The following is a 72089-nucleotide window of genomic DNA, read 5'->3' as shown; positions in this document are numbered from 1 at the left end:
CTCACTCTGTAGCATACTGACATGACACCAAAGGTACTGAATATTGAAAATGAGAGCTCTTCTGTAACCTTAATTAGACTAAAGTCAGTCAAATATTTAAATGCAGATTGGAAACATTTTGAAAGGCAGAATAGCATGGTGTTTAAAAGCACAGGATCCTTTAAGAGAACAGACTGTGTATGATTTCAGTATCTTTAGACCATGAAATCTTTGCATCCTGTTTTATACTCCTGGATATGTTCCAGTCTCTCCTGGTTTACAGACTATGGGAACTTGAATAGAATTTGTGTTCTGCTATTGTGTGAAAATTGTATAAATCATAACTACGTTGAATTTGTTCATAATGCTTTTCAGGTCCACCACCTCCTTCTACTTTTCTGTCTATTATTCTATTAATTTTTGAGAGTTTTCTATTTTAACTCCAACTAAAAATCTTAATTTATCTACTTAAAAAATAATTGTAATATACAATGGAACTATATGTAACTTTGTTCTGCATTTTCCAAGTCACTTGTAAATGTTATCATACTTTCATAATTTTTAAAAACAGCATAGAATCCCTGAGCTCTATGACTTATATGAGCTCTGCCATTTAATAATTGTGTGATTATTAACAGCTTCCTTCAAGTCTGCCTTTCCTTATTTGTTAAAATGGAGAAAATGATGCTACTTATTGGGTTGTTATAGTGTCTAAAATAAGATATGTAAAGTGCTCAGACATGGATGTGAGAGTTGGACTGTAAAGAAAACTGAGCACTGAAGAATTGATGCTTTTGAACTGTGGTGTTGGAAAAGACTCTTGAGAGTCCCTTGAACAGCAAGGAGATCCAGCCAGTCAATCCTAAAGGAGATCAACCCTGAATATTCATTGGAAGGACTGATGCTGAAACTGAAGCTATAATACTTTGGCCACCTGATGCGAAGAGCCAACTCACTGGAAAAGAACCTGATGCTGGGAAAGATTGAAGGCGGGAGGAGAAGGGGATGACAGAGGATGAGATGGTTGAATGGCAACACCGACTCAATGGACATGAGTTTGAGTAAACCCTGGGAGTCGGGGATGGACAGGGAGGCCTGTTGTGCTGCAGTCCATGGGTTGCAAAGAGTTGGACACCACTGAGCAACTGAACTGAACTGAACTGAACTGAGCTACTAGGTTATTGAACCTCCATGAAGATGAGGAGGACTGTTGACTCTACTGGTCATTGAAAGTGAAAATGAAAGTCTCTCAGTTGTGTCTGACTCTTTGTGACCCCATGGACTATACAGTTCATGGAAATCTCCAGGCCAAAATACTGGAATGGGTATTATTTCCCTTCTCCTGGGGATCTTCCCAACCCAGGGATCAAACCTAGGTCTCCCACATTGCAGGTGGATTCTTTACCAGCTGAGTCACAAGGTGAGCCCAAGAATACTGGAATGGGTAGCCTTTCTATTCTCCAGCAGATCTTCCCAACCCAGGAATCAAAACGAGGTCTCCCGCATTGCAGGAGAATTCTTTACCAACTGTACTATCCGGGAAGCCCCTATTGGTCATTGCTATAAACAGTCCTTCGCTTAGCGTGAGTACTTATGCCCAGTACATAACAGATGAGTTGAGTGAGTGGCCAGGCAGGCAGGTGTAGATTGTATTAATGGATGTTGAGTTCATTTCTGTAGATTTTTGCAAGTCTAAGTGAATCTTTCATTCTAGTCTCAGAAAAAAATTAAAAAAAAAAATTTTTTTTTTTGGTTACATGGCATGTGGGATCTTATTTCCCAGGCCAGAAATCAGATCTATGTGCCCTGCAGTGGAAATGTGGAGTCTTACCACTGGACTGCCAAGGAAGTCCTGCCAAACCCATAAAAGTTGCAAAAAAATTTACATTCAGAATTAGAGGATAATCAAATAATCAAGCCAAACTATTGCTGGAGTTTGGATATCAATTTTAAGTGGGTTTATTACAGTCTAGACATGAAATTCATAGTACGCCAACTAGTACTTTAAAGAAAGTAAGGATGAGATGACCTCTTTTTAGAAAATATAATTACCTGTAGTCTGTGGTTGTTTGGGCAGACAATAGCTGTTTTGTAGTGAGCTACCCTGATTTTTAAGAGAAGTAAGCTTTATACTTGATGTATAAGTATGCAGTTCTTCTTTCATGCATTCTCAGGCGCCTTCAGAGGCGAACCAAAAAGAAATATAAGCCCTGGGATTAACTTGCTCACGATAACTGCAACTTAATGCACTTCATAGACTCACAGAATGACTGGCTATTTTGGTCAAGTCCCTAATTTTACAGATAAAGACTTTGGAGCCCACTTCACACAAGTTCACACAGGCCTCTTTCAATCCTATGCTGTGAGTCTAGTCGACTCAACCGTGTACAGGTTACTGTGTTAGGAGCTGCGGCAAAAGCAGAGATGAAGAAACAGGACCTATGGGGAGATGCTGCAAACACATGGCTCTACAATACAGAGCATAACGCAGTAAGTACCGTGGGCGATGTGCGAATTGCTGTAAGAATTCAAAAATGGCAGATAGAGGGAGTTTGCAATTTTAAGGCTACATATCTTAAGAAAACTGTTGTGAAGGTAGCACCATAGTGACACTAAACGACATCATATGAAGCAGAATTGTAATATCAGGTGAAAGCAGGGGAGGGGCTAGCCACAGCTGCTGCCATGGAGATGAGAGAGGACGGTGTGAGTTTGGGGACTCACACGTGATCCTGTCTGGCAGAGCCAGGACAGGTATAAACAAGTGATGACCTGGAGCCAGGGCTGCCTGGAGAGAGTGAAGCTGCATCCGAAGAACTTTGAGGCCAGTCTGAGGGACAGTGGGGAAGAGGGAGCCCAAAACAGAAATCACATTTTAGCAGTGCTTAAAAAAAAGTGAATAAACCTCTAATTTCATTATAACTTATTTAGCTACATGTTTATAGGGTTTCCTTAAGAGTGGTTCACTTTCTGGAACCACCAGCTCCAACGGACCCGCTCCTCTCCACTCTGTTATGAGCTGTGGTGCATGGGCGCAGCGAACTGGTTGGGGGATGACTAGGGTCTCCTAGGGTCTGGCTGCACCCCTGCAAAGTTCCAGGGCCACATGAAAGGGGTGGAGGGCTCGGTATGACTCATGGGGCTCTCCTCCTTTTCTTGCCTGTCCCCAGGGTTTGCAAACCAATTCTCTGGCTCAGGCCACCTGGAAATTTTGTAGTGGGGGAAAAGGAAAGAGAAAGGAGCAGTGGAGAAATTGAATCTCATAGAATCTCAAAGCAAGAAGTCAGGCTCACCTCCGCAGCACCAGGACACAACTGACTGCTTTGGACACAGTTTTAATCACAACTGTGATTAAAGCATTAACAAACAGAAAGTGAACACCCACCATGTGCAAATTACCACGTTATTGGGAAATCAAAGAGGTGGACATTGCTGTAATTCATGGTGTTAGCTCCACAACAATAGTAACTAGTATTCATATAGTGCTTGAAGCTTGAGAGCTTTTCTTGCAGGACAGCTCATTTGGTCCTAACAAACCCCATAATAATGGATGTCATTCATGCTGTCACTTTACACAAGAGGAAATGCATTTCAAAGCAGTTAAGTGCATCTAAAGTTATATAGCTAAGACTGAGACTCAGACCAATATCTTCCGATGATAAATATTCAGTGTCTTTCTCTTTAACCACACAGGCTGATGGAAGCTGACGTAAATATTTCCAGTTCATGGATATGCATAATCATGGAGCCAAATTCATTCTTTTTACACAGCTTATTAATTAGTGGACCCACAGGGGAATAAAAGCAAAACCCTTACCTTCTGCCACAGTTACCACCAACCAGCAGACCAATAGCCAGTAGGAGAAGCAGGGTCTGTGAGCCATGGCTTCTACCCTGAGCAGTCACTGCCTCGAACCCAACGTGGCTTTAAAGGGGGTGGGTGAGTCACCCACAGCTTGATTCAGGGAGTTGTATTTGCATAATGGACCACAGCCATCAGGGCCTGTGGTGTGAGGGTAAAAAGTCAGCAAGGAAATACCAGACAGTATTTATCAACCAGAGCCTCTTATAATGACAGCCAAACATCATCTATCCACCCTTGACTGGAGCTGGATTATGGACAATCACTCCCTCGCTATACTTCTAATTCCTTCAAATCTTTTTCTGTTAGTGTCTTCTCTTTACTTGTGTGCATAGGTCTCCTCAGCAAGAGAAAGGATCTGTCCAGGCAGTATTCCACACTCTTTCCTTCCGTATAGCTTACCTCACAAAGCCAAACAGGATGGGGAGGGGGTTATCCAAAGGCTCAGGGACTGAAGCGGTTTGACGAGGCTGTTCACACGTTTCAGATCAGGGATTATGTCTTTTCTGCTTTGGTTCAGGAGGCAAAAGCAACAGTTGAAAAACTGTCTTCTCTAGTAGCCGTCATGGTGGTTGTCTAAACAGACACGAAAATTTTGGGAGATTAACTTAGTGAGTTGTCCTTTCAGGACTCCCTCTGATTCATCAAATTGCCCCAAAGATGCCCAGTTTGTTTCCTGTCAGCTACTGGAGGAATGGGAGGGGATGGTCACAAGTGATTAAAAGCATGGACCCTCCCTATCATACTAAGTAAGTCAGAAAGACAAACATCGTATGAAATCCACGTGGGATCTAAAATATGGCACAAATGAGCTTATCTATGAAACAGAACAGACTCATAAACACACAGAACACATCTGCAGTTGCCGAGGGAATGTGGGGCATTGGGGGAGAGATGGATTGGGAGCTTGGGATTAGCAGATACAAACTTATATATAGAATGGATAAACAACAAGCTCCTACTGTGTAGCACAGGGAACTATGTTCAATATCCCGTGATAAACCACAATGGAAAAGAATATGAAAAATGATGTATATAGGTGTATAACTGAGTCACTTTGCTGTATAGTAGAAATTAACACATTGTAAATAAACTATACTTATATAAAATAAAGGTTAAAAAAGCTATGGACTTCAGAGTCAGGAAAAACCAGCTCCAGCTCTGATTCCTTTTCTTGCTAGATGGGTGACTTGAAGCCTCAGGGATAAAATGGGGCTTGTAGTATTTCCCTCTGAGGATTGTTGTGATGAATAAAAGAGGTAATTGACACAGAGCTCCAACCACAGTGTTTAATTGAAGGCCAATTGCTTAACAATATTGTGGTGGTTTTTGCCATACATTGACATGAATCAGCCACGGGTGTACATCCTGAACCGCTCTCCCACCTCCCTCCTCAGCTCATCCCAAATAAATTAATTAATTAGTTTAAAAATTACTTAATTATAAGGAAAGTTCAGCTGGCATAAAGAGGTTTGAGAACAAACAACACAGAACAGGTTTGCGGACCAAAACAACTCAGGTAGTTGGAGCAGACATACACGAAGGTGCTACAGAGAAGCTTCTGGTTTCAAATGTTCAACATGCTGCAGGCACCCACCAGACTGTTATGTATAAAGACTGGAAGCTTCCATTAAGCTGCTGAACTGTCTAAGAGAACATCTTCCACTGTGCCAATATAGATATTGATAATGTTTACTGAGCATCTATTATGTGTCTAATAGGCCCTGTGCTAAGCATGTAGCTTGCATTGTATAACTGAATGTCCATAATCCGTGAGGCAAATATTATCATCTTTACCTACATGGCAACCAAGGCCCAGAGAAGTACTCAAGCAATGTATCCAAAGTTGCACCACTGAGGGGTGGCAGAGCTGAGATTTTTAAGTTGGTGTGAATCCAAAGCCTGTCTCCCCTCTTCCTGCCCACAGTGGCTCTGCAAACAAATATTAAATAAAAGGTGTAAACCGTGGCCACAGGACTGGAAAAGGTCACTTTTCATTCCAATCCCAAAGAGAGGCAATGCCAAAGAATGCTCAAACTACCGCACAATTGCATTCATCTCACACACTAGTAAAGTAACCCTCAAAATTCTGCAAGCCAGACTTCAGCAGTATGTGAACTGTGAACTTCCAGATGTTCAAGCTGGGTTTAGAAAAGGCAGAGGAACCAGAGATCAAATTGCCAACATCTGCTGGATCATGGCAAAAGCAAGAGAGTTCCAGAAAAACATCTATTTCTGCTTTATTGACTATGCCAAAGCCTTTGACTGTGTGGATCACAATAAACTGTGGAAAATTCTGAAAGAGATGGGAATACCAGACCACCTGACCTGCCTCTTGAGAAACCTATATGCAGGTCAGGAAGCAACAGTTAGAACTGGACATGGAACAACAGAGTGGTTCCAAATAGGAAAAGGAGTACATCAAGGCTATATATGGTCACCCTGCTTATTTAACTTAGATGCAGAGTACATCATGAGAAATGCTGAGCTGGAAGAAGCACAAGCTGAAATCAAGATTGCCGGGAGAAATATCAATAACCTCAGATATGCAGATGACACCACCCTTATGGCAGAAAGTGAAGAGGAACTAAAAAGCCTCCTGATGAAAGTGAAAGAGGAGAGTGAAAAAGTTGGCTTAAAGCTCAACATTCAGAAAATGAAGATCATGGCATCTGGTCCCATCACTTCATGGGAAATAGATGGGGAAACAGTGGAAACAGTGTCAGATTTTATTTTTGGGGGCTCCAAAATCACTGCAGATGGTGACTGAAGCCATGAAATTAAAAGATGCTTACTCCTTGGAAGGAAAGTTATGACCAACCTAGATAGCTTATTCAAAAGCAGAGACATTACTTTGCCAACAAAGGTCTGTCTTGTGGTCATGTATGGATGTGAGAGTTGGACTGTGAAGAAGGCTGAGTGCCAAAGAATTGATGCTTTTGAACTGTGGTGTTGGAGAAGACTCTTGAGAGTCCCTTGAACTGCAAGGAGATCCAACCAGTCCATCCTAAAGGAGGTCAGTCCTGGGTGTTCATTGGATGGACTGATGCTGAAGCTGAAACTCCAGTACTTTGGCCACCTCATGCGAAGAGTTGACTCATTGGAAAAGACCCTGATGCTGGGAGGGGTTGGGGGCAGGAGGAGAAGGGGTTGACAGAGGATGAGATGGCTGGATGGCATCACCAACTCGATGGACATGAGTTTGAGTGAACTCTGGGGGTTGATGACGGACAGGGAGGCCTGGCATGCTGCAATTCATGGGGTCTCAAAGAGTCGGACATGACTGAGCTGAACTGAACTGAACTGAACAAGAATAAAAATACAAAAGTGAAAAAAAAAAAAAGGGAGCTGTTGTGGTTGCAGCTGAATTACAGTGACTTCAATTCTTTGTTCTCTTAGGAGCTTATACTTGCCAACTCATTCTATCGCTCAAAGACCTAATGGTTGAGCAGAACATTTGCAGAAAGAACAAAACAGAACACAGTCCCTGGCTTCAAAAGGCTGGAATCTATGAGGGAGACTGTGCAAACTGAGAACCAAAGTGAATAAGAATGCAAACACTCACCAACTAGAAGAATGGTAAGTTCCACAGACTTGATGATAAACCTAGGCAAAAAATTCTAGAAATAGATGGTTCAGTCAACGATGCATCAGCAATTTGGAAAGGAAGCAGGGACAAGCTTAGTGCCTGAGATTCCACGGTTCAGTTCTGTTGACCACATGTCCTGTGCCACGTCTAGGGCTGGTATAGGTGCTCGGGCTAAAGATGGAGTTCCTGCTCTCATGGAATGTCTAGTCTGGCAGGGACATTGAATATTAATTAAGGAGTGACAAGAAAGGGTTTGAGTGTTAAGATGAAAAAAGCACTGGGAGCTGCAAAGCAGAGACACTCATAGCTTTACACCAATGGGTGTGTATTATGTATACTATTAATACTTTGTATTCTGTATTAGAATCACATTGCCATGTGGATCTAATAAAATTAGATCCACATACTCTGTGTAACTACTGCCAGTGTTGTGTTTTATGGATTTACTGCAAACTATTTAGCCAAACATTTTGTATGATGGACATTTGTATTATTTCTTCTGCTCCTCTTTCTTTTTGTATTGGATTTCTGATGACCTTTCCTTTGAAATGTTGATGAAAATAAGTAACAAAAGCAAAATGGTAATAGAATTTTTTTTTTCTGTTTGCATTTTTTGTCCTGAAGTTTATGAAGTAAAGAAATAAAACTTCAAAAGGAACAAAAATGTTTAAAGTTTCATACAATTCTTTTTTTCTTTTGGCTATACTGAGCAGCATGCAGGATCTTAGTTCCCTGACCAAGGATGGAACCCATGCCTTCTGCCTTGGAAGCATGGAGTCTTAACCACTGGACTGCCTGGGAAGTCCCTCATCGAATTTTTATTTGACAGAAAATCCTAACATATCTTTTAAAAAAAACTTTTATTATTTATTTATTTGGCTGAGCGGGGTCTTTTAAAAAAAAGTATTTATTTTTGGCTCTGCTAAGTCTTCCTTGCTGCCTGTGGGCTTTTCTCTAGTTGTAGGGGTCTACTCTCTAGTTATGCTGGGCCGGTTTCTCATTGCAGTGGCTTCTCTTGTTGGCAACCACAGGCTCTAGGGTGCCCAGGCTCCAGAATTTCTGGCTCCCGAGCTCTAGAGCAGGGCAGTTGTGGCACACCGGCTTAGTTGCTTCATCGTATGTGGGATCTTCCAGGACCAGGGATCCAACCTGTGTCTCCTTCATTAGCAGGTGGATTCTTTTTCTCAGAGAGCTACCAGGGAAGCCTTACATTGGATTTTTTTTTTTAATTTTTATTTTTACTTTATTTTACTTTACAATACTGTATTGGTTTTGCCATACATTGACATGGATCCACTTAGTTGCCGCCTGTGGGAACTAGTTCCCTGACCAGGAATCTAACCCAGGTGGCCTGCATTGGGAGTGGGGAGTTTTAGCAGCTGGACCAACCAGGAAGTCCCTGTAACATATCTTTACTGCTGGTCTTTATTTGCATGTCATTATTCAGACCATACAAGTTGAGAGCTGCTGGATGTCCGTCCGCGGCTTTGAGGGGCGCTCTGCAGAGCCCCCTATCACACGCTCAAGGACCCCAGCACGACTGCTTGAGGATGATCAGCAGCACCTAGCCTCACTCACCTCCGCAGTCCTGATGGGATGAAGTCCCTGTTTTGCTGCCAGGCCTTAGACAACCAAAGGCGTGACAGACGTCCAATAAGGCTGGTTTCCTGCTGCAGAAACCGCTGAAGCTGTCTGGGGGAGGCGTTCCCCTTACCTGGCCGTGTGAATAAGCCGGGAAGCTGCCGTGAGGGCCGCCGTGAGTCAGGATTACGGATAACCTGGGGAGCGTGATGGGTACCGGCCTGCCCCCTGAGTCAGGCCGAGGGAGTAGCGGCTAGCGCTGCGAGGCTCATTTCCTGGAGGCCCGGGGGTGGATCAGCGTGTTGTCAGGAGCACTGAGGCACACACTCCTTCCGGGAATCTATGGGTTTCTGTGGTTGGCGCCAACGTGGAGCAGACTGTATGACTCTCCTGCTAGGCTTGCTAAGGGCGTCTTCTGCTGGGATTTCTCCTAAAAGGGATTGCAGGCACCAGAGACATATCTCCAACTCCACCGCTTTGCAGATCTGGAGACTGAGATGAGACCTGGAGAAGTTTCCTAAAGTCATCTCAGTGATTTAACAACAGAAAGGCAGTAACATCCTGGCCAGGGGCTGAGTGATGCCCACCATGTGAGGGCTCTCATTTACCAATGGTTTGAAGCAGTATCAAACCAGTGGGATAAATTAGGGTGCTAGTCTCTGCCTTGACACCCATTAGCTGTCAGACCTTGGACCTGTCAGCCTGACTGACTCAATTTCATCTGTATAATATAGCATTTGCTGCGTCCTGTGCATCACTGTTCTAATTATTGTGCATACATCAAGCCATTTAGTTCTCAGAATAACCCAGTGAGGAAGGTACTATTGTGAACCCCACTTAAAGATGAGAAAATTGAGGCACAGAGAGGTCAATTCATGCGACTACTAAGTGGCAGAGCCTTGATATGAACATAGGCAGCTAGGCTCTAGAATTCATGCTCTAATTGTGCTAGGTACACTCTGACCCCCTGGTTGTCAGCTTATTGTTATAAAGGCTCTGTGAAAGTATCCTGAAAATTCAGGCATGCACGGTAGGACAAAAGTTGGTTGTTAACATAATTTTTTTTTCAAGGCTTAAATAAATAAAAAGAGACAGAGGGAGAATTTACAGATTAAAAGAGATTTAAGACACATAAACAATGACAACATTTGGACCTTATTTGGGTCCTACTTCAAATGAACAAATTGTTAAAGAAAATACAACTAGGGAAATGTAAAAACTGACTGGATATTTGATGATATTAAATAATTGTTGTAAATATGGTGATAAATGATTTTAACAAAAAGATAAAGATGGATTCAGAGATAGTTGCTGAAATATTTACAGGTTATATGTTGTCTGGGATTTACTTCAAAATAATCAGAGGATGGGGAGTATAGATGAAGCAAGATTGTCCATGTTTAATAATGATTTAAGCCGGGTGAAGGGTGTATTTGGGTTTATGTCAAAGCCCCATGGACCTACTTTGCAGGGCTGATGGGAAGAATGACAACTGATAGGGAGGGAGAGAGGGGGTTGGATGCTCTTTCGGAGATTCCCCTTCTAAGGTACCACTGATTTCAGGGTGACCCCAGTGCTTCCTACATGGCAGACTCTTAGTGGATTCTTCTGGCTTGCATGAATGCGTGAGCATATGGATGAATGAATGTGAATGAATCTGGCCCACGATGGGTTGGAGAACCAGTCTGTCACAAGATCAGAAACAGAATCTAATTTCTAGGTCAAACAGAATGATGAAATGATTCTGTATGTTTCCCAGTTAAGCAAATTGCACATTTAAAGGCATCTTTATCTATCACTATCATAAGGACCAAAATACTCCTACACCTTCCCGCCTTATCCTGGTAGACAAGGCACATGAGAAGATTTACTAAAACCTCCACTCTGAAGCCATATCCCCACTATTCACACCTCACAGAGACAACACTGCTCTGAGTTCCCCTGCTGTTATCTTTTGCTTGCCCTGCCCAACATGTGTCCCTGTGCTCCTGATTAGCCTAAGTTCCCTGGCTTCAGGACTGTCTGTATCCTACACCTGCAAATCACATTGCTTTTGTATGGCCACAGAAATTGGTTTAGGGTTGGGCATTTGACTCAAGCCAAATCAACTGAGGCCCAGTCAAAACCAATCCTGGAACTTTTGTATAAGTGACTGGAAAAGAGGTGCATAAATTTTGCTTTTGGACTTGAAGTTGGGAGAGACATACCTACACAGACAGAGAGTCTGCTCAATAAAACCGATTGGAGAGATAGCGGATTCAGACATCATTTGATCCCCTGGATCCAGCTATACCTGAGTGCCCTGCATGCGGTATGGTAAGACTGATTCTAAAGTATCACCAGCACCATCATTATGGTAGCAAATCACATAGAGAATAAAGATTCTAGTCTAGTGTTGCTTGTTAAATAGAAAGAAGAGCTATTAATGTTTATATTCTTGTATTTGCTTACAAGCTATAGAAGTAGACAGGGAGTAGAAAACTATGTCAGTTCCAGTGGTTGGGTAAGGTAAGGCATTTGAAGAAATTAAGAGGATTCTTTTTATCATTCCATGCATTCTTCTTGAGAGCTGAGAGAAGCCAGGTGACTAGACAGACTTCCCCGCAGGTGGCAGCTGTGGATACCTGAGTGTCTTGGCTACGAATGCGGTCAGGTGACTTCATCCTGTGTGCTCAGCCGCCCTGTTTATGCCTGGCAGTAGCATCAGACAGATCCAGGTTGCGGTGATGAATCACTATGGGCTTTCCCCAGCTTCAGACACAGGGTGCATACAAATTTTATCCTTCAACCTTAAACTGCCCCAGTTTGAGCTCCTGAATGGAATGAGTGAAGTCTGGCCTTTAGGTGTTTTCAATGAGCAATTCAGTATTTAGTGAATTGAAATCTCTGGATTGTAGATTGGGGTTGATAACAATGTATCTCTGTAGAACTGAGGAGAATATGTATCATGATACAAGCTGTAAGACCAAGGGGCAAGTTACCCAAGTTTAATTTCCTCCTCTATAAAATGAGAATAATAATAGTGCCTACCTCACAGAGTTGTTGTGAGTTTAAATGAGTTAATGCCATTTAAATACTTTCAATGGAAATTGGGGCTATGTAAATATTAACTATAATTACTCTTGAAAAATAATAACTTTCTGTTTCAGACAAACGTTTCTTCTAGAACCTACATATCTGAAATAAAACTAAGAAAAGGCAGAACGAGAGGATTTATGAAAATTGTGACTTGTGAGCGTGTGCAATACCTCTCACACAGCAGTACTTTGAAGTCCTGTTTTTTAATTTTCTGAGGTATTGAGGCAGTTGGAAAGCTGAATGGGAAGGTTCTCAACAGGGAATGAAGGGGGTTTTCTTTAGGTTTCTGCTAGTCATGGGCAAGCTAATTAAAATCTTGTCATCATACTTACCCAGACAATGGTTTCTATAACTTGCAGTAGTTAAGCTGGCAGGGGTTTGAGAGAGTTCTTTGAAATATTCAGGAATTACAGGCAATGGTAATACTTTAAGACTTGTATCTAACATTCACCAATGTCTGCAGGAGATGATGAGGGTAATGGTAACAAGCAGCTACTAGTTTTTTCAGAAATGGTGTGGTTTTGATTTAAATTTGTAGAATGCTGTTAAAACTTGTTCTTTCCTTCCCTCTCCTCTCTCTCCTCCCCACACCTTCTTTCTCTTCCCACTCCCTCTACCCTACAGGAAGTATCTTCTTCCTTCTCTATAGAACCAGCCACTTTAAACACTTTATTTACTTGTTTAGGCTGCGTTGGGGCTCATTTGCGGCCCTCAGGCTCTCCGCTGCAGTGTGCGGGCTTCTCTCTAGTTGCTGCATGTGGGATCTTAGTTCCCTGACCAGGGATGGAACTCATGTACCCTGCATTGGAAGGTGAATTCTTAACCACTGGACCACCAGGGAAGTCCAATAATTAACCACTTTTTAACAATTTGCCACATATCCTATTCCTTTTTCTATGTATTTACACACACACACACTCAAAAATTGTTTTGCAGGTGGGTTTAAAAATTTTTTTATAAATGGGATAATATTTTGAGTTGCCTTCTAAATTTTTTCTTTTCTTTTCTTCACATGCCAATTCATATAGATGGATCTCTTTCTTTTGAATTGTTGCTTACTATTGCCTTGTATGGGTGCACCATAGTTTTATTTATCGATTCACTGCCTGATGGAATTTGAGTTCCTTTCCATTTTGTGCTCTTATAAACAATCCTCCCATAGGGCACCTGCAGAGTGCATTTGCCGTAAGGTACATTTAAAAGTAGCTTGCTGAAATTGTTTTTAGATTTAAACTGTAGAATTCATCTTCATTTCATTCTAGTTTTCTGGTCCCTATGGCACTTTGTGGGCTGGATCCTTTGGATAGCCACATTTTATAGCTGGCTAAAATCATTTCGTATCCTTTCAACAAGGATATATCCAGATAATGGTGAAGGCCACAGAAAGGTGAAACGTACATCTCAATGAGGCATTCCCTACTCTTAAGACCTACCCACAAGTGTCAGAGAGAGAGTGGCAGCGAAAACATTTTTTCTAAATGCTCAGGATTTCAGAGGTAGTTCCCTTCAGCTGTATAGGCTGGCAACGCTTTGTACCATTATAAAGTCCACCTCTTTTATAAGCACTGGTACCCTTTACTTCTAATTAAATTGTATGTTGAGTACACTTTGCTGGCAAGTCTGCAGCTGGTGCCTGTCTCTACAAGGTGCTCATCTCCAGTATTTGTGGTTAGTGTCCTGCACTAACAGAGTATGCTTCACTATCTCTGTTTAATAAATCATGTCCGCTTTAAAAAGCATGAGACCTAGATTTGCCGAGGCAGATGTGATCTTCTGTATTTTTTTTCAACAGCATAAGCTCTACCACAAGGATTTGGGAAATTTATTATCTGACACAAATCTGTTGGAGACTCCTTGGCTGTCAGCTGACCACAAATCATGGCGCCAAGGTTAAGTTCAAAGTATCTATCTAGTACGTGACCGGATACTATGAGACAGTGCTAACTCAAATTAGCCAGTTCATAGTGAGATGAGATGCTCGTCCTAGAATGTAGATCAACACGTAGCTTCAGTGGGACTTCCCTGGTGGTCCAGTGGTTAAGACTCCATGCTCCCAATGCAAGGGCTATGGGTCAATCCCTGGTTGGGGAACAAAGACCTCTCATGCTCTGGCCAAAAAATAAATAAGTATATCCTAAAAACACATTGCTTTATTCATGGAGAAAATCTTACTATGAAAGTATGTTGACTAAATAGTGGGCTTGGCGATGTAGTTGACTTCTTTTCTTATGTGAACTCCTTTACTTGGACACTGGTCTCTGAGCCACATGATGAGTAGCCCTGTCTCAAGGGCTTTATGAAATGGAATGAATGAGTGAATGAGACATATCTAAGATGGATTAAGTGATCTTTTCAGAGTTGACGTGGGAGGATGTGATTAAATAAAACTTTCCTGACTTTCAGTGGGACGATGTTCCTTGCTCGTCGTTGAGCTGCCATGGAGAGGGAAGGTTTGTTTAAGGCACAAACAGATGGCCTGGCTGCTGTTGTGTGTACTACTCTTATTCCCTATCAAGAGCATTTCTCCCCCCTTGTGCTCTGCCCTTCTTCCGGTTCTTATCTCCTTTCCCCATTATCCTGCCATAGGATTTAAAGGAAGAAAAACAACACGTGGAAAGCTCATTGTATGGTCTGTGTTTTACAACCAGCTGAATATAATTCTCATCAATTATATTGATGAGGAAGGTATATTGTCTACTTCATAAATGCTCATAGAGGTTCAGTAATTTGGCCCAGGTCCCATATGTTGTAAACTGGCAGGCTTGAGACTTGAACCCCGGTCTCTTTGATTCTCCCCAGGTGGTTTGGTCCCCTACTCTTACATCTGAGGAGGCTGCTAATAGAGTCCCAGTCCTGTGACAGAAGTTTAAAAGTGTCTACATCGACACACTCGAGTTCCATTTTGGAGCTTGGAGGCTCCATACATTTCATAGTCACCTACTTTAATCGCCACGGTCTGGCCACTTTGCTTACTTCTTTTGTGTCATATACGTGCGCATCCCTGTAGGGGATGCACCTTGTCATCTTTGCATCCCTCACAATACTGTATGGGGCTTTGAAAGCAGCACACGCAATGGGTTATGATGTTACATTGGCTAGTCTATAAGTTTCTTTATGTGCCTAAAAAGTGAAAGTGAAAGTCACCCAGTCATGTCTGACTCTTTGCGACCCCATGGACTACACAGTCCATGGAATTCACCAGGCCAGAATACTGGAGTGAGTAGACGTTCTATTCTCCAGGGGATCTTCCTGACCCAGGGATCCAACCCAGGTCTTCCGTGTTGCAGGCAGATTCTTTAGCAGCTGAGCCACCAGCTGAAGTAAATATTAAATGAAGGCGACGAGACTCACTTAAACTTTACGATATTGTGGTATGAATTCTATTGCACATGTGCTTCTACTATTGATAATGAGGCAGTGCACAGTGAGGAGAAAGGCACCAGGAAGCCCATTCTCCTGAACTGCACTCCTTGGCATTCTCAGATTACTGCTGTTGGAACTTCCTACTAGTCTCTAACCTTGAGGACAGGAACTGGTGTTTTCTCTGTTGGTTATCTAGAGCCTAGCATATTTTCTGGCATTCAGTTCCTGAAACTTGAAAAATATGCGTTGACTGTGCTAAGTTCTCAGCATTTCCTCCTAAACTGCTGTTACTGGTGCTTGTTATGGACCCCCATGCGGTTCTTATTACAGGTTGTATCTGGCTGCTGCTCCTGGGTTCCCTGGTCCTCATCCAATGTTTTCTTTTGCCAGTTTCATCTCTTCCAGCTCCTGCTTTGCATAGGGTATATTTCTGTGATTGGAAGTACAGCTGGGAGGAAGGTAAGGGATGTGGGAGCATGGGCATCGTTGTTTCTCCTGAGTGTTAGAAGTGTGGTGAAATGAAGTTTGAGGAAGCAAAGTCTGGAGGTAATCAGGTGTAAGCCTCCAAGAGTCATTTCAGTGTAGCATGGAATTGTGACAACATGTATGAAACTCTGTCTACTAGGGAAGCTCATGAAAGATTCAGGTTTATTGGAGGCTGGTTATATAGGCACTCTTTGCCTAAAACATTGTCAAATTCCAGACTCCCAGAGGAAAGCAGGTGTTCTTCACAAACCACATTGTGTCTACAAACTCTTAAGACACAGAGAAGCCTTCTTATCAGTTAAGGAATGATGGAAATCCTCCTGAAATCCAAATTCCCAGATGCTAGCCAAGAGTCAATTCTACAATCAGGCCTTTCTAAGGACAGCAGTCTCAGGCTTGCTGTGTTAACCACTTTTTTCAGACCCCTTAGCTTCTGATTTGTGGGTGGGGTTGGTAAAACCTTGGTAAAGTGTCTGCCTGCAATGCAGGAGACCCAGGTTCGATTCCTGGGTCGGAAGATCCCCTGGAGAAGGAAATGGCAATCCACTCCAGCACTCTTGCCTGGAAAATCCCATGGACGGAGGAGCCTGATAGGCTACAGTCCACGGGGTCGCAAAGAGTCAGACACGACTGAGCGACTTCACTTTCACTTTACAGATCTTACAGGATGTAGGAGGAGTGGCTCCCATCTTATCTCCATTTAATTCACTACTCTGGCTCCTGCAAAATTTAGACAGAGGCTGCAGGATGACAGAAGACTAAAGCAAATTCAACCAAGGAGTAGCCCTGACAACGGCCGAGTGCCAGCTGTGACATCTTGCTAGAGTCGATTAACATGGCTCTGGGCGCACGGTAGGTGACCCAGTGATCAGCTGGGTGCCTGCTTTACCATCCCTATTGAAAACAAACAAACAAACAGGATCAGAAAACAGATCATATTAACATGGAACTAACAAAAAGCAACATTAACAGCCCAGGTTATAACTCTCTTGCTTCTGTTATAATCGAAAGAGACCTAGACGATGTAGACATTCTACAGAAAATCACTATATTGATAGATTATGTTAACCAAATGGGATGAGCAAGCTGTGACTAGTAAATCTGAAGCCTCGATAAAGTAAAGTATGCTCTAGAGGGTGAGAAACTCATGAAATTCAGGGGTCTGCCACACCAGAATACGTCTACTTCTGTCTTATTGACTATGCCAAAGCCTTCGATTGTGAGGATCATGACAAACTGTGGAAAATTCTTAAAGAGATGGGAATACCAGATCACCTTACCTGCCTCCTGTGAAACCTGTATGCAGGTCAAGAAGCAACAGTTAGAACTGGACATGGAACAAGGGACTGGTTCCAAATTGGAAATAGAGTATGTCAAAACTGTATATTGTTACCCTGTTTATTTGACTTATATGCAGAGTACATCATGTGAAATGCAGGGCTGGATGAAGTACCACCCGGAATCAACATTGCCAGGAGAAATATCAACCTCAGATATGCAGGTGATACCACCCTATGGCAGAAAGTGAAGGGGAACTAAATAGCCTCTTGATGAAAGTGAAAGAGGAGAGTGAAAAAGCTGGCTTAAAACTCAGCATTCAAAAAAAAAAAAACAAAAAACAAAAAAACCCTCAGCATTCAGAAAACTAAGATCATGGCATCTAGTCCCATCACTTCATGGCAAATAGATGGGGAAACAGTGGAAACAGTGAGAGACTTTATTTTTGAGGGCTCCCAAATCACTGCAGATGGTGACTGCAGCCATGAAATTAAGACTCTTGCTCCTTGGAAGAAAAGCTATGACCAGCCTATATAGCATATTAAAAAGCAGAGAAATTACTTTACTGACAAAGGTCAGTACAGACAAAGCTATGGTTTTTCCAGTAGTCATGTATGGATGTGAGTCGGACCATAAAGAAAGCTGAGTGCCAAAGAATTGATGCTTTTGAACTGTGGTGTTGGAGAAGACTCTTGAGTTCCTTTGACTGCAAGGATATCAAACCAGTCAATCCTAAAGGAAATCAGTCCTGGATATTCATTGGAAGGACTGATGCTGAATCTGAAGCTCCAATACTTTGGCCACCTGATGCTAAGAACTGACTCGTTGGAAAAGACCCTGATGCTGGGAAAGATTGAAGGCAGGAGGAGAAGGGGATGACTGAGGATGAGATGGTTGGATGGCATCACTGACTCGATGGACTTGAGTTTGAGCAAGCTCTGGGAGTTGGTGATGGACAGGGAAGCCTGGCATGCTGCAGTCCATGGCATTGCAAAGAGTCAGACACGATTTACCTGCTGAACTCAACCACACAAGGAAAATTTGAGGCGGGGGGTGAAGAGGCCAGTGACCAGGGGTACGCCTGACCATCCTCTCTGAATCAAAGAAAAACTAGTAGTACAATTTCTGTCTCTCACTATGAATGTGAAGTGTGAATGTGGAAGTTGCTCAGTCTTGTCCAACTCTTTGCAACCCCATGGACTGACAGGCTCCTCTGTCCATGGGATTCTCCAGGGAAGAATACTGGCTGTTCCCTTCTCCAGATCTTCCCAACCCAGGGATTGAACCCAGGTCTCCCGCATTGCAGGTGGATTCCTTAACAGCTGAGCCACCAGGGAAGTGAAGTCACTCAGTCGTGTCCAACTCTGCGATCCCATGGACTATAGCCTACCAGATTCTCCCGTCCATGGGATTTTCCAGGCAAGAATACTGGAGTGGGTTGCCATTTCCTTCTCCAGGAGATCTTCCGAACCCAGGGATTGAACCCGGGTCTCCCACATTGTAGGCAGACGCTTTACTGTCTGAGCCACCAGGGAAGCCCCCCACTATGAATAAGGAAGCACGATGCTTAATAAGCATCTCTAGGTTCTGATGGTAGCACATTTCAAATCTAAGAATACTGCCCTTGCCTATATACTGGTGACATGAAGGCTGCCAGTTTTGAGTGAGGCTGAAAGGAGAGGGCTGAAAGGGGTCTATGGCGGATGCACACTGTGGTGGAAGCAGGCCTGCCACCTGGGTTATCTAATCTAGCAGACTTTAAAAGACAGCAGAGTTATTGGTGGAGGGAAAAAAAGGCAAAATTAAAGCAAAACCACTGTATATATACTCTTGATTTTTCTCTGCTCATTTTATTGAACAACTGAGTGTATAAAAACCACATAGAGCACATTACTAGTAAAAATATTTTATTTTTTCAAATACATAATGGATTCTTTACCCTCAATTATTTCTTTTATATTCTTAAGACTAAATATATATAAATATTAATAATTTCATCTTTCTCAAATTAATGACAATGGTATAATTATCTTTTAGCAACTGAAGTCTATTTCCAGAGGTTTGAACTTGATATGAGAAAAACACTGTATCAAGTCCATTGTACCTGATTTGGTGCTGAGGTTGAACTGGTGTAATGGTTTGCTCCAGGATCCAGAGGCTATTGTAAGCTTGAAAGCAAAGTGAAACCCTTAGGTTGACCTTGGCTGCTTGAGGATCCTCTGGATGGGGGTGAAGGTGCCTAGCTCTGTTTTGCACAGGATGGCTCATCCTCAGGCTAAGCTGGAATCTCTGGGAACAGTGTGTGTGTGTGTTAGTTGCTCAGTCGTGTCTGACTCTTCGCGATCTCATGGACTATAGCCCACTAGGCTCCTCTGTCCATGGGATTCTCTGGGCAAGAATACTGGAGTGGGTTGCCATTTCCTTCTCCAGGGGATCTTCGTGACCCAGGGATTGAACCCAGGTCTCTTGCATTGCAGGCAGATTCTTTACATCTGAGCTAGGGAACTGAGGTATGCACATGATCAGGCATCTGCCTGGATGGAAGGTGGGGAGGACTCTACTCATGTCACATTTCTACTGGCAATCCTTTCTCCATAAGGGCAAATGGGCAGCTCTGGATTCTTGACGATACCAATACTTTGCCCACAGCTCACTCTTCCTCAATGACACTAAGACCAATGAAAAAGAAGACAAAATCTTAGTTCACTGTGAACACAGAACACCAGTAATAAAAGTGACTGTGGTAACTGTGATGACAGTGGCAGAAACTGGGAACTGACTCTTGGAAAGGTCTACTGGGCTTGATTTATTTTAAGCAGCCAGGAGAGATCTAGAATTTGGACATGCAGTGTTTGGATCTATCCTTTTATTTTTCTCCATTGCCCACTGACTTTAGAAACCTAAGATCATACCCAAACTTCCATTAGCGTGTCCAGCATAAATGGAAAATTAAATAACTCAAATAAATAAAGGGTAGCTAAAGAACACTTTAAAGGTAGTAAAAACATAGCACCTCACTGATTTCTTAGCATAATGCTAATCTTTCAAATGTGGGTAAAATCCCATTTAGTGGGAAGATTTGGAATCATACATAAAAATACAACATGTATTATATATTTCTTGAATATAAAAAATTCAAGTGACTGTATCCTTACTGATATTAATATAACACAAATAAAATTATAATGAATGTTTTAACACAAAATGCAGTTCATTTCTAGTTAACATACTGAAATAACTGATATTCAAATTCTAACTATTATAGCACAGACATATGAATGGAGCTTATGTATATACATATGCTTCAAAGTAGCATTTGCTTTGGGGCTAGTACTTTTTATTTAATGCACAGTATTTATGACTCATTTCAGTTGTTTTTACTATGAAATCAGGAGATAAATTTCTGACTCTTGGATCAGTCAGAAAATAACTAAAAGTTATTCATCTGTAAATTCAGTAAGAAGTTATTCTAAAATTGTTACTTATCTATTTCTCTAAATGAAATCTCAGATAGCAATCTTGTCTCCTAATTAAAGGAAAATATTATAACCCTCTTTCTAATTCCTATTTTAACTAGAAGAGCCACATCATTATTTTAAATGGTTTCTTCTGTATTTTTTACCTTAAAAAATGTTAGTAATACTACTTTCTGTAAAATACAAAACAGCATTAAAAGTATCCAGTTACTACCGGCATTCAGATTTTGAAGATATACCTTTACGATGAAATAACAGTCATGAAACAAAATGTTCAGAAGAACTGTCAGTAACCATTTAAAAATCAGATTTATGATCCTCTTTAAAAATTTGTTAAAGCAATGCTGGTTTACATCAAAGTGCTCCTAGTGAGGAGAATGATGTACCGTATTGAAAAAATAAGACCTCATCAGGGGTTTTAACTTGGCTCTGAACAACCTGAAGAGCCAAAAGATCTGCACCATATGTTGTTCTCAAGGTTACTACCATGGGATGCCTTGTAAAAACAACTTTTGGTATTACTGATAATAAAAGCACCTTGAATTGGATTCTAGATGGACATGTGTTATAAGCAAAGATACTCCTTTGAAGCCAAAAATCTGATGCTGCTGAAGTGTCCACTTTTGACTAAAAGCTTAATGTAGCTGATCTAAAATCATTTCCTTAGTCCTACAGAATTTTCTTGATCTCTTAACATTTTAAAATAGTGACCTGGCACTAGTTTAGGTCTCAAAGTGTTCATCATTCGGTAGTGTCTGACTCTTTGTGACCCTGTGAACTGTAGCCCGCCAGGTTCTTCTGTCCGTGGAATTTTCTGGGCAAGAATACTGGAGTGGGTTGCCATTTCCTTCTCCAGGGGATCTTCCTAACCCAGGGATTGAACCCAGGTCTCCTGCAATGTGGGTAGATTCTTCATCTCTGAGCCAGCAGGGAAGCCCATATAGTTTAGGCCTATAAAAACATAACTCTCACAAATTACTCCAAAACATGATAACTAGCACAAAATTTTTATGTATATCTTAAAAAAAAAGCCTTTGGATAATAACTCTAGTGCATCAGGCTGCAGAGGACCCAAAGGGCACTCTAAATGATGGAATGATGGACATTATTTAATGATGGTAAATGAGAATTATTTCCTTAAAAGCCAATATCAATTTTACCAATTTTAAGTAGAACATAACATGAGATTATTTCATGAAATATAGTTTTGTTCTATGCTCTCCTGACACCAGTCCCAACAGAAAGCTTCCAGTCTTTTTGCTGTTTCTTGACTGATGAGACATTCATCCTTTAATTCCCTGATTGTCTTCCTCAATGATTTTTGGAAACGTTTTTCTCGGTCTAGAACATTCTGCAGACTTTTCTTGGTATCCTCTAGCTCGCTGATCACATGATCTAATTTATGCTTAAGTTTCTTTGGGCTGTCCATCACACTGTAGCTATGTTCCTAAAAACATAAACACCAAGTTATTAAACCAGACAGACAAGCAGTTAAATAAAAAATTGTAACTAGGCCTCAGTTATTTCTCCAAATACTATGCTTAGAGAACATTTTTAAGTTGGTGATACGAAGAGGTTCAAAGACCACAGGGAGAGGACAGGGATATTTCACGTGCCTAGAGTCCCCATCTTTGTCTAAGGTTTGGCATACACGAGGGCAGAATCCTGGGGGGAAGGCACTTCTCACCTGGAGGTAGGCATCTGCTTATGAACAAACAGCATGACACTCACAACGACCATAACAGTTTTGGTCCCTAAGTGTGGGCTGCTAAGTTTAAGTTTTACCTATCAAAAAAACTTACGTTTTTAACCTTATAACGGAATTGCTTTATTTGATGAATATTTCACTTTATAAGGGATGACAGGAAAGCACTGAAGCAGGTCCTCAGGCTGGGTGTGATGGATTTAGAGAGGACTCTGGTCTTGGATTTATAAAGAGATAATTTAAACACTCAGCACTTATTTTGGTTATAGTATGTTTGTTGGGTATTTTTTCATTCGAAAACACCACTGACATAATTTTGAAAAGCTGTTACTTAAAATTAGTGAAGATGACTTTGCTTTCAGCTTTGTGAAAATTAGTGAAAATGACTTTGCTTTCAGCCAAGATGAAATAAGAGACTGGATTGACAAAAGAAACCCAGGACTTCCCTGGTGGTAAAAGGCTATCTGCCTGCTAAGGCAGGAGACTGGGAAGACTTCACATGCTGTGCAGCAACTAAGCCCGTGTGTCACAACCACTGAGCCTGCACTCTAGGGCCTGCAAGCTGCAACTACTGAAGCCCAAGTGCCCTAGAGCCTGTGTTCTGCAACAAGAGAGAAGCCACCTCAGTGAGGCCAGTGCACTGCAATGAAGAGCAGCCCCTGCTCACTGCAACTAGAGAAGGCCCGTGTGTGGTGACGAAGATGTAGTAAGACCTCAACACACAGCCAAAAGGTATTAAAACAGTTTTGCACATAAGGACATCAGGCAAGGAAGGCAGAGACTGCAGAGAGATGGGAAACAGAGAGATGAGCCTTATGACTGCCCAACTTACTGCCTTGAGAGAGTTCTAGGCGTCAGTGCAAGGAGAGGAAACCCAGGCAGAGCTGGTTGGTCAGAGTTGAGGAGGTAGTGCAAAGTATTTGGGGAGACCAAGGTGGCTACAGTTTACAGAACAAAGTATCAATAGGAGAGAGGAAAACCTGGAGATCTTCAGAAGCTCCCTGTCAAGTATTGCCCTGAGTAAGATCAGAGTATGTGTGTAGGGAACTGCTCAAGGCTGAGGAAAGAGTGGCCAGAAAAGATCAGGAGTACCCTGAGCTCACAGATTTCACTCCCACCAGCCAGACCAGATTCATGGGGAACTGCGAAGAGTACACAGAAGAGTCTTGCCTCAGTGGTGGAGAACAAATAGCCTGAGAATTTCCGGTCCTGCCTAAAAAAAGCAAAACCTGAAAGGACCAAAATTGTTTCCAAATAACTATACCTCATAACAATGCTCAAGCATATAGGACACAAAAATATCCAGCATCCAGTGAAGCAAAATCCACAGTAAGTGGCACACAAAATTTACCAGGCATGCAAAACAGCAGAAAATATGAGCCATAACAACAGAGAAACCAGTCCATAGAAACCAACCCAGAACTAGCAAATGTTAGAATCAGTAGACGAGGAAATTAATGAAATTATTAAAACTGTATCATATATGTTAGAAAGTTAAGCAGAGACATGAAAGACATAAAAAAGAATCAAATAGGACACCTGGACTTAAAAATTACTATGTGTGAAGTGAAAAATATATTAAAGAGAACTAATGGCAAATTTGGAGAAGGCAATGGCACCCCACTCCAGTACTTTTGCCTGGAAAATCCCATGGACGGAGGAGCCTGGTGGGCTGCAGTCCATGGGGTCGCTGAGGGTCAGATACGCCTGAGCGACTTCACTTTCACTTTTCACTTTCATGCATTGGAGAAGGAAATGGCAACCCACTCCAGTGTTCTTGCCTGGAGAATCCCAGGGACGGGGGAGCCTGGTGGGCTGCCGTCTATGGGGTCACATAGAGTCGGACACGACTGAAGCGACTTAGCAGCAGCAGCAATGGCAGATTAGAAATTTCAGAAGATTGGTGAAGGTGAAGATACAGCAATAGGAACTATCCAGAATGGACTACAGAGAGAAAAGGGAGAAAAGGGAGTATTTAAAACACAAAAAAATGAACAGCATGAGTGAGAGGTGGCACGACTTCTGACAGCCCAATATATGTGTAATTAGACTCCCCAAAGGAAAAGGAAGAAAATTTGAGGAAGAAAGAAATATTTGAAGAAATCGACTGAAATTTTTCCTAGTTTGATAAAAGCTATAAACTCACAGATAAAGAAACAATAAATCCCAAGCATAAGAAACATGAACAAAGCTAAACTATGGTAGAATCAAACTATTTAAAACCATTAGCAAAGAAAAATTTTTAGCAAAGGAAAAAGATAAGAATGATAGATTTTTGATTAGCAAGCATGCATATGAGAATATAGTGGAGCAACATCGTAAGAAAACTAACAACAACAAACTCCCAAACTGTCAACCCAGAATTTGTCAATATCTTTCAAAAATGAAGACTAAATGATTGTTCAGAATTTTCCAGACTAAATAATGACTATTTAGAAGACTAAGTAATGATTTTATAAAAGCTGAAAGAATTTATCACCAGCATAGCTGCACTGTAAGGAGTATTAAAGTTAAGTCCCTCAGACAGAATGATACCAGATGGAAATATGGATTTACACAAAGGAATGAAAAGCCCTGCAGTGGCAACTACATGGGTAGCATATACCTTTTTTTCTTATTATTTAAATCTTTTTAAAAGATAATTTACTGCTTAAACAAAAATAATATCAATGTAATATGTGGTTCATAGCATATGTATGACAGCTGTAGCAAAAAGGTTGGAGAAGAGAAATAAAAGTATACTATGGTAAGATAAGTATACTATACACTAAGTGGAATAATATCACTTATCATGTAGCCTGTGGTAAGTTAAAAATGGATGTTATAGACCCAAAAGCAACTAACAGTTATGGTGAATGAATCAAAAAAAGGAGATAAGATGGAATTATAAAAAAATTTAATTAATTGAAAAGAAGACAAAAAAAGAAGAAAATGAGAACAAAGACTAAATGGAATAGGAAATAAGTATGATGACAGATTTAAACCAAACCATATCCTATTAGATAATCTGATGTAAAGTAATGTGATAATCATATTATTATAATGATGCTAAAGCTGAAACTCCAGTACTTTGGCCACCTCATGTGAAAAGTTGACTCATTGGAAAAGACTCTGATGCTGGGAGGGATTGGGGGCAGGAGGAGAAGGGGACGACCGAGGATGAGATGGCTGGATGGCATCACTGACTCGATGGACGTGAGTCTGAGTGAACTCTGGGAGTTGGTGATGGACAGGGAGGCCTGGCATGCTGCGATTCATGGGGTTGTGAAGAGTTGGACACGACTGAGCGATTGAACTGAACTGAACTGAACTGAGTTTAAATAATCCAAATAAAAGGCAGAAATTATATATAGAAAAGGTTAGTGATTATAAATAACCAAGTTATATTAAAAAAAAATCAAGAACCAAAAGTACACGCCGCCAAGAAAAAACACATCTTAAAAATAAAAAGAAACAAATAGGTTGAAACTAAAGGTTTCAACTAGGATAACACTAATAACAGATAACTACGGTGGGTATATTACTATCAAACAAAGTAGATTTCAGAGCAAAGAATATTACCAGGGATAAAGAAGGCCACTTCTTAATAATAAAGGGGTCAATTTATTAAGACATAAGAATTTTCTTTTCCAATGGGTTTGAATAATTTGATTATGATGTAGCCTAGTTTAGTTTTCTTCATGTTTCTTGTGCTTGGGATTGCTGAGCTTTTTATCTGTGGGTTTATAGTTTTTATCAAACCTGGAAAAATTTTGGCCATGATTTCTTCAAATATTCCTTTCAGCTTTTCTTCCTTTTCCTTTGGAGAGTCTAATTACATGTGCATTGGGCTGTCTGAAGTTGCACCACTTCTCAATGATGCTCTGTTCATGTTTTTCATTTTTAAAATATTCCCTTTTCTCTCTGTAGTCCATTCTGGATAGTTCCCATTGCTATATCTTCACCTTAACTAATCTTTTCTTCTGAAATATCTAACATGCCATTCAGTTCAGTTCAGTCACTCAGTTGTGTCCGACTCTCTGCGACCCATGGACTGCAGCATGCCAGGCCTCCCTGTCCATCGCCAACTCCCAAAATTTACTCAAATTCATGTCCATTGAGTTGGTGATGCCTTCCAACCATCTCATCCTCTGTTGTCCCCTTTTCCTCCTGCCTACAAACATGGCATTAATTCTCTCCAATATATTTTTCAATTCACACACTGTAAGTTTTTTCTAATTCTTAGTTTTGCTTATATGGATGATAGATGTTCATCTAAACTTACTTACATCATGAAGTGATGATCACTTCATGATGAATGTAAACTAAATCATTATTGTACACTTTAAACTTATACAGTGATGTATGTCAATTATAGCTCACTAAAACTGAAAGAATAAAACAGAAAGGTACTTCCTCAGTCTGATAAAGGGCAATTATGAAAAATCCACAGTTAACATCATATGAATATCTTCAATGGTGAAAGACTGATGCCTTCCTCCTAAAATCAGGAGCAAAGCATAAAGATCAGTTCTCAGTACTTCTACTCAGCATAACTTTGGAGGTTCAAGGTAGTGCAATAAAGCAAGAAAAAGAAATGAAAGGTATTTACATTGGAAAAGAAGAATTAAAACTGTTTTTAATGATAGCCATCATGATTATCTTTGTAGAAAACCTGACAGCCTTTACAAAAAAGCTTTGATAATTAATGTGTGAGTTTAGCAAGTTTGACAGATGCAAGATTCATGTACAAAGGTCAATTTATTTCCGTATACTAACAGTAATTAAAACAATGCCATTTATAATAGCATCCAAACATACAAAGTACTTAGGGATAAACCTGACAAAAGAAATGAAAGACTGTACACTGAAAATGACAAAACCCTGCTAAGAAAATTTAAAAGTTTAAATATATGAAGTGATGGGCTGGAAGACTTAAAATAGTTTTATTAAGATGTCAATTCTTCCCAAATGGATCTGTAGGTTCAACAGAATCCCAGTCAAAACTCCAGCAAGAATTTTGTAGAAATTTATGAAAGTGATTCTAAAATTTATATAAAAAGGCAAAGGACCAAGACTATCCAAAACAACTTTGAAAAAGAACAAAGTTGGAAGATTTAACATTGATAAACACTGCCTGATTTTAAGCATTATTATAAAACTATAGTAATTAAGATAGTAAAACAGATCTGGATTCTAGGCTTGATTCTAACATGAAAAAGCAATCAGATGAATAAATAAATGCAAGCTGCAATACTGTGTGTATGATAGTCCTTCAAGAAAACCTAAAGACATAGTTATTTTTAAAATTAGATATTTCCACATAGAACCTACAATACCAATAACTAAAGGGAGGAATTATTTATTGTATTTTATTGGTTGACATTACTTTGCTAACAAAGGTCCGTCTAGTCAAAGCTATGGTTTTTCCAGTAGTCATGTATGGATATGAGTTGAACCATAAAGAAAGCTAAGCACTGAAGAATTGATGCTTTTGAATTATGGTGTTGGAGAAGACTCTTGAGAGTCCCTTGGACTGCAAGGAAATCAAACCAGTCAACCCTAAAGGAAATCAGTGCTGAATATTCACTGGAAGGACTGATGTTGAAGCTGAAGCTCCAATACTTTGGCCACCTGATGTGAAAAACTGACTCACTGGAAAAGACCCTGATGCTGGCAAAGACTGAAGGAAGGAGGAGAAGGGGATGACAGAGGATGAGACAGTTGGATGGCATCACTAACTTGATGGACATGAGTTTGAGCAAGCTCTGGGAGTTGGTGATGGACAGGTGTACTGGTATGCTGCAGTTCATGGGGTCACAAAGAGTCGGACACAACTCAGCAACTGGACTAAACTGAACTGATTGGTTGAAATATTTTTGTGAAAGCATTCTTTGAATTAAATATGTATATATAAATTATAATGGCCCTTGGAAGCAATATTACTTTTGGTTATTATATATTAAAAAAAAATCTCAAAAACCTGTAAGTCCTAGTTTTTCTGTAAGATTTTAAAAAGCTTAATCCGAAGGGAGAGGGCATGTTCATCTTTAAAATATCAACTTTAGCCCAGTAATTTTACTTACAAAAATGAACTGGGACTGGAATTCTTCAACACACGAGGAAGCATCAACAAGCTTGTGATTGTGGTTTGTAACTGGAAGGGTGAAGTTTTTCCTATAATGAAGCTTTTCTCTTTTCCCCTGTTAAGAATAGTTAACTGTTAATCAATCATTGTAGATATTTCTGTCCTTTTGTAAACTTTTAAATTTCTTTTTTTGTAGTAAAATTATTACATATATTTTTAATGGAAATTGCTTTTAAAAGTCAGTAAAGTTTAAATTCACTGAGATTACTTTAAAGGAACGTCCCTAAAATAACTTTAAAGTTTACCTGGAAACATGAATTTTCCTTAAAAAAGAATGATAGTGAGGGAAGATACATCCTACAAGGTATTAAAAATATCCTACAAGGTCACAATATTTAAGATAGTGTACTATTCTTTTGGCTTCCCAGATGGTTCAGTAGTAAAGAATCTGCCTGCCAAGCAGGAGGCACAGGAGATATGGGTTCTAACCTTGGGTCAGAAGACTATTCTCTAAGAAAAATATGAGTAGATCATGTAGATAAGAGCCTTCAGGATAAAAAATGGCATTCTAAATAAGTGGAGAAAGGCTATAAATCATGAAAAATGAACTAATTATGAAAAAGTTATATACTTTATGTACAGTAAATCACAATGAATTTCTATATAATGAAAATTCATGTAAGAATGAAAACAATGAGGAAGTAGAAAAATACATGGGAAATATTTATAAAATCTTAAATCAGACAGCACAAGAGAAAATATAGGACTACTTAAAAAAATGTATTTCGCACAAAACAAACCAACACCATAATTAGAACTAAAGACAAAGAACAAAAAGTAACTGCAACATAGTTAAATGATTCATACCCTCAATATCTATTGTTGTTACAAAACAGCTTAGAAAAAGATAAAACTAGAAGACTTGAATAAGTTATTCACAAAAGAAGTAAAACTGTCTAATGAACACAGGAAATAATGCATAAATGCACTAATATTCAAAGATGAATTAAAACAATAAGATGTCATCTATGCCTATCAATTTCAGCAAAGGTTAAAAACACAACTTACACTGAGGATTAGGATGGACACTTTAATGCATAACTATTAGTATGGCAGTAGACTGACACAAACTTTATGATGGGCTTTTGGGAGGCTTGTATCAAAAGCAAAAGACTTAAAAATGTGTGTAATTTTTGGTCTAGCTATTTTATTTCCAGGAAATTAGTTTGGGGAAATAAGGATATGTACATAGATTCAGCTACAATAACGTTCATTCTAATGCTTTTTAAAACAGTGGAAGATGATAATCTATATACAGTGGTAAGGATATAAAGTATTTATTGTCCATACATTGGATCAACCACTATATGGTCATTAAAAATGTACTGTAAAGATGACATCACTAAATATGAGAAAGGATATAGAATCACAGGAACTCTTATAAGCTGATGGTGGGGGTATAAGTTGGTAAAACCACTTTCAAAAACTATGGTGATATCTACTCAAGCTGATCCTAGGATTCAGCAATTCCACTTCTAACAGAAATGTACATATACTCTGTAGAAATGTGTATATTTAACTGCATCAAAAGGCATGGACAAAAATGTTTGTAGCTGCACCATTCAAAATAGCTCCAAAGTGAAAATCCAAACGTTCATCAACAGTAGAATTGAAATTATAGTTTATATACAATGTGCTGAAGAACTGATGTTTTTGAACTATGGTGCTAGAAAAGACTCTTGAGAGTCTCTTGGACTGCAAGGAGATCAAACTAGTCAATCCTAAAGGAAATCAACCCTGAATATTCTTTGGAAGGATTGATGCCGAAGCTGAAATTCCAATACTTTGGCCACCTGATATGAAGAGATAACTCACTGGAAAAGACCCTGACGCTGGGAAAGACTGAGGATAGGAGGAGAAGGGAGCAGCAAAAGATGAGATGACTGGATGGCATCACTCACTCAATGGACATGAGTTTGAGCAAACTCTGGGAAATGGTGAAGGACAGGGAAGCCTGGTGCACTGAAGTTCATGAGGTCACATAAAGTTGGACATGACTTAGCACTGAACAACAACAAATACAATAGAATATTATAGTGCAAAGAAAATACATGCTGCAATGTGGATGAATCACAAGAACAAAATGTTGAGTGAAAGCAGCCACAGAATAGAGTATGTACTATACGACTCCATTTACAATAACTGACAGTGATAAAAGTCAGAAGAGTGGTAATTTCGAGGGTGTAGGGACTGGGAAAGAGCATCAGGGAAGCTTCTAGGGCACTGAAAACTTTCTCCATCTTGGTCTGAGAGGAGTTACATAAGTGTATTCACTTTGTGAAAGTCCAATAGTCTATACACTTATGATGTGTGCAGTCTGTTAGATGTAGGTTGACTTCAGTATAAAGTTTAGTTAAAAAAATTGATATTCCATATAGGTTTCTCTTAAAAATGTGATCCATTGAGCTGCAACACAATCATGCAGGGTGCCTATTACAAAATGCAGATCCTAGACTCTGAATCAAATTTTTTGGGAGAGGTGGTTAGCATTCTGCATTTTAAGCCAAGCTCCCTGGATAATATTTAGGTAGACTAAATTTGAAAGCCATTGTTATAGAAAAATATTTAATATCATGGAAAATATTATAATAGTTAAGAGTGAACTTTGGAGCTATAATACCTGGGTTTAAATCTAGCCTCTGCCATTTAACAGCACTGTGACTTGGGGAATGTATTCCAGCTTTCTGGGTCTAAATTTTCTCAAGCAGTCAAATGAGAATAAGATTATTTAACTCTTATGGCAGTTTGGGGGACTAAAAGAGTCAAAATATATGTAAAGTGCTTCGATTAGTGCCTGGCACACAGTAAGCACTGTATGAATGTTAAAAAAAGGACAAAGCAAATAATAAAAAGGATATACAATATAATCCTATTTTGTAGGAATAAATAGAGATGTATTTATATACAAAGATACACATACAAATGACAGAAAAGATCCACATAGAGTGTTAACAGTGTTACTTCTGGATTCTGTGATTTCCTTGTTATTAGGAAATAACTTTTGGAAGTTAGTAATTTATTGTTATTTGACTTACTATGTCCATATTTTTTAAGGTCCGCTTAACATTACAGATGACACCATGGTATCGGAAACAAACCCTTTAGAGCAAATTGCAGAAGATACTGTACATTTATTAATATGGAAGAAACTGAGTCAGTTTCCACTTTATAACTCAAGTACTGAGATACGAACATCTGCAAATGTGGCCAAGACCCCTGTGGGAGTAGACATCTTCTGAACTACTTCCTCTGTTTCCAGCTGTCAGGAAGGAGATACCTTTCAATAGGGGTTCATTCCTATTGGTGTGGGAACCACAGGCTCTCCCTGAATTTTCCACATTGGAATCAATCTCTAGAGTTTCTGAAAGTGAGTACGCATTCAGGTATACAAAGTCAAGAGAGATACTCAGGGTGAAGCAGCTCATCCATGGCACTAAAATCACTGAGAAAAGCCACAGAATACAACTAGAGTTTCCTTAAACAATCCTTTTATTTTCTTCTTTTGACCTCTTCTTTCCTTCTCATCTTTTGGTTTTCTACCTTCCAGTTATACTTAGGTTTTAAGTGTGAATGTATGTGGCTCTCAAAGTATACTTTGTGTCTGTTGCGGCTCTGCTCTTGACTTTTGCTCCAGTGTGAGGTGCACTGCCAGCTTGGAACTTCAGTTCAACTCTAACATTCCTCTAATTTTTAGACCCAAATCTTGAGCTATACTAACTCAAGTTTGCTTCACCAAATCTTAGTAAGGTACAGATATTAACATTTCTGAGGGGCTACTGGTAAAACACTCTTACTATTCATTAGAAAAGCTTACACAGCAGTTTACAAATCTAAAAAAATCTTAAGAGAATGGTTTTCAAATCAATAAGCAAACAATAAAAAATGGTAGCAAGTGTATGAAGGTTCTTAAATAGTCCATAAACAGTGAGTAATGATGGTAAGCAGCATCTGATAAACAAACCTGTAAGTGAGATACGGAATCAAAAATGGAAGGTACGACTCCAGGTTTCAGTTTAATATTTGGAGCACTTCTGTCAAAATCTGTCTTCTTAAAGTGTCTTGAACATAACACATCTCCTTTTTTAGGCTCCCAAATGCCTGCAGCATTCACATCAAGTCTTTTCATTGCTAATACCCATTTTCTTTTGATGTTTTCATCTGTAGGGAATCTAGAAAAAAATACATATTTATGTTTAATTTAACACATATACTTGAATTAAAAAGCTGTGCCGAAATTGATTCTTTAACTGGTTTGTTATTACTTTTGAAACTGGAATATTTAGGAAACCACTGCGATTTACGGTTTTATAACTTTCAGTTTTAACACTCAGATTTCTGTACCAAACATGCTGCAGGCAAGCCCTCATTTAATTCTTTCTCATATTATAAAGAAGAAAAGCTTACAAAGACATTTAATACCTTAGAGTAAAATTTACACCTGAAGGTTTTTCTTCATCTATAGATGATGAAGAACATCACTTGGGCCTTTTCCTATCTGATGAATTTATCCCAGATGAACAGAGACACTTGTAGTTCCATTCTTCTATCAGCATCAAAAAGTTGTTTAGTACAACATTTAATACAAAACAAGGGTATAAATGCTTGGTGAATGAATGTAGAGAACACCTGCGGAGTTTGCAATTTTGGAGACCAGAACGATTTTGAGATCTGGAAGTCAGCCATATCTTTTCCAATTTTCCAAGCTGGTTCAAGTCTTTTTTGGAATAAAGTGGGGTACACATGTTCATTTTTGATTTCCTTATACTTGGCAAAGTAGCTGGCAGATCTTTCTCTGGCACATAGTACAGTGCCTGGTACAAAAGCAACAAAATAAAACTTAAGCAAATGAATAATTATTAAACCTTATTGCTCCTTCTTTCCTATGCTGTCAGAAGAATGACTAAAATACTAAATTAAGACCATCTTGATTTATCTGGGGAGGCCTTCCAAATAGCTGTGAAAAGAAGAGAAGCGAAAAGCAAAGGAGAAAAGGAAAGATATAAGCATCTGAATGCAGAGTTCCAAATAATAGCAAGAAGAGACAAGAAAGCCATCCTCAGCAATCAATGCAAAGAAATAGAGGAAAACAACAGAATGGGAGAGACTAGAGACCTCTTCAAGAAAATCAGAGACACCAAGGAAAGATTTCAAGCAAAGATGGGTTCGATAAAGGACAGAAATGGTATGGACCTAACAGAAGCAGAAGATATTAAGAAGAGGTGGCAAGAATACACAGAACTATACAAAAAAGATCTTCATGACTCAGATAATCACAAAGGTATGTTCACTCATCTAGAGCCAGACACCTTGGAATGTGAAGTCAAGTGGGCCTTAGAAAGCATCACTATGAACAAAGCTAGTGGAGGTGATGGAATTCCAGCTGAGCTATTTCAAATCCTAAAAAATGATCCTAAATAAGTGCTGCACTCAATATGCCAGCCAATTTGGAAAACTCAGCAGTGGCCACTGGAAAAGGTCAGTTTTCATTCCAATCCCAAAGAAAGGCAATGCCAAAGAATGCTCAAACTACCACACAATTGCACCCATCTCTCATGCTAGTAAAGTAATGCTCAAAATTCTCAAAGCCAGGCTTCAGAAATACATGAACCATGAACTTCCAGATGTTCAAGCTGGTTTTAGAAAAGGTAGAGGAACCAGAGATCAAATTGCCAACATCTGCTGGATCATGGCAAAAGCAAGAGAGTTCCAGAAAAACATCTATTTCTGCTTTATTGACTATGCCAAAGCCTTTGACTGTGTGGATCACAATAAACTGTGGAAAATTCTGAAAGAGATGGGAATACCAGACCACCTGACCTGCCTCTTCAGAAATCTGTATGCAGGTCTGGAAGCAACAGTTAGAACTGGACATGGAACAACAGATTGGTTCCAAATCAGGAAAAGGAGTACATCAAGGCTATATATTGTCTCCCTGCTTATTTAACTTATATGCAGAGTACATTCCGAGAAACGCTGGGCTGGAAGAAGCACAAGCTGGAATCAAGATTGCCGGGAGAAATATCAATAATCTCAGATATGCAGATGACACCACCCTTATGGCAGAAAGTGAAGAGGAACTAAAAAGCCTCTTGATGAAAGTAAAAGAGGAGAGTGAAAAAGTTGGCTTAAAGCTCAACATTCAGAAAACTAAGATCATGGCATCTGGTCCCATCACTTCATGGGAAATAGATGGGGAGACAGCGGAAACAGTGTCAGACTTTTTTGGGCTCCAAAATCACTGCAGATGGTGACTGTAGCTATGAAATTAAAAGATGTTTATTCCTTGGAAAGAAAGTTATGACCAACCTAGATAGCATATTCAAAAGCAGAGACGTTACTTTGCCAACAAAGGTCCGTCTAGTCAAGGCTATGGTTTTTCCAGTGGTCATGTATGGAAATGAAAGTTGGACTGTGAAGAAAGCTGAGCACCAAAGAATTGATGCTTTTGAACTGTGGTGTTGGAGAAGACTCTTGAGAGTCCCTTGAACTGCAAGGAGATCCAACCAGTCCATTCTAAAGGAGATCAGTCCTGGGTGTTCATTGGAGGGACTGATGTTAAAGCTGAAACTCCAATAGTTTGGCCACCTCATCCGAAGAGTTGACTCATTGGAAAAGACTCTGATGCTGGAAGGGATTGGGGGCAGGAGGAGAAGGGGACGACAGAGGATGAGATGGCTGGATGGCATCACCGACTGGATGGACATGAGTTTGAGCAAACTCTGGGAGTTGCTGATGGACAGGGAGGCCTGGTGTGCTGCAGTTCATGGGGTTGCAAAGAGTCGGACACGACTTAGCGACGAAACTGAACTGAACTGATTTATCTGCAGTACAGCTAAACTTGGTCTGAAGTTGTAATTTATACCTTTTTCTCTGTAACATAAGCTTGATCTATTTTTAAACATCAATATAAACATAAGCTCTATTATTTCTCTGTAACATAAGCTTGATTTATTTCTAAAGGACAGAATATATTTTAGCAGAGATCCTTGATTTGGATTGTAAACTACAACAACACAATTTCTTTGAAGGTACGTTAAAATGCAAAATAGTAATATTAGCAAAAAGGTGTGATATTTTTGTTAACCTGTCTGTGATACCTTTGCAGGTATCTTAAGCTTCTGCACTAATTATAAAAATGTAAAACTGTTATTGTCACTTTAAATTTAACTAAAAAGGTTATTAAAAAAGAAGTTGAGAACTAAAGTTCAAAATCAAAGTTCTAGGCAGCATAGCTCAGGCGTAGAGCAACTGGCTGCAAAATTGAAGATTTAAGTAGACCTGTCTTTAGCTTCTTTTAACAGTCAAAAGTACTTGGCTTAACTACAGCAGACTCTTACACGTGAAATGTCAGTCCTTTTAACTTGGAATTTGGTAAACAGCGAGAGGCACATCCAACGGCCGAGCAACATTTCACCATGGTCTCAGGAACTCATAGGAGAACTGAAAGAAAATTAAGGGGGCAAGCGTCAGCAACTTCAAAGCTAAGGGGTACATATTTACCTTTCCCAGTACATTCCACGTAACATTACATGAGGTTAGAAAGCCAAGGGCAAATATTTTCTTCTAAAACCCGCAGCTCTCATAAAATTTTCTAGAGGTTCGGCTCTTTAACAAGGCAGGTCATATTCAGCTAGGCCCTATGTCAGTTTCAGGGGCGGGTACATTTCCCTCCCACCACTTCTTAGAGGCACGTGTTCTCTCGTCACCAGATCCCGGCACACTGATGCCTCCTAGAAAGCTCATTCTGAGCTCTCAGCTCAAGCGTTGCTTCCTCAGGGAAACCTTCCTTGACACCGGATTAAGTCAGATTCCCTCTGGTACTAGCTCTCTTGGAACACACACTTCCCCTTCCTAGCACTTCTCCAACCTGTAAACCTACATTTATTTCAGGGTGTCTGTGGACTCTCTTTCTCCTTCACCAGACTGAGTTCCCAGAACCGTTTTTGGTCACTTTCGTTTCCATGGCGTAGCTGGTGACTGGCACATAGTAAATGTTAATACACTACTGAAGGAATGAAGAGGAAGTAATGAACAAGGGGACAAAAAGGCATTTGGGTCGCTGACCAGCGCCTGGCTGCTCGGCCGTGGCCGCGAGCGCGCCAGGATTCGCTGCCAGCCGGCAGGCCAGGCAAGAGCTCCGCCCATTTCTCGAGGCTACGGCCGCTGCCGGGAGAGGGAGGGGCCTCCGTGTCACAGGTGTCGCTGAGGCCGGAGAGCGGCCCTTCCCCAGGGGCCACCGGACGTTTCCGCGCTGCTGCGGTTCTCCTCGCCCCGAACCGCGCCCAGGGTGTGGGCGGGTAGCGATGGAGGGAAAAGGGGAGGCAACCTAAGAATTATTACCGTTAGCGGTGAAGGCAGCGACTAACGACGACAACGGAGACTGTGCCTCCTTTCGCTTCCGCCCCGTGGTCCCGGGCGCCGGAAATCCGGCTGCCCCGGGTCACGTGCCCTGCCGCCATCTTGGCTCCGGAGGCCGCTGCAGCCGGGACGGGGTGGGCTAGGGCGGCGCTGCTTCTCTGGGAGTAGCTTTTGGCCTGGGGGAAGGGGTCGTGGAGTTTGAGGGGAGGTGGAGGCGATGGCTTCCTCGACGCTGGAAGATGGCGCCCGCGGGCAAGCCCAAAGGCGGCGGGGCTGCGAGCACTATGACAGGGGATGTCTCCTGAAGGTGACGATTTCACTGGGCTCTTAAGAGCTTCCGCCGGGCTGGGGGTGGAGTGGGCCGGGACGTGAAGCTTGGGCTTAAGTTTGTTGTCGGGCTAAGCTGTTGTCAGGAAAACTTCACCTCTGACTGGCTTCTTGCCGTAAAGAGCATGTTTTGTCAAGGCGACCACTGGCTCCACCTTTGTGTTGTAGTTTGCCAGCAAAGTTCTTGGTTGGCAAAAACCTGGCCTTGCCCATCGGTTACCTTATCAGGGAGTTCATTTATTTAGTGTTTTGGTGCTGGAAGTAGACAGAGGTAGCCCCGGGCCTGTGCTGGCTTTTCCCAGGATCACTTTCAGGTGTGTGATGAAATAATGGAAGGCGGGTAAGCGAGTGGAGACTCGGAATACACTTTGATCTCCTGTAGTAAATAAGTTTTATAGCTTGCCAGCTTCATTTAGTGTGAGTAGGCCTAAGTCTGCCAGGCAGAAAACGTAAGCGGAAGGAATGAACTGTTATGCTAAGTCATGGCATAGGAAGTCTTCAGGAATGAATGGATCTTAAAGTTCACAGTGTACTGGAAGGTATGATATAAGGTTAGCTTCTTGGCCTAGAGACTTTTTGAGGTACTAGTTAGGGTAAAGCTAAGTTGCTGTAACAAAAAGACCTAGTAGTGATGTGAGTTAAAGAATAAAAGTTTATTTCTCCTCACCTCACAATTCAAGGTGAATGAATGATCTTGTTTGGTAATGAGGCTGTTTCACATGACCACTCCTTGGACAAATTTTCTCTATTGTGTTGTTAACTATGTTTTAGGGCATATAGTCATCAACTGGGCTGCTGCCATGTCCAGGTTTCATCTGGTGGAAAGGGAGAAGGGAGCATGGGGGAAGAGGCATGCCTAGCTTCTTAATACGTAGGCCCAGGAGAGGCACTGATTTTATTCTGTGTGTATTCTTTTGCTAAGAACTTAAGTTATTTGACCACAAGTAACAGCAAGGAAACAGTAGTATAGCTGGGCAGTCATGTGTCCAGGAAGAAGGAGAGAGTTGACTTTCTTGCTTGGACAACTGGAAGTCTTTGCCAATCTTGAAAACCAGGACTGTCTTTTACGTTTACTGTGTCCTCCAAACTTTAAGACAGTTGATGTGTGGTAAACTTAAGTGGACTAAAATATAATCGTTATAGTATTTAATGCTTCAGCGTTAAAGTTGGTAAATGAATTTATCTGGAATGTCTTAAGTAGAAATTGCCTGCGTGCTACTTAATGCTGAGAATGAGTTTAGGGTATTGTGAGATTAACTTTTCAGTTTAGGGATGGCCGTCTTTCATAATTCTTGTTTTGAACTGCAAGGTTGTGTTCAACTTGATAGAGACCCAGATGTTGATGGGAAAACAGTGAAATGTTATGTGCAGTTAACAGTTTATCAAATGATCCATTGGTTGTAATCTTTGACCTTGTTCCAGGAGGAGGAGAAAGAAAGAAATTTCTTTTTGCATTATTTCAAACTTGCCTTGTCTTGCTGCTTATACGTTTTTTTTCTTTTTTTCCTCACCTGGGGATTAGGCACCTTGCTGTGACAAGCTTTATACTTGCCGATTGTGTCATGATAACAATGAAGATCATCAGCTAGATCGCTTTAAAGTAAAGGAAGTGCAGTGCATAAACTGTGAAAAAATTCAGCGTGTAAGATTTTATTACATATTTCTATTTTTTTAAACGTGTACTAACGTGGTTTTAAAAATTTAATAAAGAATATTGCAATAGCTCTTAAAATATGCAGTGTCTTGGGTTTAAATGTAGGAAAACATGTAAAGATAAAACTGCATGTACATTAAGAAAAAATCTGGACATTTAAATTAGTAATTCAAAATGTTTTGGCAAATTGTATATTTTTAGTTACTTTTTGTTTTTTAGGCACAACAGACTTGTGAGGAATGTAGCACATTGTTTGGAGAATATTATTGCAGTGTATGCCATCTGTTTGACAAAGACAAGAAACAGTATCATTGTGAAAACTGTGGAATTTGTAGGTACTGTATGTAAAATGTTCTTTTTAAATTATTTCTAATATATCTTAGCAATAATAATTTTTAAAATCACCTTATTGGAATATAATTATATCAGGGAATGGCTACTATGCACACCAGTATTCTTGCCTGAGGAAGTCCATTGACAGAGGACTTTCAGAATTACATCTTATGGGATGCATTAATGTTAAATGTTCAGTTCAGTAACTTTGACAAATATATCTCCTAACCCTAACCATCATCACAAATCAAGGTTAAAAAAAAATTTCCATTGCCCTAAAAATTTCTTCATACCTTCATCATTTAGCCCGTCAATAATTGTGTGTTTATTTAAATTTTAAATTTGGGGTAGAAATTATGCTTTTATATGAAGTGGCTTGTAGAAAGCTAAGGTAAAAAATTAGGGTAGATTTTTCCTTTTTGAAAATTAGTTTAAAAATTTATCAAAAGTTTTGATAAAATCAGTATAGGCTTAAGAATTGGATGATACAGGAAAGTAGAAGGAATGAAAATAAAATAGTCTTTAGTCCAGCCACCCACTGACAAGCTGCTGTTGACATGTTGGTATATAGAAATTTTTTTCTTTCTAAAAATCCTAAAGTGTTACGTCCAGAAGCTTGTATGTAACAAATGTATGTTTTAAAGTATACTAATACATCAAACCACTGTTTTTAAGAATTAGAATGTTAACCAGTGTTGGCGCTCCAAGTGTCCTATGTCAGTCCTTTCTCCTTGTTTCTATTGGAGAATTTTAAATCACTTTCCATTTTTATGTAGTGTTTTGTTTTTTGGCTGTGCCATGTGAGATCTTAGCTCCCTGACCAGGAATTGAACTTGTGCCCCTTGTGTTGGAAGCCTGGAGTCTTAACCACTGGATCACCAGGGAGGTCCCTTAAGGTGTATTTAAGGAAGGATAACAAATATACCAAAAGATGTGACAATCATAAGTAAACCCCCTTTTCTAGTTTGTATGTCTAGAAATTTGACTTGGGTTTTTTAAAAATTTTTTACATCTGTAGAAGGAAATGACAGCCCACTCCAGTATTCTTGCCTGGAGAATCCCATGGACGGAGGAGCTTGGTGGGCTACAGTCCACGGGTCGCAAAGAGTCGGAGGACACGACTTAGCGACTTCACTTTCACTTTCCTCTTTGCACACATGGAATGTAGTAATAATAATTGGTTTCATGTTCTTCTCTGTTAATTCTGACCTCTGTGTCAGTTTGGATTGATTTTGATTGTTCAATTATTTTTTTAGTTGATTTTCCTGTCTTTTGGGTGACTGGTCATTGTTGGATACCAGACATTGTGATTTTTACCTTGTTGGGAACTTTTCATATTCCTGCTAATCTTCTTGAGCTTTATTTTGGGATATAGTTAAGTTACTTTGAACAGTTTGATACTTGTGGGACTTGCTTTTATAATTTGTTAGATGGATCTGGAGGTGTGCTTATTCCAGGAGTAATTATTCCTTACCACTGAGGTAGTACCTTCCTGAGTAATCAGCCCAGTACCCAATGAATTCTAAGGTTTTCCAGTCCAGCTAAAAGGAGTAAACACTGATACTGACCGTATCTGAGTGCTGAACACTGTTCCTTCTAGTTCTCTTGAATGGTTCTCTCCCTGGCCTTGGGGGGTTTCTTCACATGCATGAGTTGATGTGTATCCTGCCTAATACTTGAGGGGCTTCCCCGTGCAGCTCTGTCCTCTCTGGTGCTCTGTCCTGTGAGCTGCAACAATCTTGGGTTCCTTTGACTCTCAGCTCATCTTCTCCATCAGCAAGTCTTTTTGGCTCTGCTTTTGTTCCTCCAACTTGTCCTACTGCCTGAAAGTGCTCTAGGCAATAAACTAGGGCAGTTTTAGGGCTCCCCTAATTTGTTTCCTGTATCTCGCAGGTCACTGTCTTTCATTGCTTGGTGTTCAGTGAAACTTGTTTCATATGTTTTGTTTGGGTTGTGTGGTGGTAGTTTTAGGTAAGAGGGTAGATCCAGTCTCTTGTCTGTTATTCTGTCTTGGGCAGCAGTGGAGTCTCCTGCAGGGTTTTACCTGTCAAATTGGACAGACTGATTGTAAATTTCATCTGAAAGAGAAAATATACAGAGCTGAGCAGATTTTGAAAAGGAAGAACAAGGAGATTGCCTTTCCACATAACCAAAACATGACAAAGTGAGAGTAATTTAAAAGGTATATTCTTTGTATAGGAGTAGACAATAAAGGGAGAAACTGTGTGTGCGCACACACATTCACATATTTAACATACGAATTTTTAGCAAAAAATGGCTTTTCAGATCAGGAGAACAGGTACTAGGATAACTGATTATCCATTTGGGAAACAAAATATTGATTACTAAAATTCTGTGTATTCATTAGAATATGGTTTTAGCATGTTGTAACAGAAATGCTAAATAACAAGTGGCTCAAAAAAAGACATACATGTTTCTCAGGGAAAAGTCTGAACCGTGTAGTTAAACAGAAGCCCAGGTTTATCTTATTTTTGCCCTGCTATCCATAAGATTGGAGAAGGCAATGGCACCCCACTCCAGTAATCTGCCTGGAAAATCCCATGGACAGAGGAGCCTGGAAGGCTGCAGTCCATGGGGTCGCTAAGAGTCGGACACGACTGAGCGACTTCACTTTCACCTTCACTTTCATGCACTGGAGAAGGAAATGGCAACCCGCTCAGGTGTTCGTGCCTGGAGAATCCCAGGGACAGGGGAGCCTGGTGGGCTGTCGTCTGTGGGGTCGCACAGAGTCGGACACGACTGAAGTGACTTAGCAGCAGCAGCATCCATAAGATGCTTCCTTGTCTACACAATTTAAAAGAACTCATATTCTTGTCAGTGGAAAGGGGGAAATAGGTGAAGGGAAGGTACACCCTTTTCTCCGAGGGGCACAAGACAGAATTTCATTTGTGTCTTCTGTTCACGCTTCCAGGGAAGTTGGGAAGTAGTTTTTATTCAGTACAGCCTTGTGCCCAGCTAATATTGTGCAGGAAGAGAATAAGAGAAATTTGGGGACAACTAGCAGTCTCTCCTTTACTATACATAGTGGATTTCAAATCAATGAAAGAAAAATATAAAAATTATAAGCCATAGTATTAGAAGTATATAGGAGAGTATGTATATGAGCAATGGGTTTCAAACATTTTTTCAAAATAAGAGGCATACCCTGAGGAAACCAAAAATGAAAAAGACACATGTATCGCATTGTTCATTGCAGCACTATTTACAATAGCTAGAACATGGAAGCAACCTAGATGTCTTATCGACAGATGCATGGATAAGGAAGTTGTGGTACATATACACAGTGGAATATTCAGTTCAGTTCAGTCAGTCAGTCGTGGCCGACTCTTTACGACCCCATGAATCGCAGCACGCCAGGCCTCCACGTCCATCACCAACTCCCGGAGTTTACTCAGACTCGGGTCCATCAAGTCAGTGATTCCATCCAGCCATCTCATCCTCTGTTGTCCCCTTCTCCTTCTGCCCCCAATCCCTCCCAGCATCAGTCTTTTCCAATGAGTCAACTCTTCGCATGAGGTGGACAAAGTACTGGAGTTTCAGCTTTAGCATCATTCCTTCCAAAGCAATCCCAGGGCTGATCTCCTTCAGAATGGACTGGTTGGATCCCCTTGCAGTCCAAGGGACTCTCAAGAGTCTTCTCCAACACCACACTTCAAAAGCATAAATTCTTCGGCGCTCAGCCTTCTTCACAGTCCAACTCTCACATCCATACATGACCACTGGGAAAAACATAGCCTTGACTAGACGGACCTTAGTCGGCAAAGTAGTATCTCTGCTTTTCAATATGCCGTCTAGGTTGTCATAACTTTCCTTCCAAGGCGTAAGCGTGTTTTAATTTCATGGCTGCAGTCACCATCTGCAGTGATTTTGGAGCCCCAAAAAATAAAGTCTGACACTGTTTCCACAGTTTCCCTATCTATTTCCTGTGAAGTGTTGGGACCAGATGCCATGATCTTCGTTTTCTGAATGTTGAGCTTTAAGCCAACTTTTCACTCGCCACTTTCACTTTCATCAGGACGCTTTTGAGTTCCTCTTCACTTTCTGCCATAAGGGCGGTATCATCTGCATATCTGAAGTTATTGATATTTCTCCCGGCAATCTTGATTCCAGCTTGTGCTTCTTCCAGCCCAGCGTTTCTCATGATGTGCTCTGCATAGAAGTTAAATAAGCAGGGTGACAATATATAGCCTTGGCGTACTCCTTTTCCTATTTGGAACCAGTCTGTTGTTCCATGTCCAGTTCTAACTGCTGCTTCCTGACCTGCATATAGGTTTCTCAAGAGGCAGGTCAGGTGGTCTGGTATTCCCATCTCTTTCAGAATTTTCCACAGTTTATTGTGATCCACACAGTCAAAGGTTTGGCATAGTCAATAAAGCAGAAATAGATGTTTTTCTGGAACTCTCTTGCTTTTTCCATGATCCAGCAGATGTTGGCAATTTGATCTCTGGTTCCTCTGCCTTTTCTAAAACCAGCTTGAACATCTGGAAGTTCATGGTTCATGTACTGCTGAAGTCTGGCTTGCAGAATTTGAGCATTTCTTTACTAGCATGTGAGATGAGTGCAATTGTGCGGAAGTTTGAACATTCTTTGGCATTGCCTTTCTTTGGGATTGGAATGAAAAGTGACCTTTTCCAGTGCTGTGGCCACTGCTGAGTTTTCCAAATTTGCTGGCATACTGAGTGCAGCACTTTCACAGCATCATCTTCAGGATTTGAAATAGCTCAACTGGAATTCCATCACCTCCACTAGCTTTGCTTGTAGTGATGCTTTCTAAGGGCCACTTGACTTCACATTCCAGGATGTCTGGCTCTAGGTGAGTGATCACACCATCGTGATTATCTTGGTCGTGAAGATCTTTTTTGTATAGTTCTTCCGTGTATTCTTGCCACCTCTTCTTAATATCTTCTGCTTCTGTTAGGTCCATACCATTTCTGTCCTTTATTGAGCCCATCTTTGCATGAAATGTTCCCTTGGTGTCTCTGATTTTCTTGAAGAGATCTCTAGTCTCTTCCATTCTCTTGTTTTCCTCTATTTCTTTGCACTGATCACTGAGGAAGGCTTTCTTATCTCTTCTTGCTATTCTTTGGAACTGTCCATTAAGATGCTTATATCTTTCCTTTTCTCCTTTGCTTTTTGCTTCTCTTCTTTTCACAGCTATTATTAAGGCCTCCTCAGACAGCCATTTTGCTTTTTTGCATTTCTTTTCCATGGGGATGATCTTGATCCCTGTCTCCAGTACAATGTCACGAACCTCATTCCATAGTTCATCAGGCACTCTATCTATCAGATCTAGGCCCTTAAATCTATTTCTCACTTCCACTGTATAATCATAAGGGATTTGATTTAGGTTATACCTGAATGGTCTAGTGGTTTTCCCTACTTTGTTCAATTTAAGTCTGAATTTGGCAATAAGGAGTTCATGATCTGAGCCACAGTCAGCTCAGATAATGATAATGGAATATTACTCAGCCATAAAAGGAATCCATTTGAGTCCTAATGAGGTTGGTGAACCTAGAACCTATTACACAGAGTGAAGTGAGTCAGAAACAGAAAATACCATATTGCAATGCATATATATGGAGTCTAGAAAAATGGTAATGAACAATTTATTTATAGGGCAACAGTGGAGAAACAGACATAGAGAGTAGACTTATGGACATGGGGAGAGGGTGAGATGTATGGAAAGAATAACATGAAAACTTAATTACATATGTAAAATAGATAGCAATGGGAATTTGCTATATGGCTAAAGAAACTCAAATAGGGGCTCTGTATCAACCTAGAGTGGTGGGATGGGGAAGGAGTTGGGATGGAGGTTCAAAAGGGAGGGGACATATGTATACCTGTGGCTGATTCATGTTGAGGTTTGACAGAAAACAACAAAATTCTATAAAGCAATTATCCTTCAAAAATAAATAAAAATAGTATTAATAAAAAAGGGGCAGAAGCATAAGCCATAAATTGAAATATCATGTCTTTTATTACCTAGGAATTAAAATGAATATATGATAAAAGATATAAAAAAGATAGTTGACATACCAAAAAAGTAATTTGAATATATACAACTGAAAAAGATTAATATCCAGGATGTATAAAAGTGTTGCTCTCAGTTGTGTCTGACTCTCTGTGACCCCATGGACTGTAGCCCACACAGCTCCTGTGTCCATGGGATTCTCCAGGCAAGAATACTGGAGTGGGTTGCCATGCCCTCCTCTAGGGGATTTTCCTGACCCTGGGATCAAACCCAGGTCTCCTGCATTGCACATGGATTCTTTACCATCTGAGCCACCAGGGAAGCCAGGATATATAAAGAACTCCTTTAATTAGGTTCCTCAAAAAACTAAAAGTAGAAGTACCATATGATACCATGTGTAGTTCCATTGTTGGGGTGCTATGTGTGTGTGTGCACTTGCGTGCTCAGTCTTGTTCGACTCTGCAACCCCATGGACTCTAGCCTGCCAGGCTCCTCTGTCCACGGGATTTTCCAGGTAGGATGGGTTGCCATTTCCTTCTCCAGGGGATCTTCCTGACCCAGGGATTGAACCCGAGTCTCTTGTGTCTCCTGCCTTGGCAGGCAGATTCTTTATTCCTGCGCCACCTGGGAAGCCCCCACTCTTGCGTACATATCCAAAAAAAGTGAAAACACTAATTCAAAAAGGTGCATTTGTTCAGGAGTTTATAATATCATCATTTACAGTAGCCAGTATATGGAAGCGATGCAAGTGTTCACCAACAGATGAATAAAGAAGATGTGTACACACACACACTGTCTTCTCTCTCACACACACTCTGGAATATTACTCAGCATAGTAAAGAATGAAATTCTGCCATTTTCAGTATTGTGGGTGGACCTAAAGAGTATTATGCTTAGTGAAGGAACTCACAGAGACAAATGCTATATATTATCACTTATATGTGGGATCTTTTTAAAAAAATTAATGAATATATATAACAAAATATAAACAGGTTTAGTTATAGAAAACAAACTAGTGGATACTAGTGGGGAGAGAGAAGCAGAGAGGGCAAGATATAGAGGTACGGGATTAAGAGGTACAAGCTACTATCTATGAAATAGATAAGCTACAAGAATATATTGTGCTTCCCAGGTGGTGCTAAGTGGTAAATAATCCTCTTGCCAGTGTAGGAGATGTGAGAGACGTGGGTTCAATCCCTGGGTTGGGAAGATCCTCTGAGTAGGAAATGGCAGCCCTCTCCAGTATTTTTGCCTGGAAAATTCCATGGGCAGAGGAGCCTGGTGGGCTATAGTCACAAAAAATCGGACAGGACTGACTATAGTGAGTTGCCATAAGGAAGCACAGCGTGCTTCCCAGGTGGTGCAGCACAGGGAAACAGTAGCCATTATTTTGCAATAATTTTAAATGGAGTCTAATGTATAAAAATACTGAATCACTATGCTACATCCTTGAAACTAATATAATATTGTAAATCAAGTATATACTTGAGTTAAAGAGCTTCTTTAAAGTTATAAAAGACAAATGCCCTATTAAGAAAAATGAACCGAGCACGTGAACAGACAATCCACAAGAGAAGTCCAAATGGCTCATAAATAGTAAAATATGCTCTGTGTATCATCATTTGAGAAACTCAAATTAAAGTGATGTTTTAATTTGTCATATAGGTAACCAGTGTTGGCTAGGGTGTGGGGAACATGGGTGCTGTTACACATTGGGGGGAGTATAAATCAGTACTGTCTTTGGAGGTCAGTTTGATAGTATCAGAACTGATGATGCACTGCCCTCTGACCCTACAGTTCCACTTTTAGGAATTTTGTGAAAAATCATCAATATGTAGTTGACTGATATCTGTAAGAGGTATTTATTGTATCATTGCATTGGCTAAAGATAGTAAGTTTTATCAATAAAAGAATATTAAAAAATTAAGATATATCCATATCATTTAATATTATGTAACTTTGAAGAAGAAGAAAGTGGTTCTGTATGTTCTTACATAGAATACTCTCCAAGGAATACTGTTAAGTCAAGAAGAAGTTGCAAAACAGGATAGAATCCATTTGTGTAAAAAATGAAACTCAAAGCGTGTGTATCTGTATGTATGTGTGTATGCAGTTTTATAGAAGAAAAAAATACTTGGAAAGATAGATACCATTCTGTTTGTAGTGCTTGCATTTGGGGAGTGATGTTGGGCAGGTAGGGATTCACCTCATATTCTTCAGTGTGGTTTGAACTTTGTTTATAGTGAATCTGAACTTATATATAATGAGTAACTATGTAATAAAAACATATGTAATCTTTTGTTTTCACATTATTTTTTTAGAATTGGTCCAAAGGAAGATTATTTCCACTGTTTGAAATGTAACTTATGCCTTGCAGTGAATCTCCAAGGGAAGCACAAGGTACGTACTTCAGTTTGTATGATTTAAAAAGTATTATATTTGAAAACAGCTAAAATCCTAATTTGTTTAAAAGCATGCTAACTTTCAGATGTTACTGAGTATTGTCATGTTGCTTTTTATTTTTAAGCAGTATTAAGTAAATGTTCTAAAGTACAGACCTTAGAATATTTGATCTACAGTTCCCTTTTCTTCTCTGTAGTGTGTAAGAATACTTAACATCAGTTATTAGTATAATGTAGACAGCCTCTAAATTAGCCTGTGGATTCTTATCATTGGAACTGGTTTTGAGAATAGCTTTTAAAATGTATGGTACAGGAGAAATACAGAGCAGTGTAACCTTTTGTTAATATAGCATTCCTAGATAATTCAGTATTCCTTTTCAATAAAAATTTTTAACTTGGATGTAGAATTTTGACCTATTACTTGACCTATTTATATCATGGTCTTAGGTCTTTTAAAAATTATTTTTCATTATTTAGGAGAAAATCTAATAAGCTATCGCTTATAGTACTGATTCTATCCAAGAATTGAGAGAATGGAGAATCTGATGAGGGTGTTTTTAAAAAGATACTAGATAATGAAAAAGTGAAAATTAGTCACACAGTTGTGTCCTACTCTGTGTTCCCATGGACTGTTAGCCTGCCCAGCTCTGTCTGTGGGATTTCCCAGGCAAGAATACTGGAGTGGGTTGCCATTTCCTTCGCCAGGGGATCTTCCCGACCCAGGAATCGAACCTGGGTCTCCCGCATTGCAGGCAGATTCTTTACCAGCTGAGCCACGAGGGAAGCCCTGCTAGATCCTAGCTAGCCTAAAATACTGAGGTAGGAAGAGAAACTGAGGTGAATAATGACAATAGGGAGTACAGTGACAAGTGTAAGGGAGAGAGAATGGGGGTTGAATGAAGACGACTCCTGAGGATTTTAGTCCTGGCTTTAAGTACTTTATTAATAGACTGTAGGAGATGGTAAAAGATTGGATCTGGTTTTACAGACTTGAGTTTAGGCTGATTAACTATGCTGTGTTGCCGTTGGATATGCTGTGTTGTCTTTAGAAAACTATATACTCAGTTTCTCTTGTGGTATTTTTGTTTTGTTTCTCGGTTATTTTTTTATTGTCTCTGTTAGTAAGTGGTGGTATCATCTACTCAGGTGTTTGCTATAAAGCCTGGGTATCATTTATGGCTTGATGCTTTCTCTTACCTCTTCACACCTAATCAGACCTTGTCTTGTCAAGTTAAGAACTCAGGAGCACACATATATTTCCATTTCTTGATAGCATGTAATTTGGGGAGTTATTTAGCTTCTCTAGATCTCAAAGGGATTTCCCAGGTTGTGCAGTGGTAAAGAACCCGCCTGCCAGTGCTCAAGATGTGGGTTCAATCCCTGGGTCAGGAAGATCCCCTGGAGAAGGAAATGGCAACCTACTCCAGTATTCTTGCCTGGAAAATTTTATGGACAGAGGAGCCTGGTGGGCCACAGTCCGTGGAGTTACAAAGCCTTGGACATGACTGAGCACACTTGAATGCATGCACAGGCCTCAAATACCTCATCTGTAAAATGGGGTAAATAATTGTATGTGTTTCAGTGTTGTGGAAATTAATTGAGAATAACAGGTAATGAACTTGACATATGGCATGTAGTAAAATCTCTTTAATATGAACTATTACTATTTATTTATCTGTGAAATGAAAATAATTTGAATAATTAAGATATATTAGGCAATTTCATTGTTTCAGGTAATGTGTAAAGCCTGAAATAGTTGTGAGAGTTAACTGTTCAGTTCTTGTCTGACATATAAGAAACATATTAATGTTCATTATTACATTTAGTAAGTTGGTATTGTTTCCTTTGTTTTTTGTTATTAATGCTGTGGTTATATAATTAACATCTAGTTAAGCTTTTGGTAATTTTAATTTTGCTTTTAAACAGTGTATTGAAAATGTTTCCCGGCAGGATTGTCCAATATGTTTGGAGGTGAGCTTAAAATATTTTTTGCTTTGGAAATAGCCCCTTTTGAATTTAAAATACTGGGTATTTATATTGTATTCATGTAATTAACCACCAACTTTATTTGCTTTTACAGGACATTCACACATCTCGTATTGTTGCTCGCGTCTTGCCATGTGGACATCTTTTACATAAGTAAAGTAACTGTTTTTTTCCCTCAAAAATGTTTGGAAATGGTGGAGATAGTTTTTGCTTTATTAAAATAATGTTATATTTTCTTTCAGAACGTGTTATGAAGGCATGTTGAAAGAGTAAGTGTTTGATGGGATTATAAAAAATTGTTACTGTAAGATGTCTGTTTTTGTTTTTTGTTTTTTTTTTGCAGGTGAGTGGGGAAGGGAATGGACAAGACTCCCAGTTACTTATACCATATTTGGATATGGTGGATATTTCCTTTGAGATGGGTAGGGTAGATGAGTACTGTTAAATTGGGCAAAGCATGTTGGGAGAGAAACACTGGACTTTGCCTTAGTTCTCATGTTTCTATTATGTCATATCTCATTTGCAATTTGAGACAGATACCTTTCATTCCCTGGCTACTAATTGGGGAGCTTGGTGTCTGCTGAGACAGTCATACCATTGTAAAAATAAAAATGCTGAGACATGTTGCCCAAAATTATTAGCTGTTGTATTAGTCCACTATGATGAGCCGCAAAAAAATCCAAAACTCATACCAAGATTTATCTAATGCTAATTTTGTTGTGGGGAAAGGATGCTAAAGTGAGATGCAGATAGTTAGAGGAAATTGTGTAAATGTATTTTGGTCCTGCAAACTGATGAGCAGAAATTTTAATTTAAGAGCCAGATAAAAGGGAACATTTTCAGAATTTTTAGAAAGAAAATAACATGATCTGAATAATTTTTAAGGAATACAATCTCTTCTTTGCCTGAATATATTAAGGGATTGAGGCTGTTTAGCTAAAAAGCAGTTTAATTGGTTTTTAAAATATATTGCGTATATTCTACAAAGAATATTAAATTCCTCTCCATTTTATAGAACTGAGGAAAAAGAAGTAGGTTTAAAAAATACCCTATGATACAGGATTTAAATGAAAAGGTTTGTGAGATGGTCTTGAAGTATAGAATAATGCTTGTTTTAGATGGTTTATATACCAGTTAGCCCGAGTTGATATACTATCCATTTAATACTGGGAAAATAACTCTTTTATATCTCTCCTAGAGGCTACAGATGTCCATTGTGTATGCACTCTGCTTTAGATATGAGTAGGCACTGGAGACAACTGGATGATGAGGTAGCACAGACTCCTATGCCCTCAGAATATCAGAACATGACTGTGGATGTGAGTAGAATCAATGCCTAAAAAGACTTTTCAGGTTCCTTGTTGATGCTCATGTTTATTTTTGCCCTTTTGCTCAAATCTGTCTAAAAAGTACTATTTCAGCATAGATGTCGCTGTGATGATTAATGGGAGGAACCATATAACCTTTAAAATTCAGTTATTCTGAACTCAGAGGAAAAAAGAAAATCTAAGAATATCTTTGTGCAGTACTTGCCAACACTAGATGGCAGGCAAAAACTTCATTCTAAATTATTTACTTATTACTTAACAGAGTCAATTGATAATAACTGAGTAGAGGTAGATTATTGGTCTGCTATTTTATTTTGATTATGTTTTAATTATTTTAAATTTTATTTAAGGCAAACATGTTTACTTTTTTTTTGAAGATTGCTTTTTTGTTTTTAATGTTTGCTTTTTATTCTAAGACTTTTTAATTTGGTCTTAGCCTGCAGTCTAAAATGTAAGAAGTATTTCTGTGCCTTTAGTCTTATGGAGAATGATCATCTTTTCTCCATTAATTGAGATGTGCTGCTGTGTAGTCTCAGCATAGCATATTCATTTACAGATTAGAATTGGAAAGTAGATAGCTTTCTGGTGCTTTAATAATTTTTGGACATAAAAAATTTCAAAAATCTTCAGTTCAGATATTTCTACACAAAAAGATAAAAACCCCTTAACAAAGCCAAATAAAAATCACTTTCTGTGTAATTTACACTGGAGCATTTCATAATTTATGTGGATAATTGTTAGGTCGATGAAAGATTAGTTTTGTAATACTGATAGTTGTGTTATGTTTTACTAGAGGCTATAAGTGTGCTATATTCTGTTTAGATCATTTTTTAAAGTAACAGCCTTATTGGGATATAATTCACATACCGTACAACTCCTCCATCTAAATTGGACAGACAGTTCAGTGCTTTTTAGTGTATTGAAGATATAACCACCATCAATTTTAAAATATTTTCTCCACCCCGAAAGGAAACTCTGTAACCAGTAGCAGTCATTCCTTAATCCTCTCAGTCTAGGCAGTGAGTACCTTCTCCATTCAGATCATATTCTTAATTAATTTTCAGGAGGATTTCCCAGGTGATCCAGTGGTTAAGACTTTGCCTTCCAGTGCAAGGGGTCGGGAAGAGTCAGACATGACTGAGCGACTTCACTTTCACTTTTCCTTTCATGCATTGGAGAAAGAAATGGCAACCTACTCCAGTACTCTCGCCTGGAAAATCGCATGGATAGAGGAGCCTGGTGGGCTGCCGTCTATGGGGTCACACAGAGTCGGACACGACTGAAGCGACTTAGCAGCAGTAGCAGCAGCACCAGGGGGTGCAGGTTCAGTCCCTGGTTGAGGAACTGAGATCCCATATTCCTCATGGCCAGAAAACCAAAACAAACAATATTGTAACAGATTCAATAAAGGCTTTAAAAATGGTCCAAAGAAAAATCTCTAAAGGAAAAAAAAAAGTTACTTTCCAAATTATAATTTAGAGAAAATTTGGATGTTTTCTACTTATTATGGTGTGGCTTTTCTAAAGTTAATACTTTTCTTACATAGTAATGTATTGATTTATTTTCATGTTAACACCCTTTTTTATTTTTCAAGATCTCAGTATGAGAAGAGACATTCCTAAGTGGCATCTTACTGTCATTTTAGGGACGAACCAAAAGCTTTTCTTTGTTCAACTTTAGAAAGTACTCTTTTGAACTTTAATTCATTCTTGAGGCATCTAAGACCAGGAACTTAATATATTAACAAGCAAAAATATTATAAATATCTAAAAAAATTGTTGACTAAGATTGTCAGTGAAAAATAATGAAATTTTTGTTTTTAAGTGTTGATCGGATTATTCCTATGTTAATTTTTGTACTAGTACTATTTATGCTATTTGGGAACTTTTAAAATAAGACTTAGTGCAAATCCACATTTTCATTTTCTAAATTTCAGTTCAGTTCAGTTCAGTTGCTCAGTCGTGTCTGACTCTTTGTGACCCCATGAATTGCAGCACGCCAGGCCTCCCTGTCCATCACCAACTCCTGGAGTTCACTCAGACTCACATCCATTGAGTTGGTGATGCCATCCAGCCATCTCATCCTCTGTCGTCCCCCTCTCCTCCTGCCCTCAATCCCTCCCAGCATCAGAGTGTTTTCCAATGAGTCAACTCTTTGCATGAGGTGGCCAGAGTACTGGAGTTTCAGCTTCAGCATCATTCCTTCCAGAGAAATCCCAGGGTTGATATCCTTGCAGTCCAACGGACTCTCAAGAGTCTTCTCCAACACCACAGTTCAAAAGCATCAATTCTTTGGTGCTCAGCTTTCTTCACAGTCCAACTCTCACATCCATACATAACCACTGGAAAAACCACAGCCTTGACTAGACGGACCTTTGTTGGCAAAGTAATGTCTCTGCTTTTGAATATGCTATCTAGGTTGGTCATAACTTTCCTTCCAAGGAGTAAGCGTCTTTTAATTTTGTGGCTGCAGTCACCATCTGTAGTGATTTGGGAGCCCAGAAAAATAAAGTCTGACACTGTTTCCACTGTTTCCCCATCTATTTCCCATTTCTAAATTTAGAGCTACCTTAATAGCCTCTTAGAGTTTCCAGTGAGCAAATAAAAGGTATTCTATTTATGGAAATATTTAGGCTTACATATGTATGTTTTCACATCTTCAGTATGGTTTTTTTAAATGATTTTTTGATGTGGACCAGTTTTAAGGTCTTCATTGAGTTGGTTACAACATTGCTTCTGTTTTACGCTTTGGTTTTACTTGGCTGTGAGGCATGTGGGATCTTAGTTCCTTGACCAGGGATCTAACCTGCACCCCCTGCATCGGAAGGCAAAATCTTAACCACTGGACTGCCAGGAAGATACCTCTTCAGTATGATTTTTGAAAAATTATTTTGAACAGACAGTACCACTTTCTGTTAATAAGGTTTAATTTACTTAATTCATCTCTTTTCAGATTCTCTGCAATGATTGCAATGGAAGATCTACAGTTCAGTTCCATATATTAGGCATGAAGTGTAATATTTGTGAATCCTACAATACCACTCAGGCTGGAAGATATAAAATTTCATTAGATCAGCAATGAACAGCCTATATTGCACTGGAAAAATAAGGATTTTCTGATAGAAAAAGGCTATCTTTTTGTCATAGTGCGTCGCAATCTATGCATTAGAGTTGATGTGTTTTGTATTAATGTCAGAGCAGAAAAGCATATTATAAGGCTTAAGGATTCAGGGTCTCTTTATAGAATTATCATAGCTCTACACTGAATGAAAGGCACCATGCTTGTGTTTTGATTGGAACTTTCTTTGGTGTCAGTTGTTTGGAAGTCAATGATGTTTGCCACTGAAATTCACATCCATAGACTTCTTATACTTCCTTGGAACTTTGTTTTAAGTGACACTATGCATACAGAATTAATTTCTAGTTCTTGATAGAACTGTACTTAATTCTCAGTATTATCCTTGACTCTTTAAGGGCTGTGCTGTAATGAGGATATGTTCTATCTTACTGTTAAAATCTAATTACATATACTCTAGAATTTTTAAGACAGTCCTTCGGATCCTGTAAACGTGCATTTTGATGTAATAACTGCTAATAAAAATATATTGAAACAGTATTTTATAGAAAGTTTTTCCCAGTGCTATTTATTTTTGGTTCAGAGCATTATAGTCTAATGATGTAAAAGAAATCCACTTTTCTTTGTTTTGAGGTATTCTTCCATAAGAGTAATTGGGAAAAATGTAAAATAACAGAACTCTTCTAAGCCTTAAGATAACATTGAAAAAAATTGTTTTAGTTGCCCAAAATTATTTTTTCAAAGAATAATTTATTCATTCAGTCAGCAAGTATTTATTGAGCACCTATTATGTGCTGAGTATGCTTCTAGACAATATAGAGACAACAGTGAACAATAGAGATGAAAGCTCCTGCCCTCAGATTCTAATGTTCCTCATACTTGACTAGCTTTTTCCTTGTTTTTCTTATGTATGCAGTGGTTACCTTTGTTGTGAATGGGATGGGTTCTTCTCAGTGCTTGAAAGTAGGTGTGGATGAGTCAAAGTGGCATAGAATGTAACTTTTTCAGGTACTCATGATGGAATTGAATATACCTCTTAATTCAGAAACATGGTACACAAAAATATTTGATCCTGAACTTTTTTTTTGCCTTTTCATACTGTTCGTGGGAAGAAAGTTGCAGAGTTAGACACGACTGAGCAACTGAAATAAACTTTTTTACACCAGTGTCCCAGTATCTACTTAGCCTTGTTTATAAAAAGCTTTAGATAGGAAGTAAAATGTGTATATATCAATTGACAGGTATTTTATTAAACACCAATTATGTTTCCAACTTTGATCTAGTTGAATCTCCTGTGTATAAGGAAAATGGTCTCTTAAGAATGCTAAGATTTCTCGTACATTTATTTCTTTTGTTGAAATCTCTTTGCCTGGCTAAGGCAGCAGCATTGATTTCTGGTTTGGGGCCCAGATCTTTTTTTCTATATTGTCTGCTTTTCTTGTCTTCTCTCCCTTGGTCCATTTCCTTGGCCTGGGCAGAGCATGAGTGCTGATCTTGATTTGGGGAAGGAATGGGATATATTTTTTTATTTTTCCTTTTTAAGGCACTAAGTGTTGGGTGATTTATTATACAGTGAAGGAGAGCAGAATACGCCATCACAGAATATGCCTTTTTGGCATAAAGATTATTTTGATCTGATTATTTTTGTGAAAGAGCTGTGTGGAAGCTCTGAAAACGCGATAGAAGGTAAGGTTTTTAAGGGAAAGTTAGATTTATAAAGGAAGTTTTCATTTGTAATGGTCTCCTCTGTACCATGAAGAGAAAGATAACTCGAAATCACAAGAGTATCTTGTCAGTGGAGAATGTGTCCGCTTAGACCTGTGTAACAAACCAGTAATGGGCTATCTTGTTAGGTATTACAAGTCAGTATACAGATAAGGAAAGATTAGTTTTCCAGTTGTGTTACTTTTTATTTCTGTTATCTAATCTGCTAAACTTACTTAAATCATATGGATTTAAAAAATTTTTTTGGCTATACCATGGAGCATATGAGACCTTAGTTCCCTGACCGGGGGTCAAACCTGTGCCCCCTGCATTGGAAGATGGAGTCTTAACCCCTGCTGTTTGAGTAGCAGTGAGTATGTAATAGTAACAAAGCTCTGATTTGAACATCATCTGTTTACAAGTCTTATGCATTAGCATTAATCGTCATGATAATTCTATAGGGTACGTGTTGTCTTCATTCCATGGATGAGGAAGCTGAAGTTCAGAGATGAAAGGCTTGAGTTAGTGAAAGGTACTCAGTGTTAGAGCTGGGAATCAGGTCCAAGTCTATGACCTCAAATCCACTGTATCATGCTGCCTTTAATTCGAACTTCCATTTTGCTGAACTATTCTTGATAGCTAAGTCATGGAGGAACTCCTGAGTTGATAGACCTTTCATTTTTAGATGTCTTTTTTTTAACTCTAAATCTGATTAGTTATATCTTCAGTTCAGAATCCAGATTTGTCTGAAATAATGCAGAATTGGTATGTAAAAGCTTGTTTATGACATCCAGTCATATGCATGAAGCAATTTTCAGATGCCTTTGGTTTCTTCAAGGGTTTGTCAATTCAGTGCTTAAAATCCTTCAACAGTTCTCACTGACAAGCAGAAATCCCTTAGTGTTCAGTATGTGATACTTAAAATGAAAAATCTTAAAAATATGTTTTGGCTTGTCCTGATTCAAAAATAGCTATATTGTAGGAAATTGTAGGAAAGAGGAAAAGAAGGTTAAAAAAAAATCAGAGATTACTACTGTTAATGTTTTCTAATGGATAACTTCATTCTTTTCTTGTTCATAGAGACTTCAGAAAGCTTGTAGGAATGAATGTTAAATGCTTAGTCTGATCTTATGTATGGTAATATGGTAGAATTATTTGTCCTGAAAATAAGAATACCATGCTGCAGAATTTGTATGTATTATATTAATTTAAATACCAATAACTCAATATGTTTATGAATTTCTTGGTGCATAGAAGCTTGTTGGCCCCTTTTGTCATTGATAAAATGTGTATCAAGTTGTTTACTTTTTACCTCTTGCAGTTTCTAGAGTCTTCTTAACTTGTATATGGATTTCTGTATGATATTAACTTTAGTTCATGTTTGTAGTAGTACTGTTATTTATGGTGTCATAGATTTTAATTTTGAACTTTTTTTTTTCTAAAACCTATTTTCATAGTGTACACATATTTAATTTTTTTGAATTAGAAAATAAATGCAAGTAGTAAAGAGCCAATATCCCATCTTGTAAGTTATTCAGTCTTCAAGTTGTGTCCAACTCTTTGTGACCCAGTGGATTGCAGCATGCAGACTCTTCTGTCCTCCACTTTCTCCTGGAGTTCGCTCAGATTCATGTCCATTGAGTCAGTGATGCTGTCTAACCATTTCATCCTCTGCCACCTGTTTCTCCTTTTGCCTTCAATCTTTCCCAGCATCAGGGTCTTTTCCAATGAGTCAGCTCTTTGCATCAGATGGCCAAAGTACAGGAGCTTCAGCTTCAGCCCTTCCAATGAATATTCAGGACTGATTGCCTTCAGGATTGACTGGTTTGATCTTGCAGTCCAAGGGACTCTCAAGAGGCTTCTCCAGCACTACAGTTCAAAAGCATCAATTCTTCAGCGCTCAGCCTTCTATTATGTTCCAACTCTCACATCCGTACATGACTATTGGGAAGAGCATAGCTTTGACTCTCCATACCTTTGTTTACAAAGTGATATCTCTGCTTTTTTATACACTGTCTAGGTTTGTTACAGCTTTCTTTCAAAGGAGCAGGTGTCTTTTAATTTCATGTCTGCAGTCACCATCCACAGTGATTTTGGAGCCTAAAAATGAAATGTCACTGCTTTTACTCTTTCCTCCTCTATTTGCCATAAATTGGTGGGACCTGATGCCATATGAAAGTGAAAGTCTCTCAGTTGTGTCAGACTCTGCAACCCCATGAACTATACAGTCCATGGAATTCTCCAGGCCAGAATAATGGAGTGGGTAGCCCTTCTCCAGGGGTTCTTCCCAACCCAGGGAGCGAACCCAGGTCTCCTGCATTGCAGGTGGATTTTTTACCAGCTGAGCCACCAGGGAAGCCCAAATCTTAGTTGAATGTTGAGTTTTAAGACAGCTTTTTAACTCTCCTCTTTCACCCTCATCAAGAAGCTTTTTAGTTCCTCTTTCTACTATTAGAGTGGGATCATCTACATAGCTGAGGTTATTGATATTTCTCCCTGCAATCTTGATTTCAGCCTGTGATTGACCCAGCCCAGCATTTCGTATAATGTACTTTGCCTACAAGTGAAATAAGCAGGCTGACAGCATATAGCTTTGTCTTACTCCTTTCCCAGTTTTGAACCAGTCAGTTGTTCCTTGTCTGGTTCTGTTTATTCTTGATTTGCGTACAGGTTTCTCAGGAGACAGGTAAGGTGGTCTGGTATTCCCATCTCTTTAATAAGAATTTTCCACAGTTTGTTGTGATCTATACAGCCAAAGGCTTTGGCACAGTCAATGAAGCAGAAGTAGATGTTTTTCTTAAACTCCCTTGCTTTCTCCATGATCCAGCAAATGTTGGCAATTTAATATCTGGTTCCTCTGCCTTTTCTGAACACGGCTTATACATCTGGAAGTTCTTGGTTCACATACTGCTGAGCCTAGCGTGAAGGATTTTGAGCATAACCTTACTAGCTGGTAAAAAGAGAGCAATTGTATGATAGTTTGAACATTCTTTGGCATTTCCCCATTTGGCTTGGGAGGAAAACTGACCTTTTCCAGTCCTGTGGCCACTGCTGAATTTTCCAAGTTTGCTAACATTGCATGCAGTACTGTAACAGCAGCATCTTTTAGGATTTTAAATAGCTTAGCTGGAATTCTGTCACTTCCACTAGCTTTGGTCATAGTAATGCTTCCTACAACACAAGACTCTACACATGGACATCACCAGATGGTCAATACCAAAATCAGATTGATTACATTCTTTGCAGCCAAAGATGGAGAAGCTCTATACAGTCGACAAAAACAAGACCAGGAGCTGACTGTGGCTCAGATCATGAACTCCTTATTAACAAATTCAGACTCAAAGAAAGTAGGGATAACCACGAGACCATTCAGGTATGACCTGAATCAAATCCCTTATGATTATACAGTGGGAGTGAGAAATAGATTTAAGGGCCTAGATCTGATAGATAGAGTGCCTGATGAACTATGGAATGAGGTTTGTGACATTGTACAGGAGACAGGGATCAAGACCATCCCCATGGAAAAGAAATGCAAAAAAGCAAAATGACTGTCTGGGGAGGCCTTACAAAGAGCTGTGAAAAGAAGAGAAGTGAAAAGCAAAGGAGAAAAGGAAAGATACAAGCATCTGAATGCAGAGTTCCAAAGAAAAGCAAGAAGAGATAAGAAAGCCTTCAGCGATCAATGCAAAGAAATAGAGGAAAACAACAGAATGGGAAAGATGAGATCTCTTCAAGAAAATTAGAGATAAATTAGGGAACATTTCATGCAAAGATGAGCTCGATAAAGGACAGAAATGGTATGGACCTAACAGAAGCAGAAGATATTAAGAAGAGGTGGCAAGAATACACAGAAGAACTGTACAAAAAGATCTTCATGACCAAGATAATCACGATGGTGTGATCACTCATCTAGAGCCAGACATCCTGGAATGTGAAGTCAAGTAGGCCTTAGAAAGCATCACTATGAACAAAGCTAGTGGAAGTGATGGAATTCCAGTTGAGCTATTTCAAATCCTGAAAGATGATGCTGTGAAAGTGCTGCACTCAATATGCCAGTCAATTTGGAAAACTCAGCAGTGGCCACAGCACTGGAAAAGGTCAGTTTTCATTCCAATCCCAAAGAAAGGCAATGCCAAAGAATGCTCAAACTACTGCACACTTGCACTCATCTCACATGCTAGTAAAGAATGCTCAAAATTCTCCAAGCCAGACTTCAACAATACATGAACCATGAACTTCCAGATGTTCAAGCTGGATTTAGAAAAGGCAGAGGAACCAGAGATCAAATTGCCAACATCTGCTGGATCATGGAAAAAGCAAGAGAGTTCCAGAAAAGCATTGATTTCTGCTTTATTGACTATGCCAAAGCCTTTGACTGTGTGGATCACAATAAACTGGAAAATTCTGAAAGAGATGGGAATACCAGACCACCTGACCTGCCTCTTGAGAAATCTGTATGCAGGTTAGGAAGCAGCAGTTAGAACTGGACATGGAACAACAGACTGGTTCCAAATAGGAAAAGGAGTACATCAAGGCTGTATATTGTCACCCTGCTTATTTAACTTCTATGCAGAGTACATCCTGAGAAACGCTGGGCTGGAAGAAGCACAAGCTGGAATCAAGATTGCTGGGAGAAATATCATAACCTCACATATGCAGATGACACCACCTTTATGGCAGAAAGTGAAGAGGAACTCAAAAGCCTCTTGAAAGTGAAAGTGGAGAGTGAAAAAGTTGGCTTAAAGCTCAACATTCAGAAAACGAAGATCATGGCATCTGGTCCCATCACTTCATGGGAAATAGATGGGGGAAACAGTGGAAACAGTGTCAGACTTTATTTTTTTGGGCTCCCAAATCACTGCAGATGGTGACTGAAGCCATGAAATTAAAAGATGCTTACTCCTTGGAAGGAAAGTTATGACCAACCTAGATAGCATATTGAAAAGCAGAGACATTACTTTGCCGACTAAGGTCCATCTAATCAAGGCTATGGTTTTTCCTGTGGTCATGTATGGAAGTGAGAGTTGGACTGTGAAGAAAGCTGAGCGCCGAAGAATTGATGCTTTTGAACTGTGGTGTTGAGGAAGACTCTTGAGAGTCTCTTGGACTGCAAGGAGATCCAACCAGTCCATTCTGAAGGAGATCAGCCCTGGGATTTCTTTGGAAAGAATGATGCTAAAGCTGAAACTCCAGTACTTTGGCCACCTCATGTGAAGAGTTGACTCATTGGAAAAGACTCTGATGCTGGGAGGGATTGGGGGCAGGAGGAGAAGGGGACGACAGGATGAGATGGCTGGATGGCATCACTGACTCGATGGATGTGAGTCTGAGTGAACTCCGGGAGTTGGTGATGGACAGGGAGGCGTGGCGTGCTGCGATTCATGGGGTCGCAAAGAGTTGGACACGACTGAATGACTAAACTGAAACTGAACTGAATGCTTCCTAAGGTCTATTTGAACTACACTCCTTGATTTTTGGCTCTAGGTGAATGATCACACCATCATGGTTATCTGCGTAATTAAGACATTTTTTGCATAGTTCTATGTATTCTTATCACCTCTTTCTAATCTCGTCTGCTTCTTTTAAGTACTTTCTGTTTCTGTCCTTTATCATGCCTATCTTTGCATGAAATGTTCTGTTGGTATCTCCAGTTTTCTTGACAAGATCTCTAGTCTTTCCCATTCTGTTGTTTTCCTCTGTTTCTTTGCATTGTTCATTGAAGAAGGCCTTATCTCTCCTACCTATTCTCTGGAACTCTGCATTCAGTTGGGTGTATCTTTCCCTTTCTCCTTTGCCTTTTGCTTCTCTTCTTTACTTAGCTATTTGTAAAGTCTCAGAAAGCCACTTTGCCTTCTTACATTTGTCTTGTTGAGATATTTTTTGGTTACTGCCCCCTGTAAAATGTTACCAGCCTCTGTCTATAATTCTTCAGGCACTCTGTCTACTAGACCTAACCCCTCCATCTATTCGTCACTGCGAGATACTGGAGTGGGTTGCCATTTTTTTCTCCAGGGGACCACGTTTTATCAGAACTCTTCACTATGACTTGTCCAACTTCAGTGGCCCTGGCACGGCATGGTTGGTAGCTTCATTAAGTTACATACACCCTTTCACAACAAGGCTGTGATCTATGAAGGAGGAACTTGTAGAGAATGAGATCAATAACCTCTTCCTCTTATGAAAAAGTGGAATTGAAAGCGTCGGTCACTCAGTTGTCCAATGGACTATACCTCTCTCTATGGGATTCTCCAGGCCAGAATACTGGAGTGGGCAGCCATTTCCTCCTCCATGGGATTTTCCTGACCCAGGGATCAAACCTGGGTTTCAGACATTGCAGGCAGAATCTTTACTGTCTGAGCCACCATTGGCCTGACATCCAGGGATGCTGGGCTGTGATACCAGGCAAGACCTACCTTTCACTCTCATCTTGAGAGTGAAGCAGTGCTTACTACAGTATGTGTGTGCACTTTTTCATTTATTCAGTCAAATCATGTGGCTATTCTAGGCAAAGAACAGTACTGTTGAAATTAGTCTGTCTCCTTCTTTTGACTTTGTGAGTTTATGTACTTCTTGAGGCTATTTCATTGTGAAGATAAACACCTTTCAAGAAAAAATTGTGAAATCATAGCCTTTATAGCTGCAAGAGTGTATAGTCCAGCCCACTCTTATTTTGGTTGATCAAACTGAAGGCCAGCAAACTTCAGTTTACTTGCCCAAGCTTTCCATGAAGGCCTGCAAAGAAGTTGGTTATTTTCTGCATCAGTATCTCTTCTGAGGCTATGTATAATGTACATCATTGGAGGCAGTAATAAATAGGGTTGTCCCCTTTGATAAACACCAACCCTAGACATATAGACCAGGAGAGATGATCTGGGTTGGGAGAAGGAAGACATGAGGAATATGGGAGAAGGACGGGAAACATGGAGGAATAAACAGCATCTTCTCTAAGCTGTACTTAACCAGTGTCATAGTGGGCATTGCAGTCTAGGTATATTCAAACAACTCAGGCGAGTCTGCAGTTTTGGGGAGGGGGTCAGAAACAACTCTCGAGTTGTCTGATGTCTTGAATTGTATGTTGTATGTTGCATGAGCAGCTGGATGGAAGAGAAATGGCTTGAACTTTGAAAGCAGAAACAGAAGTTCACATTCTGTCAATCTAGCAGATACTTGCATGTGACCTTGGGTCAGTTCTTCCCAGACATACTACTCTCTGTGTAATAGGGATGGTAATGACAGCCTCATAGGGGTTGTGTGGTGAGGTTTAAATAAGATAAAAAGTCTAAAACACTAAGAACAGTTCCTGTCTGTGCTGGGCCTTCAGTAGGCATCCAGGCCCATACCCTTCCTGTTTGCAGTATTGAGATGATCTCCAACATGTGCTCCCGGTGAACTGTAGTAATATCCCCACATCTCCTGTGACTGGAACCGAGTTGCTCTGTCCTCTCTGAGGGAGGGTTTTTTCCTCCTCTTCCCACCATGCAGGTTTCACTTGTCAAGTAAACCATTCTTCAGATTTGGAACACTCAGTGACTGCTTAGCTGATTTATTGGTGCATGAAGCAGTCAGATTGTATGGGCCTTGAACTTGTTATAGGGGAAATCCATTCTCTTTGTAAAAGCAGCTGATTGATTTTAGTGAGGTTGTGATGAGGGACATTACTTTTGGGGTCATTGTAATATATTCTGATTTGTCAAAAAAACAAAAAGTCCTAAATGTAGAAGGAAAGAATCTTCTAAACTTCAGAATGATTTTATTGTGGTTAGGAGATTTGGATTGCTTCCTAATTTCTCTGCTTAGCTTGGGACAAATAATTTTCCTGGCAATCAGTCTTCTCCTAGCTAAAAGCAATAATGAAAGTGAAAGTGTTAGTCGCTCAGTTGTGTCTGACTCTGCGACCTTATGGACTGTGGCCTGCCAGGATCCTCTGTCCATGGGATTCTCCAGGCAGGAATACTAGAGTGGGTTCCCATTCCCTTCCACAGGGGATCTTCCCAACCCAGGGATTGAACCTAGGTCTCCTGCATTACAGGCAGATTCTTTACTGACTTAGCTACCATCTAGTAAATAATTCTGGATACATTTATAGAAACAGCTCTCCCTGCCCTCCTTCCCCACAGTAGTCACAGTTATATCTTAGGCAGTAGAGCAGAGTGTTTAAGGACATAGACTGTGGAGACAGATGGCTGGGATTTGTATCCTGGCTCTGACATTTGTTTGCTATGTGACCCTGGGCAGCTTGTTTAACCTTTGTGTTTCATGGGTTATTTGTGGAGAGTAACCTTAATTCTGTAAAGGGTTTAAACAAAGATTGACTATATGATGATGTCCTTGATACTGGCTACCTCTTGAGATTCTCTGCCTGGCTTCCTTTTCCCTTTCCTATTTATTACCATTCAGCTAGACACCCTGATTGGATTTTCATTCTTTACTATTTTGCTCAAATTAAGCTGCATAATTTTCCTCCCCTCTCTGATTTATGCTTTCACATCTGCCTACGATGATTGGCAGCCTTGGTACAAAGATGCTGGAGAAGCCTGCAGGGAGAATTAGCCCAGTGTACTTTCAAGTTTGTTTCCTGACAGCAGAGGGTGCCACAATGTTTCTGGTGATAGAAATGTTTTGTGCTGAATGATTTTTCTTCTACCTGGTACTTAAAATAAGAGCTTTCTCAGGATACTGACATTGAGGCCTTTTTAAAATCTATTATATAATAATGACACAAACCAACCTCAAGAGTGCACAATCTTGAATAGTTTTAAGGTTTAATTAAGCATGTCTATTACCACCATATTTCATATCTGTTTGTATTCCTTGGGGCAGGTTTGTACAGGTCGAATATTTTCAAGAGTGTACGGCCTGTGTTATCTGCAGCTGTGTCCCTATATGTTTTGGAAAGGGCAAGAGAGGAGGGAGGTGGAATGGTGAGCAGTAAGGGGGTGGAGGTGGAAGTCTGGGAGCAGGTAGCACCAGTGCTGGAATGATGTAGATTTTGGTGCCAAGGGAAATCTGCGAGCTAAGTAGGGCCAGATGGACAAGCCCTGTGAGTGGGAAGGTACCGTTTGGCTTGCTAATAATTGGGAACTGATCAGAGCCAGAGAAACAAATGCGTGTGCCAAGGGGGACCCGAAGTACGGCAGATCGAATTTTCTAAGATGGCTGCAACAAAAATCTTCACTCCACATGCTCATTTCCCAATGTGACATTGACACTCCTCTCATCAAGACAAGGGACCTGGTTTTCTCCCCTTGAACGTGTGTGACTAGTGACTATGGTTGAAGTGATGTTTCCTGAACTAGGTCAAAAAGCTGATAGACTTGCTATCTACCTGGGATATTATAGGGATGCTCGCTCTTGGAACCTCACCACCATGCTATGGGGAAGCCTATGTGAGCCCATGAGAACCCACGTGTAGTTGTTCTGGCTGACAACCTCCGCAGACATCCCAGCCAACAGCCAGATTTAGGAATGAGGGAAACCTATTCTAACTATGTGACAGACTGTAAGTGAGAACAGCCAAGTTCAACCTGGTCAAACCCCAGAACCATGAGAGATAAGAAAATAATTGTTTAAATACAAGTTGTGAGGTGATTTGTTACCCAACAAGGTCCTTCAGCCGGAGGATCTGGGATAAGAGAGTTAAGTCAAGGTTGAATATCCAAAGTGAAAGGTAAACAACGGAAAGGCGTGTGAGCATAGCAGAGGGATGAAGATGGAGGGAGGGTCGGGGTGGGTAATGAGGGAGTCTAATGAGGCGTGATTGGGGAGGGGTCTGTGGCCTGGCCGACTGCTTACCATCCTGCTCTTCTTGACAGTAAGCAGGTTGTAGCTGCCTACACTCTCCTAACATCTTATTACGGAAAATGTAAAACATGTACAAGTGAAGCAGTTGAACCCCATATTCATTGCCCAGTTTCACCATGACCAGCTCGTGGCTGACTTTATGTCCTGACTTACTTTCCCCTTCACATTATTTTGAAGCAAATCTCCGTCATGATATAGTGTGTGTGTGTTAGTTACTCAGGCATGTCTGACTCTTGGTGACCCCATGGACTGTAGACCGCCAAGCTCCTCTGTCCATGGGCTTTCCCAGGCAAGAATACTGGAATGGATAGCCATTCCCTTCTCCAGGGGATCTTCCTGACCCAGGAATAGAAGCTGGGTCTCTTGCATTGTGGGCAGATTCTTTACCATCTGAGCCACCAGGGAAACTCAATATTATATTATCCCTACATATTTCAGATATAGCTCTAAAAGATAAGGACTATTTTAAAAACATAACTGTAATACTACTGTCATACCTAAAGCAATGAGAAAGGAACTGTGCTGTGCTTAACTGCTCAGTTGTGTCCAACTCTTTGTGACCCCATGCACTGTAGCCCTTCAGGTTCCTCTGTCCATGGGGATTCTCCAGGCAGGAATACTGGAGTGGGTTGCCATGCCCTCCTCCAGGGGATCTTCTCAACTCAGGGATCAAACCCAGGTCTCCTGCATTGCAGGTGGATTCTTCACTGTCTGAGCCACCAGGGAAGCCCAAAGAAATAAGCAGTTATTCTCTAAATATCTCTTTTAATATATCAGTTTTTTTTTAAACCAGAATCTAAATAATATCAATAATAACAGTGGATGGGTGCATGCTAAGTTGCTTGATTTGTGTCCAACTCTGTGTGACCCTATGGACTGTAACCTGCCAGGCTTCTTTGTCCATGGGATTCTCCAGGTAAAAATACTGGAATGGGTTGACATGCCCTCCTCCAGGGGATCTTCCCAGCCCAGGGATCAAACTTGTGTCTCTTGTGTCTCCTGCATTGGCAGGGGGGTTCTTTGCCACTAGCGCCACCTGTGAAGCCCCAATAATATCAGTACTGCCACAGAAATAAAGTGCAATCTACATGTGAATTTTAAATTATGGTTAAACAAAAAGATTAGTAGGTTTTAGGATTCTCTGGTGGCTCAGATGGTAAAGAATCTGCCTGCAGTGCAGGAGACCTGGGTTTGATCCCTGGAGAAGGGAATGGCAACCCACTCTAGTATTCTTGCCTGGAGAATCACATGGACAGAGGAGCCTGGTGGGCTATACTCCATGGGGTCTCAAAGAGTTGAACACGACTGAGCAACTAACACTTCATTTAATCTAGAAGCTTGATCAGATTTAAGTTAAATTTTTGTCGAGACTACTTGAATGTTATGTTGTGTTTTTCCATTAGGGGACACATAATAGACAGTCAATGTTATGTCTTAGATCGGTATATATTAGGGCTTGAAGATTATTTTATTATTCATCTTTTGTTTATTCAGTTCAGTTTAGTTCAGTTGCTCAGTCGTGACCGACTCTTTGCCACCTCATGAACCACAGCATGCCAGGCCTCCCTGTCCATCACCAACTCCCCGAGTTTACCCAAATTCATGACCATTGAGATGATGATGTCATCCAGCCATCTCATCCTCTGTCATCCCCTTCTCCTCCTGCCTTCAATCTTTCCCAACATCAGGGTCTTTTCAAATGAGTTAGCTCTTCGCATCAGGTGGCCAAAATACTGGAGTTTGAGTTTCAACATCAGTCCTTCCAATGAACACCCAGGACTGATTTCCTTTAGGATGGATTGGTTGGACTGTTTGCAGTCCAAGGGACTCTCAAGAGTTCTCCAACACCACAGTTCAAAAGCATCAATTCTTCTGCACTCAGCTTTCATTATAGTCCAACTCTCACATCCATACATGACTACTGGAAAAACCATAGCCTTGACTAGATGGATCTTTGTTGACAAAGTAATAGAGAGTTCCAGAAAAACATCTATTTCTGCTTTATTGACTACGCCAAAGCCTTTGTGTGGATCACAATAAACTGTGGAAAATTCTAAAAGAGATGGGAATAACAGACCACCTGACCTGCCTCTTGAGAAACCTATATGCAGATCAGGAAGCAACAGTTAGAAATGGACATGGAACAACAGACTGGTTCCAAATAGGAAAAGGAGTACGTCAAGGCTGTATATTGTCACCCTTCTTATTAACTTATATGCAGAGTACATCATGGGAAGTGCTGGGCTGGAAGAAGCACAAGCTGGAATCAAGATTGCCAGGAGATATATCAATAACCTCAGATATGCAGATGACACTACCCTTATGGTGGAAAGTGAAGAGGAACTAAAGAGACTCTTGAGAGTGAAAAAGTTGGCTTAAAGCTCAACATTCAGGAAACGAAGATCATGGCATCTGGTCCCATCACTTCATGGCAAATAGATGGGGAAACAGTGGAAACAGTGTCAGACATTATTTTAGGGGGCTCCAAAATCACTGCAGATGGTGATTGCAGCCATGAAATTAAAAGATGCTTACTCCTTGGAAGGAAAGTGATGACCAACTTAGATAGCATATTCGAAAGCAGAGACATTACTTTGCCAACAAAGGTCCATCTAGTCAAGGCTATTGTTTTTCCAGTGGTCATGTATGGAAGTGAGAGTTGGACTGTGAAGAAAGCTGAGCGCCGAAGAATTGATGCTTTTGAAGTGTGGTGTTGGAGAAGAATCTTGAGAGTCCCTTGAACTGCAAGGAGATCCAAGCAGTCCATTCTAAGGGAGATCGGTCCTGGGTGTTCTTTGGAAGGATTGATGCTGAAGCTGAAACTCCAGTACTTTGGCTACCTCATGCAAAGAGTTGACTCATTGGAAAATCTGATGCTGGGAGGGATTGGTGGCAGGAGGAGAAGGGGACAACAGAGGATGAGATGGCTGGATGGCATCACTGACTCAATGGATGCAAGTCTGAGTGAACTCCGGGAGTTGGTGATAGACAGGGAGGTTCATGGGGTTGCAAAGAGTTGGTCACGACTGAGCGACTGAACTGAACTGAACTAATGTCTCTGCTTTTTAATATGCTGTCTAGGTTGGTTATAACTTTCCTTCCAAGGAGTAAGCATCTTTTAGTTTCATGGCTGCAGTCACCATCTGCAGTGATTTTGGAGCCCAGAAAAATAAAGTTAGCCACTGTTTCCACTGTTTCCTCATCTATTTCCCATGAAGTGATGGGAACGGATGCCATGATCTTCGTTTTCTGAATGTTGAGCTCTAAGCCAACTTTTTCACTCTCCTCTTTCATTTTTGTCAAGAGGCTCTTTAGTTCTTCTTCACTTTCTGCCATAAGGGTGGTGTCATCTGCATATCTGAGGTTATTGATATTTCTCCCGGCAATCTTGAGGCCTGGCATGCTGTGGTTTGTTTATTAGCCTGAACATAACTATAAGGAGAAAACTCCCCCTCAGTTTGGTAATGTAAATAACAATTGTGGGTTTTTTGTTTTTAAGCTATTGTTTTAAAATTGTATAAAAATCAGTAAGAATGTCTCTTTTTTCATGGTGAGTTTTCTATTCAGATCAAAGTTTTTCTTAAAATTACTTTTGTTCCTTATTATAAGAATAACACATATTCATGTTAGAAAATATGTAATAGTGGAAAGAAGAAGAGAGAAAAACAGTGGCCTTGAATTATATCACCCAAAGGCAACCCTGTACATTTTGGTTTATTGCCTCACAGTCCTCTTCTCTAGGCTTTAAACACCCCTTTTTGTAACCATAGTGTCATATATATTTGTGTCCTGATCTTTTTCATGTAATGGAACAAACATGCTTGTAGTAGTATAGTCTCTCTATAAAAATCGTTTAAAATTCTTGCACAATATTTGTTTATAGACATTAAGCATTTAGAGTGTTGCTGATATCTTTTCATTTTGTAAATGTGTGATGAAGAGTGATGTATTTCACTCTTTTGTATTTGAGACTGTCCTTTGGAAATGCAATTTATTTCAAAAAGCTATGAAAAAGTTTATGTGCAATGTAGCATAACAAAATCAAATAAGAACTCCACAATCTAACTGTTCATTCAATCACCAAATATTTATTGAATTTCTGCTATGTCTCTATTTCAGACACTGGGAGTGGTAAACAAATAGACACAGTCTCTTCCTCTCATGCGGCTAATACAAGTCAGCCCTCTGTATCCATGAATTCTGCATTTAACCAACCACAGATAAAAAATATTTGGGGAAAAAAATTCCAGCAAGTTCCAAAAGCAAAGCTGACTTTGTTGCACACTGGCAACTGTTTACATAGTGTTTACATTGAATTTACAGCTATTTATGTATCATTTGCTGGCTTCCCAGGTGGCTCAGTGGTACAGAACCCGTCTGCCAATGTTGGAGATGAGGATTCATTCCCTGGGTCAGGAAGAGCCCTTGAAGATGGCAACCCACTCCAGTATTCTTGCCTGGGAAATCCCATGCAAGGAGCCTGGTGGGCTACAGTATTTGGGCTCGCAAAAAAGAGTTGAACATGACTTAACAATTAAACAATAACAACAATGTAGCATTTGCATCGCATTAGTTATTACAAATAATCTAGAGATAAGTTAATGTATATGAGAGGATGTGTGTAGGTTATATACAAATACTATGCCACTTGATATAAAGGACTTGAATACCCATGAGTTTATGTAGTGGGGGTGGTGGTGGTGGTCTTGGAACAAACCCCTGCAGATACCAAGGGATGATCAACAGTTTCAGAGTGTGTATGGAAAGACAGACAATAAACAGGTAAATGCGATAATTTCAGACACTAATAAATATTGGGTTGGCTGAAAATGTCATTTGAGTTTTTCCGAATGAACTTTTTGGCCAACCCAATACTGTGAAGAAAAGATAGCATGGAGGGGCTGCTCAAGAAAGAGTAGCTGTTTATGGGGGTCTGGCTAGAGACTAAGTTTGGAATAGTTGGAGGTATGTGGAACAATGATGAAGCAGAAAATAGGATACCGAAGTGTGCAAACATTCTATTGGTAGAAGAGAGAACAAATATTTTAGAATTAAAAGAAGTGATCTAGGACTTCCTTGGTGGCATAAGGTGAAGGTGAAGTCGCTCAATTGTGTCCTACTCTTTGCGACCCCGTGGGCTGTAACCTACTAGGCTTCTCTGTCCATGGGATTCTCCAGGCAAGAATACTGGAGTGGATTGCCATTTCCTTCTCCAGGGATCTTCCCGACCCAGGGATCAAACCCAGGTCTCCCGCATTGGAGGCAGACGCTTTAACCTCTGAGCCACCAGGGAAGCCCTTTTCCTTGGTGGCATAGTGGATAGGAATCTGCCTGCCAGTGCAAGGGACACGAGTTTGGTCTCCAGTCTGGGAAGATCCCACATGACACAAGGCAACAGCCTGTGCCCCACAACTACTGAAGCCCTTGTGCATAGAGCCTTTGCTCTGCAACAAAAGAAGTCACTGCGATGAGAAGCCTGCTCTGCAATGAAGAGTAGCCCATGAAGAGTAGCCCCTGCTTGCCTCAACTAGAGAAAACCCACACAAAAGCAATGAAGAGCCAGTGCAGCCAAAAGTAAATAAATATATATAAAAAAAGTTCCGAAAAGAGTCCTAAAGTGAGTCTGCTGGTTTAAATCTGCCAGCCATATAACAAGATTCTCAACATTATAAGCCATCAGGAAAATGAGAATCAAAACCACGATGAGACACTACTTCACGCTGTGATCAAAAGGATAAGTGTTGGTGTGTATGTGAAGAATTTGGAACCCTCATACATTGATGGTGGGAATGTGATATGGTGCTACTGCTTTGGAAAACAGACTGGCAATTGCCTAAACGTTTGAACATAGAGCTTACCATATTACCCAGCAATTTCACTCCTAGCTGTGTACCCAAGAGAAATGAAAACGTGTTACACAAAAACTTGTATATGAATGTTCACGGTGGCTTTATGCATATTAGCCAAAGGTTGAAAACAACCTAAATTATATCATTTGGATAAATAAAATGTGGCATAGCCAGGTAATGGAATATTATGCAACCATCAAGTGGAATGAAGTACTGATCAGCCCTATAACATAGATGAACCTTGAAAACATTAGACTAGGTGGAAGAAGCCAAATCACAAAGGACCACATATAGCATGGTCCCATTTATATGAAATGTACAGAGTAGACAAATCCATAAAGATGGTAAGTAGATTGGTGATTGCAAGGGGCTGGGAATATGTGGTATGGGAAGTGAGTCTTAGTGGCTATGGAACTTCTTTGTTTGTTTTGTCTTTGACTGTGCTGTGGGCATGCTGGATTATATTTCCCTGACCAGGGATTGAATCTGTGCCCCCTGCAGTGGAAACATGGAGTCCTGTTTCCACTGGACTGCCAGGGAAATCCCCGAAACTTCTTTTGGGAGTGATAAAAATGTTCTAAAATTGATTGTGGTAAAAATTGTGCAACTTTGTGAACATACTAAAAACCATTGAGTCATACATTTAAAACGGTAAATTTTATGAGTGAGTTCTATCTCATAAAATTTTATTATGTGAGTTCTATCTCATTAAAGCCGTTATTGAAAAAGATATGCTGATACCCAACTCAAAAA

General features: G+C 40.0%; 3 protein-coding genes across 6 annotated transcripts in view; 1 reads left to right on the top strand and 2 right to left on the bottom strand.

The window, feature by feature from the left end:
* Positions 1 to 3863, bottom strand: part of C6H4orf26 (chromosome 6 C4orf26 homolog) — a 9805-nt gene extending 5942 nt beyond the window's left edge. Inside the window, exon 1 of the mRNA XM_005681945.1 lies at positions 3797 to 3863. Within this exon, the coding sequence (XP_005682002.1) occupies positions 3797 to 3863 (67 nt within the window). The remainder of the gene's footprint in view (positions 1 to 3796) is intronic.
* THAP6 (THAP domain containing 6) lies at positions 19058 to 36948 on the bottom strand. 4 transcript variants are annotated; one of them, XM_018049588.1, is made up of 6 exons: positions 36865 to 36932; positions 36404 to 36501; positions 35862 to 35964; positions 32486 to 32693; positions 28463 to 28579; positions 21536 to 22139 (listed from the first exon to the last, which is right to left on the bottom strand). In XM_018049588.1, the coding sequence occupies exons 3-6, from the start codon at positions 35939 to 35941 to the stop codon at positions 21885 to 21887; spliced, it is 660 nt and encodes a 219-aa protein (XP_017905077.1). In that variant the 5' UTR covers positions 35942 to 35964; positions 36404 to 36501; positions 36865 to 36932; the 3' UTR covers positions 21536 to 21884. The 4 variants fall into 4 exon arrangements, with proteins under 4 accessions (XP_005681826.2, XP_017905077.1, XP_005681824.2 ...); XM_005681767.3 differs by lacking the exon at positions 36404 to 36501 and having other exon boundaries at positions 36865 to 36948; XM_013964724.2 differs by lacking the exon at positions 28463 to 28579.
* Positions 36699 to 54522, top strand: RCHY1 (ring finger and CHY zinc finger domain containing 1). Its single transcript, XM_005681763.3, has 9 exons — positions 36699 to 37189; positions 38732 to 38851; positions 39083 to 39198; positions 47513 to 47591; positions 49520 to 49564; positions 49674 to 49732; positions 49822 to 49848; positions 50778 to 50898; positions 53860 to 54522. Exons 1-9 carry the CDS (start codon positions 37100 to 37102, stop codon positions 53986 to 53988), a joined length of 786 nt encoding a protein of 261 aa, XP_005681820.2. The 5' UTR covers positions 36699 to 37099; the 3' UTR covers positions 53989 to 54522.

The sequence above is a fragment of the Capra hircus genome, chromosome 6 (genome assembly GCF_001704415.2).
Source record: "Capra hircus breed San Clemente chromosome 6, ASM170441v1, whole genome shotgun sequence".
NCBI classification, from domain to species: domain Eukaryota; kingdom Metazoa; phylum Chordata; class Mammalia; order Artiodactyla; family Bovidae; genus Capra; species Capra hircus.
Note: the sequence above shows the minus strand (reverse complement) of the source record. Positions and strands in the feature narration are given on the sequence as shown.

Bases quoted from the DNA above. Each gene is read 5' to 3' on its own strand.
- THAP6 (XM_005681767.3), bottom strand. From the start codon at position 35,941: ATGGTGAAATGTTGCTCGGCCGTTGGATGTGCCTCTCGCTGTTTACCA. The intron at 32,694-35,861 runs GTAAGAGTCTGC...ATTTTTTTCTAG, and splicing joins AAAGGACTGACATTTCACGT to ATTCCCTACAGATGAAAACA. The intron at 28,580-32,485 runs GTTTGTTTATCA...TATTCTTAACAG, and splicing joins ATTCCGTATCTCACTTACAG to GGGAAAAGAGAAAAGCTTCA.
- RCHY1 (XM_005681763.3), top strand. From the start codon at position 37,100: ATGGCTTCCTCGACGCTGGAAGATGGCGCCCGCGGGCAAGCCCAAAGG. The intron at 39,199-47,512 runs GTACTGTATGTA...TTATTTTTTTAG, and splicing joins GAAAACTGTGGAATTTGTAG to AATTGGTCCAAAGGAAGATT. The intron at 47,592-49,519 runs GTACGTACTTCA...GCTTTTAAACAG, and splicing joins ATCTCCAAGGGAAGCACAAG to TGTATTGAAAATGTTTCCCG.